The 72,089-nt window shown below is 38.2% G+C and overlaps 3 protein-coding genes and 4 long non-coding RNA genes across 10 annotated transcripts in view; 5 read left to right on the top strand and 2 right to left on the bottom strand.

Annotated features, from left to right (window-relative positions):
• The window catches only part of LOC133868112 (BTB/POZ domain and ankyrin repeat-containing protein NPR1-like), an 8,014-nt gene extending 5,868 nt beyond the window's left edge, over positions 1–2,146 (top strand). For all 3 annotated transcript variants that reach the window (XM_062304934.1, XM_062304933.1, XM_062304932.1), the window contains 2 exons: positions 527–724; positions 1,670–2,146. In XM_062304934.1, the coding sequence (XP_062160918.1) occupies positions 527–724; positions 1,670–1,929 (458 nt within the window). In that variant the 3' untranslated portion in view covers positions 1,930–2,146. The remainder of the gene's footprint in view (positions 1–526; positions 725–1,669) is intronic.
• A 2,871-nt stretch (positions 2,147–5,017) lies between these two features.
• LOC133867799 (transcription termination factor MTEF18, mitochondrial) lies at positions 5,018–7,085 on the bottom strand. Its single transcript, XM_062304556.1, has one exon. The coding sequence runs from the start codon at positions 6,891–6,893 to the stop codon at positions 5,118–5,120; it is 1,776 nt and encodes a 591-aa protein (XP_062160540.1). The 5' UTR covers positions 6,894–7,085; the 3' UTR covers positions 5,018–5,117.
• Positions 7,086–8,790: 1,705 nt separating this feature from the next.
• On the top strand, positions 8,791–10,216 carry LOC133869026 (protein FAR-RED IMPAIRED RESPONSE 1-like). Its single transcript, XM_062306008.1, has 3 exons — positions 8,791–8,902; positions 9,007–9,150; positions 9,255–10,216. The coding sequence occupies exons 1-3, from the start codon at positions 8,791–8,793 to the stop codon at positions 10,214–10,216; spliced, it is 1,218 nt and encodes a 405-aa protein (XP_062161992.1).
• Positions 10,217–13,629: 3,413 nt separating this feature from the next.
• On the bottom strand, positions 13,630–14,669 carry LOC133867668 (uncharacterized). The gene is made up of 2 exons (XR_009900134.1): positions 14,536–14,669; positions 13,630–13,905 (listed from the first exon to the last, which is right to left on the bottom strand). It is a non-coding gene; the product is annotated as an uncharacterized LOC133867668 (long non-coding RNA).
• Positions 14,670–40,831: 26,162 nt separating this feature from the next.
• On the top strand, positions 40,832–42,643 carry LOC133869690 (uncharacterized). The gene is made up of 3 exons (XR_009900498.1): positions 40,832–41,136; positions 41,427–41,457; positions 42,445–42,643. It is a non-coding gene; the product is annotated as an uncharacterized LOC133869690 (long non-coding RNA).
• A 13,826-nt stretch (positions 42,644–56,469) lies between these two features.
• Positions 56,470–60,849, top strand: LOC133867945 (uncharacterized). Of its 2 annotated transcripts, XR_009900241.1 has the most exons (5): positions 56,470–57,253; positions 57,514–57,732; positions 58,270–59,018; positions 60,009–60,043; positions 60,656–60,849. It is a non-coding gene; the product is annotated as an uncharacterized LOC133867945 (long non-coding RNA). The 2 variants fall into 2 exon arrangements; XR_009900242.1 differs by lacking the exon at positions 60,009–60,043.
• A 608-nt stretch (positions 60,850–61,457) lies between these two features.
• On the top strand, positions 61,458–63,592 carry LOC133867602 (uncharacterized). The gene is made up of 3 exons (XR_009900117.1): positions 61,458–62,024; positions 62,649–62,679; positions 63,232–63,592. It is a non-coding gene; the product is annotated as an uncharacterized LOC133867602 (long non-coding RNA).
• The last annotated feature ends 8,497 nt before the right edge of the window (positions 63,593–72,089 follow it).

The following is a 72,089-nucleotide window of genomic DNA, read 5'->3' as shown; positions in this document are numbered from 1 at the left end:
GCTTGGAGAGTATGAATATTCATTCCACCACCTTCCATTCTCAATAAAAGCTATTTATTTTCCTAATGGAATAGCCATTTTGTGTACCAACGTACCTTTATTCTATAGTCTACTGCATATATCAAAAAGTTTTCTAATTCTGATTAACCTTTTCTCGAATTGAATCCATGGATTACCATTGAAGTTTGTTGGTGTATGATAAATATGTCAAGATGTAGCCGAAAGTTTACTGCAACTTTTGCGTGTTTTTTCTGGCTTTAGGATTAGATATATAGGATATATGGCTGAGATGAATTTAATAAAATATTGCTTGATAAGCAATTTAGCAAGAAGTTGAGCTAGCAGTGTGCATGTAGGGTAATGGAACCTTCGATTCATGATCTTCCACCCAATTTGTGCAGGCTATAGTATTCTTTTTCCTTGTTTGGAAAATTTACCAGGATAGACTGGTGAAAGTTGGCATAGTCTCATCAATACTAATACTTTCACATGCAAAGATGAATTTTAAGAGTGATGTATATTGCAGTGGCATTTGCAAGATTGTTTTTCCCAACTGAGGCTAAGGTAGCCATCCACATTGCACATGCTGAGACAACATCTGAGTTTGCTGGTCTTTCTGCACCGAAACGTTCAAGTGGGAATCTGAGGGAGGTTGATTTGAATGAGACTCCAGTTATGCAGAACAAGAGACTGCTCTCTCGGATGGAAGCCCTTATGAAAACAGGTAGTTGTAAGCTTTGAGCATCCTCTATATTCGGTTGCCCTTTTTCCCTTTGTTCTATTGTATTGCAAAATATTTATGTAATCCAGAATGAAGTCATTATCATCAAGTTCGTGCAGCCCCCCTCCCCCCTATCTCCCCTCAAAACCAGGATAATAATAAAAAAAAATTCCTTGCTTGTATAAGGTTGATTTTACAAGGTAGGGAACTTTTCTCACCATTAGGTGCCTTGGTTCATCTCATGTCAGGCCGTCATCTAGCATTTTTAAGATGGTAAAGACAATTAATTGTCTTTGTGAGGTTTTTATCTTAATTTATCATTTTTCGATGGGGATTGTTTTTCTGGATATGCGTAGCAAAGCAAACCTTTGTTCTAGGTGTGGATGGATTTAGATAACGTGTGTATTACTCTGTCATCTGTTATTCCATCATCTCGTGCTTATTACCATTGTACTTTTGGCTGCACTATGTTAATAATTTGATTAGTTTTTGAGCGAAAGTTTTATTAGTATATTTGTTTATATAATTTCTCATTACTATATTGTAAAACTGCCTAGTGTTATGCCATGATGGCTGAATTTGCAGGTATTATTCAAAGACATTTAGGAATTCCTCCAAGTTGTTTTGAGCACTGACTTTCCCAATGGGGTTGGGCTACATGAATCCTTTGTTGATTTAACCTTGTTGGTTCCATGGCTTTTAGGGCTTGTAAACCTAGGATGACAGAATATTCCCCGTTGGTTTCTTAATCAAAGGCAACTTAGCTTTGGTTTATGTTTCAAAGTGGCAGAACCTGAGGAAATATAAAAGTTAAAAAGCTTCTGAAATGAGCAATTGCAGTTTCCGAGTTGTCAAAAGATGAATTAAATTGACATAGTTTACTGTGAAGTAAGAGTTTTTTTCAACTAAATTACTCTCATTGAAGCTTTTTGGTTGCCATGGTGGCAGTGGAGATGGGTCGACGCTATTTTCCTCATTGCTCAGAAGTGCTGGATAAGTTCATGGACGATGACCTCCCCGATTTGTTTTACCTTGAGAAGGGCACCCCGGTTGAGCAGAGAATCAAGAGGAGGCGCTTCATGGAGCTCAAAGAGGAAGTTCAGAAGGCATTTGATAAGGACAAGGCTGGGTCGGGTCGCTCTGGATTGTCTTCCTCATCATCCTCGTCTTCTCCAAAAGATGGTGTAAATTATAAGGTTAGGAAATAGTGAAGGCTTGCAAATTTAGTCTCGGTAAGGCTGATGATGAAATAGCAAATTCTTTTGAAAAATATACTGGTGTGAGCGTGAGCCTCATAAATGTTGGCTCATTGTGTCTATAAGCAAGCAAAAAATTGTTCTACTTTTGAATTTTTGTAGAAAATGGTGATCTTAACAGTTGGGAGTTTCTTGAAAGAAAGAATTTTGCAGTCGTTCTTTTTATTTAGTTTCTGCTGCATTTGCTACCATGTTTGTAGCTCCGTTAACAGTTTTAAGAAAGCATTCACGGGTCTTGGTCTGTGTAGCAAGAAAATGATACCTTTATGTAAGTAAAATTATTCACGCCAGAAAATGAGATTGATTTACCATCTCATCATCTACAAAGACATTTTCTGCATGCATCCACCGCATATGATTCAGCTATGGAATCAAAGAAAAAACAATAATGGAGAGCATTCATGCGCGTCTCATGCAATGTTTTCTTCACCAGAACAATACTACAAGCACTTCTCTCTAAAACTTGTTGGTTACGTGGGGAGCCCAAGTCAGGTTTACAGCTACTGAGGCGCCGAAGTGAATCGCGATGGAAATTGTTAGTCCTTAATGGTTGTTTTTATTTTTATTTTTTGCTTTCAAGGCAACTTTTGGTAATGTGACAATGATGAGCTCCTTTCTTGTCAAAACTTTTCAAAACTGATGATGCAGTTGGTTGTACAGTCAGATTTAGTTAACGGACACCTGGAAGTAGGAAGAGTTGGAGACTTGCTAAGGGTATTGGCGTGGAGAATTTCCGGATCAGGATCTCCTACCATTTCTTTAAGATCGTAGATTCTCAAATTATATGAATTTAGGCCGTTTCATGTATCGAACGATATGAAAAATGTTACATATTAAAAATGTGACATGTTAACAATGATAATTGAGTATATTTTTTTATCAGGTTCTTGCACTTTATTTCGTAAAAAAAATGTGTAAAAAACTGTATTTGGTTTAGTAAAGAAGAAGCGTCTATTCAAAAGTGAAGAAAAATCCTTTTTGAATGTTTTTTTTTTTGCCTCGATAATATATCATATTTTTATTATGTAGCATTTTTCACGTCATTCAATGTAAAAAAGGCCTGAATTCACATCATTTATGAATTTAAAATTTTTTTAAAATTGTAGAAGATCCTAATCTGGAATTTCCTATGCTTAAGTTAGCAAAGGTGAAGAGCGAAAATTACTTTGAATGAATAGAAGCTAGGATCTTAGGAGACAGAATGATTTGTACTTGAGATGATTTACTGCCTTCTCCTTATGTGGGGTGTTTGCTGATTGGGTACGGCCTCATCCCCATCGTGGTGCCGAATTACGGCCTTGGCCAAACAACTTACTAATAGGCTACGATTATAATATGATGCTGCCTCAGATTACATGGTCGTTGGTGGTTAGGTTGTCCAAGAGTAGTTTTTTTCTGTGCCTTATTCCTAGCGTTCTTTATGCAGTCGTTGCGCGCATGTTAGTTTTTATCGCCTAGGCAAAGCCTATGGTTTGGGCTTGATCAATCTGACTCAAACCGTGAGCTTTCAGGCCTGAATCTTAACTTGGGTTGGCCGAGTGTATATCTAGCATATAAAAAGGATTCGGCCAAATTATTAGTTGTTATGGCATAGATCAATCCTCTCAACAAGATTATAGTTTAGTAAGGGCATTTTACACGTTTTGTATGACATTATTGGCCGTATAGATTCCTTAAACTTTACACTTCAATAGAACGTAGCAATAAGGAAAGATGAATGCTACTGGTATCAAATATTTTAGGTAGAGAACTTTACTTAGTAACGTGGAATTGACGTGGCTATTAAAGAAATAATAATAAAAAAGAATTGAGAAATCGATGGATGGGGTAAGGTTCCACATCCATACATAAGGTTCTCAATGTAAAATATTTATTTAGTACCCATAGCATTTCCCCCAGGAAAATAATATTAGGTTTCATTCTCTTGAAGAATAAAATGGTTTCATGTGGAGTACATATTTTCGTTTTCTTAAATAATTTGTCCTTTAAATGTACAAGTGTCATTGAGAAGCGGAGAGACAAATCTTTTTTTTGGACAAAAGAAATGCCCCCGCTTTATTCCGATATCTCTTTGACACACACACACACACACACCATTGAGAAGCGGAGAGACAAATCTTTTTTTTGGACAAAAGAAATGCCCCCGCTTTATATCTCTTTCTCACACACACACACACACACACACACACACACCATTGAGAAGCGGAGAGACAAATCTTTTTTTTGGACAAAAGAAATGCCCCCGCTTTATTCCGATATCTCTTTCTCACTCACACACACACACATTGAGAAGCGGAGAGACAAATCTTTTTTTTGGACAAAAGAACACACACACACACACACACACACACACACACACACACACACACACACACACACACATATATATATATATATAAAATTCAACCACCAAATTAATCTATTTAGTAGAATTTATGTCTTTTCATTTTTTATGTATTTAATAGAATTTATGTCTTATGTTTCTTGTACACATTTATTTATTTTATACTTTCTTGTACACATTTATTCAACTAAGTCACTGATTTGGGTGAAAAGTATCCTTTTCTTTTGGTTTGTTCGTCTTCCCTGCATCGATTGCCGATCTTGGACAAGTGTTATTTTCATCGCGTTGGAACACAATAGTAGTTGTTAGTACATGGCAATAATATATATCCCTTGGTGAAGAGATTAGTCGATGCCCCAAGAGTGGACTCAAGTAACCATGTTAGTAGGCTTGGCATATATATATGCATGTAGTCCTCGTTAAACTGCAATACACATTATTAAGACCCGTAAACAAGTCATATCAATTGCAGAAAATCATTTCAAACAAAACTCTATTAATCATGAACCTAGATAGAAAGTAAGTCTAACCAAGGACCTTATTAAAGTAACAAGCGAGTCAAGCGACGCATTAAGATGAAATACGCAACCCTGCTAAACAAGATCTCATATCAAGAATGAAGAAACAGATGATATGAAAATCATGGATGAAATTAACAGGAATACAGGTACAACTAACATGAACGTCATCATTCACTTGTTACACAATTGTGGTGCCTTTTTTCTTTTCTTTTTTTTATTATTATTATTATTAGAAAGTAAATATGTTTATAAGACCGAAGGATACAAAAAAGTTCTTAGCTTGAAGGTGGATGGTTCTTTATACTTTTCCACATGACCGGACCTTCAGGATGGACATCTACAAAATATCTTAGAAAGCGTGCATCTGAGCATGCAAGGAGAGTACTCAAGGACAATGTTGGCTTTGCTGCACCTCTTTCCCTCAGCCAAGCATACATTGAAAATCTTTGTCTGATTCTTTCCATATCATAACATAAATATGCTGGGAATGCCACCACGGATTCTACTGGGTAACCTAAATAGTTTCTTAAACAATCAATCTTCTTTTCAATAATGTCTTTGGTCTGGTTAAGAACCATAGGAGCTTGTTTAACAATGTTTGCTGCGCTATTGCACTCCAAACCAGCTTGCACCAGGCAATCAAACCTCTCCTGTAATTGATCTCCTCTGCCTCGAAATTGCTTCAAAGCTTTCGTCATCTCATCCGAGTTTTCCATGTAACCCAATCTCAACAAGAATGTTGTTTTATCCAGGTGCTTACTAGGATATTCGGAAGATGCCTGCTCAGTGCTCTTTACTTTCGCTTTAGATGCCAACTCAAACAGCTTCATTGGATCTTCCTTTATAATTTTACATAGACCATCTCTTCCAACTTTCAAGTCTTTGCAAACGGTTTTGGGTCCTTTCAGAGTGTGCAAACCCAGAAGTTGGATATGGGCAGATATGATGCTTGCAATGTCTTCTGAACCCATTCCAATATCTAGTAGAAAATGCATTCCTAGCAGAAGATTTTTTACACGCTTACCTGACAAAATTTGAGGATTCTGTGTAAAAAGAGTATAGATCTCATTCATCTTGAGACCCAATTTGAGTAATCGACCAAACAATAAATACACCTTCTTCCCGGAACCTTCAAACAGCAATGGATGATTTTTATTAAACAAACAATGCATCTGCTCCTCCCTATAGCCCACTTTATCAAGAAAATCCAGAGTATCAAGCATTCTGTTCCAGTAGTAGGTGCTTTTACCAGATAAAAACCCTCCAATCCAATTAATTTCAATCCCTAATCTCTTCAATCTTTCAAGAACCTTGACAAATTCACTGTTAACACCACCAATCAACAGTGAGGGGCAACAACTAACGAGCTTAATAACTGTGGGTCTACTCAAACCCAATGTTTCATAAGCTTGAAGTTTTAAAGCTAATATCCCATTATCATATTCAAAAACCTCTGTAGTTTCCTCATACATTTTACCGATCTTACAACGGGGAATCCCATAATCACATAAAACATGAAAGTTCTCAAGCATAACACAATCATCGCTCAAAAACATCAAGTGCTGTGGGAGAAGCATCAGTAGCTCAGATGGCCTCAAACCCAAACTCTCAAAAAATGGTTCAAACTCATTAATGGGATTGTACCGCAGGAATTTGGTCAAAGACCGAGCAACATCTTTCTCACCATCAATCTTGGAGAGCAAATTCTGAAGAAAATGAGGGGAGTTCTTGCTTATGTGCTCAGCGTCCGTGAAGCTGAAGCTCCTAGTGCAATGCAAATAATCAAAGAGTACGTGCTGAGCTTCAGTCCTAGCTAACCGAGAGAGTCTTGAAGTGAAATTGGGTGATTGCGTTGATTCAGTAACGGAGACTTTTGTGTCATTGCTAAGTCCAGAAGTGCGAAAGCATCGAACTTTAACCGAAATAAAAGACGGGTTTTGCTTAGTTATTGGTTCATCATACAAAACAGGTGAGAAAAGTACAATGTGATTAAGTTTGGCAATCATTTCAGAGAAGTTGAACACCCTTTTACGGGTTCTGGATGCAAACATGGCAAGAAGAGAGAACAGAATCTACAAGTACTTCCGAGAGAGACAGAGAGAGAGGGGTTGTAATCCAGATGACAATGGTTTCTAGCAGAAGAAAGCATGTGGGTCATTCACATATTTCCACAGAGAGCTGAGCTGAAAGCAAAAAAGGGCACAAAATTGACAAGCTTCAGTTGAGGGGTTTTCTTACCAAGGATAGACTTTACAGGGCTTCACGTCCCAATTTGCTTCTTTGCACCCCCTAAGAGCTCAAGCGGATCCCTCGAGTTCGCGAACCCGAAGAAGGAGAAGCGGGACCGATCCAATTGGGTCACGAGGATCGACGACGGAGCCGTCAGTAGAAAGAAACCCTAGAAGAAGGGTTTTGGCGTTTCAGAGTTCCCCCGGCCCAGGACTTGAGAAATGATACCTTTGCCTTCCTTCTGGCCCCTAAGGAATTTCTCGAGTGGTGAGAGAAAGACCGGGTTGGGTTGGAACTTGGGACTAAGGGTGTAAATGAGCTGAACTTAGGTAAGCAGGGCTTTCTCGAGCCGAGCTCTTTTGAATTTCTCTCGAGCTCGTGACGAGGAGTTCGTCTATACGTGCGTCAAGAGTCCGGCTGGAGTCCGGCTCTTGACCCACGTGGCACCTTTTTTTTTTTTTTTTTTTTTTTTTTTCTTTTTTATTTAAAAAAAAAAAAAATCCAAAAATCAGAGAAGAAAAGTCTCGTACGTCCGGTTCAGTCGTGTCTCACTCCAAATTTTCCCTCCATTCCCAAATCTCCCAAATCTCACCCTCTCCCGCCACCGTCCCCTCCCCCACTGACCGCCCAACGACCGTCAACCTTTGACCCGCACCGTCCCTCGGCCGGCTCCCAGCTCGCTGTCTCTCTCTCTCTCTCTCTCTCTCTCTCCAAACGATGGACCGGTGCCTATCGACCACTCAACGACCGCCCAACGACCGGCGCCCACAGACCGCCCAACGACCGGCGCTCTCTGACCCATCGACCGGCGCCCTCTGACCCGAAGCGTCCCTCGGCTGGCTCCCAGCTCGCTGACTCTCTCTCTCAGCTCGCTGTCTCTCTCTCCCAGCTCGCTGTCTCTCTCTCCCAGCAAACCAGCGCCCTCCCAGGGCCCTCCCAGCTCGCTGTCTCTCTCACCCAGCAGACCAGCGCCCACCGATCGACCGGCGGATCTCTCTCTCTCAGACCCAGCAGACCGGAGCGCCATCGACCACTCTCTACGGTTAGTCTCTCTCCCTTTACTCTCTCTCTCTCTCTCTCTCTCTCTCTCTCTCTCTCTCTCTCCTTTGGTGACTTCTAAGTCTAACCCTCACTCTTTCTCTCTCTCTCTAACCCAGCAGCTGGTCTCTCGCTCTCTCGGACCCAGTAGCCTGAGCGCCGCCCACGAGCAGAAGGGACTCCAACAGAGGAGGTTTTTGAATTTTATTTTTTTCATTGTAAAGTAATCTTCCTGTGTTAACAAAAACTAGTGTGGTTTGGGCCTTTTTGTACCGTTGATAAAGATGGATTTATTATGCATGATAAATTGTAATTGTGAACAAAGAGCATGATAGACTTTTTGTACCGTTGATAAAGATGGATTTATTGCAGACAAATTGATGGTTTGATGACATTAATTAATTTCTTTGAATTCAATTCATGGTGAAGTTAAAATTGGAGAGCTGTCAAAAGAATATATCATGCTTTTGATTTTAATATGTACATGTTTTTGAAGAGAGAAGATCTATCTACAACATTATGCACTGTATTGGTATTGATTTGATGAAGCAATTTTGGGGAAATTAGGAAGTGAATTATGATTTATTATGCACTGTTGGATTTTGCTTGGTTTAGGTTTTTGTTGTCTCATACAATTGTTTAATTAAACCATTTTTTTTTTTTTTGTAGAATAACTTTTAGATGGACTTGTCACAACCAGCCTTGACCTTGAATTCACTATGCGAAGATGATTGTTTGTTGACACATGAACAACTTGATGATGTTGTTCCCATCGAAATGGACCCTCAAGATGGTATGATGGGCATTTTTACTTTTAATTTTGGTAACATATCTTAGACTAAATGTTATTATTTATAGTTGGGTTCTTTACACTATGTTTTATTTGTTTTGATGTAGATGAAAATGAAATTATTGGGGATGAACAGTTGAATGATGGTGTGGACAGTTGTTCCAAGCTCAACAAACAATGCGAAGATGATTGTTTGTTGAGACATGAACAACTTGATGATGTTGTTCCCATCGAAATGGACCCTCAAAATGGTATGATGGGCATTTTTACTTTTAATTTTTGTAACATATCTTAGAGTAAATGTTATTATTCATAGTTGGGTTCTTTACACTATGTTTTATTCGTTTTGATATAGATGAAAATGAAACTATTGCGGATGAACAGTTGAATGATGGTGTGGACAGTTGTTGTTCCAAGCTCAAGCTCATAGATAAAGATAAAAATGTTAAGGAACCTAAGAATGGGATGTTGTTTGGCTCTATAGAGGAACTTCATGAATATTATAGAAATTATGCTAAGCAAGAGGGTTTTGGTGTGGTACAGAAGAAGAAAAAAAAGGATGAAAATGGAGATATACATTACATCACTCTAGCATGTGCTCGTCAAGGCAACAGACAATCCAGCTCAAGTAATAAAGTTTGCAAGCCTAGTAAAACAATCAGAACGGGGTGTAAGGCTACTTTGAATGCAAAGTTAGTAGGCACAACGTGGTATGTGACTAATGCAAATCTATGCCATAATCATGATTTAAGCCCAGGCAAAGCAAGATATTTTAGATGCCACAAGAAGTTGGATCCTGCTACGAAGAGGAAGCTTGATATAGATAATAGAGCTGGAATCCGTACGAACAAGATCTATAACTCGCTAGCTGTTGAAGCGGGGGGGTATGAAAATCTTACTTTTGGAGAGAAAGAGTGTCGCAATTATATTGCGAAATCAAGACGTCTTCGCCTTGGCACAGGAGGTGCTGCAGCACTTCGTGGCTATTTTGATAGAATGCGGAAAATGAATGATGATTTCTATTTTGATATGGATGTGGATGATGAGTGTCGGTTGAAAAATGTGTTTTGGGCTGATGCACAAAGTAGGTCATCATATGAAGATTTCGGTGATGTGGTTACATTTGACACAACATATTTGACCAACAAATACAAAATGCCATTTGCCCATTTTGTAGGAGTTAATCATCATGGTCAATCAATGCTTTTAGGGGCGGCATTAATTTCAAGTGAGGATACAGCAACATTTGTTTGGTTGTTTGAGGCATGGTTGAAATGCATGAAGGGCCGAGCGCCAGGGGCAATTATTACAGATTAAGATCGGGCTATGAAAAGTGCAATTAAGAAGGTTTTTCTGAATGCCCGACATAGATTTTGTTTATGGCACGTACTGAAAAAACTTCCAGAAAAATTTGGATCACATTTACAGTACAAGGCCATTAAGAGTGCCATACGAAATTGTGTGTATAATTCTCAGACATGTGACGAGTTTGATGCAAGTTGGCAGACCCTACTTGAGTGTTATAATCTGGAGGATAATGCATGGCTGCATGGTTTATACAATGAACGGACTTTCTGGGTACCGGCATATTTAAAAGATGTATTTTGGGCCGGCATGACTACCACACAACGCAGTGAGAGTATGAATGCATTCTTTGATGGTTATGTGCACTCGTCCACCTCATTGAAGGAATTTGTAGATCAATACGACAACGCTTTGCGTAGGAATGTTGAGATTGAGAATGTTGCTGATTTCAATTCTTTTAATTCCACGATTTCATGTGTAAGCAAGCTTCCCTTTGAGAAGCAATTTCAAAAAATTTACACCCATGAAAAGTTCAAAGAAGTTCAGAAGGAGATTACAGAGGTTCTGAATTGTAGTTGCTCTCTTCTAAAAAGTGAAGGTGGAATTAGTACCTATCAAGTGATGGAACGAGTAGAAGTCAGTGATGCCTACACGAAAAAAGTACGCTTTATTGTTTACTATAATGACCCTTCATGTGAACTGAACTGCAGTTGTTGTTTATTTGAATCAAGGGGAATTTTGTGTAAACATGTCATATCTGTACTGACTACACTTGAAGATGTGGAATTGTTGCCTGAAAAATATTTTCTAAACTGATGGAGGAAGGATTTGAAGCGGCCATATAAGTTAATCAAAAGTAGTTATGATCCTTTAAGTGGCAACCCTACTGCAGAGCGATATGCTGAACTGAGCAAAAATATGCTGAAGTTAGCCTCAATCGCAGCACCAAACGTGGACCATTGCACGGAAGTACAAAGTTATGTTGATATGCTAACTGAGAAATTAGGTGGTCAAAGCTATGAACAAAATCCACCTTCCCAATCACTTCCAAGTGCATCTGTGACCGGTAATAGAACTATTGATTGTATGGGAGTGGAGGTGTGTAGTCCTTTGGTGGCTCGGACAAAAGGGAAGCGATCATCAAATAGAAAAGTGTCTGAAGTTGAAAAGGCGGTGGTGAAAAAATCAAAAGGAGGAAACAAGAAAGAAAGTGACATAAATCAAGCGGTGGTGAAAAAATCAAAAGGAGGAAACAAGAAACAGAGTGACACAAATCCCAAACGGCAGAGGAAAAAAAAAACAGGTATTCATAGTTTTTAAAGTCGTTGTATGTGTTAAAGTAAGTTGATGCTAATTATGTGCACGTATTTGATGTGTAATTTTAATATTATATCTGACATGTTATTCCATGATTTTATTTATTGAAGACATGCCAAAGATCGCTCGTAGATGAATTGGACACAAGTGAAGATCCGTTGGCTTTTGTAACTAATGTTCAGCATGACCAAGTAATTGGAACTCAAAATAGCGTAGTTACATAGGTATTGAAAGGAAGAAAAAAAATATGTTCATAGATGTGTATTTGATTCATACATGTTGACGTATAATTTTATTTCATATATGTTAAGCATACGAAGAATTTGTTTCAGACCTTCGAAAATTCACAGTCATCATTTCCTATTCAAGAAGATTTTACATACTTGTCGTAAGTATTTGATTTTTTAGCATTTCCTACAAAGTTGGCCACTTTTGTTGCTATTGCCTAAGGTGTACTTATATGTTATTTCAGGTGATATTCTTGCTCGAATTTGGTGCTGCTGTGTTGGAATTGAAGTAAGTGATACAATAGGGATAATTGGTTTAAACATGTTTGAGCTTTCTTAGGCAATTGCTTTACTATAAGCTCTACGATTATAAGAAAATCAGTTAACCAATATATTGCACCCAGAGACTAGAAGCATGTCTATCTATGTTGAATCTTATGTTCTTTTGGGGTGAGTTTGTGTGTTTTCCTCTTCATAGTTATATTTTATTTTTCATTTCTTATTCTTTTAGGGTGGGAAGTGCAACAAATTTACCCTAATATTTTTCCCTTTTATCCTTGTCTGATTAGAGTTTTTCCCTTTCCTTGTTTGATTGGGAAAAGAAGTTGAGTTTGATATGTATAGCATAGATCAGGTTGCGATGGGTAAAATGCATTTTAACTTCGTGGATGGTCTAATTGAATTTTGTTTTTGGGGTTATATCCATTTTTTAGATTTGTGGTAAAAATGTACCTTTACCTCTTACCCCTCTTTTAGATGTCATACCAATGCCCATATGCAAGAAAACCACTGCTAGACTTTAATCTAATCATATGCTTGTGAAGCAGTATTATTATTATCATTTCGTTGCATCACAAATTAGAAAGCTTGTATTTTTATCTTGGTATATATATTTCCGGCATCCATAGCAGAATTTGCAATATATATTTTTTTTCTTAAAAAAAAAATAAAAAAAAAATAATCTAGGGAGTCCTGTAATGCATCATTTTTAGATATTGTGAATGTTTCTTTTACTTCCTATTTTGAGTTCTGAAAATGTACATCTTTTTTCTTATTCAGGGTGATGGAGGTTCAGAGAAAGAAGTGAAAGAGAAATAATTGCATGTCTTGTAAATTTTGGATTTGGTTTTAGTTTAGTGGTTTCAGGTGTAATTTTTTGAAGAGAAATACAGTTTCTTTTGGGGCATCACGTGTATTTCTTCTTAGAATTTTAATTCCTAAACTTGTAGCATTTGACTCAAATCATTCCCATGACTTGGTAGTTTTGGTCGCTCTTTCTTATTTGATTTGTCAATTAACTCTATATGCTTTTTGAAATTGTTTGCCTTTCTATTTTCTGATAAGATTCCTTGAATGTGCAAGGAATGTTCCTGTCCAGCGATGTCTGGTAGTATGCGGTGTAAAAGTGACTTCTTCTGCTCACTCCTAAATGAATTGTTTTTGGAGCTGTTCTCAGGCATTGAAAGAAGGGATCATATCTCTTGGAACATCATCGCTATTAATGTGGAGACTGAAGAGAGAAGAATAAAAAAAATTTCTAGCTGGTCATTGCAAATCTGGTGGAAGCTACTGTGTGAAGAATTTAGCGGTAGTTGAACAATAATCCTGTTATGTATATTTAGGTTTGCCTTAGCTGCTTCCTTGTATTTATTGTGTACTTTTCCTTATCATAAAAAGCTGAGGCTTTTTTGAAAGCTTGGGTTATGTTGTCTTTTTTCCATTAATGAATTACATGTACAGGTGTGTTGAACATGTAATGATCCGTATTATTACCCACAGCAGTGCTTATATTTGTGATCCCAAATATTCTCCACCATTTACTTCAACACTATGGTTATGCTTATGATTCTTTCAAACAATGTAAATTATTTCCTTAAATAATGGGATAAAACTTTAAGTGTTAACATCTTGTAAATAGAAATAACAGGGCAGAATGATAATATTAAAATTTATTATGATTTGTGCCTCCTTCTTTCCCTTTATTTGACTAGATCCTCCCATTTGCAGTACTGTCCACCTGCTAATGCACGATAAAACCTATCTCTGCAATACACTGGTCTTCCATCAGCAGCCTCAGCAGCTGCTGCTGCTAGATCGTCATCAGCCTTTTCGGATAATTTTCTTGTACTCTTCCCACCATTTCATGTCGCTGCTCCCCTTCAAGAATACATGTAGCATTACTACCAAAGAATAATCAACATTACTACGAACCAAAATATTACAACTGCCAAACATCCATTACATAGCAAATAGGTACAAAATCATTATTCAAAGTTCTGTATCAATACAAAATATGCTAACTTATAAAACATTTTTATTTCCTGAACATGCATCTTTTCTTTCACAACCAAAATTCACTCTCAGGTGTTTTACTATCTTATTTTCTTATACTTATCACAAATTAAGGAACAAAATCAATCCAACTTTACCGAAACACATAAGCCCACTCATCTAAATGTGATTCTGACATTTTGCTATAAACTGTATTTGAACAAAGGAATATAGCAAAACTCCAGAGGGGTGAAGCCAAAAGATGCGGAGGAATGCAGGAATTTGAGAAATACATTATCTTTTCGAACTGAATAAACCAACATTACAGGGAAATCTACAGCATTAGAGTATCCAACAAAAAAAGCAGACTTTCTTAGACTAAAATTATGAATTGATAATCCAGAGGCTAACCCAGCCCAACCCATCAACCCAGCATCTACCAACATCAAAGTGAGGAAGTGAAGTGCACGTGTCAGAACTCACTCAAGCGAGAGGAAAGGGGGAGAAAGAGTTTACCTGAAAAAATTTTCCCCTACAGTTAGGCTGCTTGCGCGTGATTGGCAGAGAGAGAATGAGAGAACAAAGAGCTCCTGGATTTGGGTCTGCAACGACATAGAAAGGAAGCTGAAACAGAAACGAGAGAGAGAGAGAGAGAGAGAGAGAGAGAGAGAGAGAGAGAGAGAGAGAGAGAGAGAGAGAGAGAGAGAGAGAGAGAGAGTAACCGTTGAGAGTGGTCGGCTCTGGTCGAAGATTCGCGGTGCTCGTGGGCGGCGCTCGGGTTTGCTGGGTCCTAGAGAGAGAGATCTGGGCAAGGCTCGGTCGGTCGTTGGCCGCCGGTCGATCGGCCGATCGGTGGGCGCCGGTCTATTGGGTGAGAGAGAGAGAGACAGAGAGAGAGACAGAGCTGGCCGAGGGACGGTGCGGGTCAGAGGGCGCCGGTCGTTGGGCGGTCGGTGGGGGAGGGGATGGTGGCGGGAGACGGTGAGATTTGGGAGATTTGGGAATGGGGGGAAAATTTTGGAGTGAGACGACTGAACCGGACTCCATCCCTTTCAACGTTGATTTTTGGATTTTTTTTTTTTTAAAATAAAAAAGAAAAAAAAAGGTGCCACGTGGGTCAAGAGCCGGACTCCAGCCGGACTCTTGATGCACGTATAGACGAACTCCGTGACGAGCCTATATTTTATGTTCGAACTTGATTCGAAGAACTTGGCTCAAGTGTGATTATTTATTTATTTTTATTTAAGTATAAAAATAAACAAAATTTATAAATGATCATTTTTCAAAAAACAATTACAAAATAAATTTGTACAAATATAATCAATTGAACTTACAAATTAAATTTAAATAAATAAAAGAAAACCTCTGAGAGATCTATAGGATGGTAGGGAAAAGATTATCTCAGGCCTTTGGGACCTGAGGAAGAGTGTCCCAACCCAGACGTGCCGTCTTCGCAGGTCGCTGATCCATGTGTATGTGAGGAAATTCGGTCACAAACTCCATTCCAATGATCAAAAAGTACAACACGGTAAGATTATTGTTAAGTGTATCATACATGTAGAATGAGTAAATATGGGTTTTTTTTTTTTTTTTTTTTTTTTTTGTGTGGAAGCTTTCTTGAAGTGCAGAAGAAAATTAGGCGAGCTAAAATCTGCGAATATTTACCCATTCTTTGGTTTTCAATGCATGGATCCATGTGCCATTCAAAATTGAGATTTTATATAAATTTGCGTGTCTGTAGTTAAAATCAGTGTTACATGTGACATTGACCGTTAATTTTTAATGACTAATTCATGATTTAATATAAGTCATTAGATAATATGAATAGAGATATGTTTGTTGCACTTCAAGTGTACATCAGTTGTACATCAAATCTGACTTGGACCAATATTTTTTATTGTTTATTTTTTATTTAAAAAAAAAAATACTAAATCGCTGGAAGGGAGAAATGAAAACTCATTTCCCCCCTTCCAGCGTACGTTTGACGCTCTCTCTCTCTCTCTCTCTCTCTCTCTCTCTCTCTCTCTCTCTCTCTCTCTCTCTCCCCAGCCGGCCGTCATTCACCGGCGCCGACCAACCCCTCTCACTTTCTCCGGTGATTCTTCTCGTTTTCCGGCGTGCGAGCTCTTCTCTCAGCTATGAGTTCTTATTCTCAAGGTATGCTATGTGAAGAAAACAACCAATAAATAAATAAATAAAGCTGGACAAAACACAGCAACCAACCGATACAAAAACCAAAACCCTCTTCAAATTGCCCAAAACAAAACAAGCAGCTAGAACAAAAAAGAGGAACAAAGCAACAAGTAGTAGAACCTAAACATTCAACCATTCCATCTATTTCTCCAAAAACCAAGTAGCCAAGTACCATTCAACCAGGCCAACCATTCCTCAACATAAACATCAGCGAATGAATCTAAGTTTGAAATGCTTGTTCAAAAAAAAAAAAAAAAACAATTGTAAACTATGGAAACAAAGTAAAGAGTTCAAAATAGAAACTACAAGTTACAAATTCAAGTACATCATCTACATTCAATTATATTCCAGAGATTCCATTATATTGGTATTTTCAATTCCAATTTATAAGGCATTTTATCTTGACCTCCGTAATTCTCGGCTGTTGCAACATGTTCTTCTGCATCACACTCAACAACAAAAAGCCACAAAGCAGTCTTCCAAAGCATAACCTGCCTTCCAAAGCACAAGGCAGCCAGGTAGGTTTCATTAGAAAAAAAAAAAAAAAAAAAACACAGATTTAAAAATTAACTGAAGCAAAGCAAATTCTTAGTAATTTATTTGTTCAAACTTCAAAAGGGGATGTACATTGCATTCAAAATCCAAAAAAACTCGGAGCGGAGACTCAGATAATGGAACTCACCGATTCAAGCAAAGAACTCAGAGACAACCCAAACTCGAAGCCCGTGGGGCTCGGACTCACTGATCTAGACCTACCATGTGAACCCGCCCGATCTGGACCTACCATGTGAACCCGTTGTGCCCACCGGGGGGCCCAGCAGGGGTCCCAGGAGAGGACAATGGTCGGGGCTCGGGGGCGTACGGTTCGTGCGGGCGACCCGAGGTCGGCTTCCACTTGGGTTGCGCCGATGTGCGTGGCCACCAAGCGTGCGAACTGCCAGTGCGGTGGGGTGAAGAGCAAGCGCTGGCCCCTTGGGGTCGTCTCCAAGCAGATTTGGCTACTGATTTCTCTTTCCCACGCTCGTTCTCTTTCTCAAGCGCTGGTTGCTTGGGATCCCGCTCGCCGAAGAAAAGCTAGCACGCTGGAAAACGAGAAGAATCGCCGGAGAAAGGGAGAGCACGCCAGAAAATGGGGAAAAAAGCTAGATGCAGGGGAGAGAGAGAGAGAGAGAGAGAGAGAGAGAGAGAGAGAGAGAGAGAGAGAGAGAGAAGGGGGAGCAGATATGGCCGGAGAAAGGGAGAGGGGTTGGTCGGTGCCGGTGAATGACGGCCAGCCGGAGGGAGAGAGAGAGAGCGTCAAACGTACGCTGGAAGGGTGGAAATGGTTTTCATTTCCCCCCTTCCAGCGATTTAGTATTTTTTTAAAAATAAAAAATAAACAATAAAAAATATTGGTCCACATCAGATTTGGTGTACAACTGATGTACACTTGAATTGCAACAAACATATCTCATATGAATAAGAGTGCGCTCATGTAAATGCATAACACAATATAATTGCAATTGAAGGTGATGCATAACAGCTGTATCCCAATATGTAAAAATGAACAGCTATGATTGATACTAAAATAATCGAGCGGCCCAGATTAAATTTTAAGGAGCATTTTTTTTTTTATGCTCGCTTGCTCGGTATGCATGAGTGTGTTACCCTATCATTCATGTTTAATGTTTAAGTTATAAAATTGCTCTATGCCTATATAATACTTGCGATAAAATTTAATAAGAAGTTTTAAGAAGTAAGAACCCACTAGATAATTCGAACTTGAACCATCGTAACATATAAGAAAAAAACTATACACATTTTTTTCTTCTTCTTCTTCTTTTGACCTAACTATACATAAATTATATTAGAAATATAGATATTAATATATTGTCATCATATAGTTTACATGATATGCTCAGAAAATATAAAATATAGTTATGTTTGTTAATGTGTTTTGGGATGGCTTAATCACTCCATTTTTCTTCTAACGAAATTGTTTTAATTTTTTTTTTTTAATTTTTTTATTAATTATGGGATATGTGTCACAGTATGATTAGTGCTGATGTGTCATTTGACGATTTCCGTATTAAAAATTCAACATAAGTTAATTTAAGAATTATCATATGATCTTGAACAAAAAAGTATTCTCATTTGATCTTGGATTTTAAATTATGTAATCTAATAATTTCTAAATGTATAATGATAGAAAGTTGTAACAATAGTCAATATAAATACTACCTAACATATATTAAAATAATAACATTAACAATGATAACTATTATATAATAAGACGGATATATATAATGATAATACTTTTTTTTAGTCTAATGGTGATACTTAGATCTAAATTCTAATGATAATACTTAATTTGTGATTTTAATTAACACATTGGTGATTCAAATCCTAATCACTTAATTTGGAATTATATGAATCACATTATCATTGTATATAAATAATATGATTAAGTTTCAGAATTGTCATTATATCATATGATTAATGTGAATTCATACTTACGCATGTAATCTATATACCTAATTATTGTATCAAAGTATGATTAAGAATTGTTAGATACTTAGAATCTTAATTAATACTTAACTGTTGTATCTAAGTATCTAGATATTTAATCATTGTATTAGTATGAACTTTTATACTTATATGGCATTATGTGACTTTAATTTATACTTGTGCTTAATTTGTGTGTGTGTGTGTGTGTAGATCATTATAAGCCATAATTATCATAATTCCTAACTAGCTACTGATAATACTTATATCATATAATCATACCGTCTAAGTATCATCATATGATCATACCATCTAAGTATTATCATATGTGTTAGTTTTGTTAGTTGCATTCTGTTGACAAAATCGCTATTATGTAATGTTGCTGTTTTAAACAGGGATGCCATATATTTCAAAATCTTCACAGTTTATTAGAGTTTATTTCTCTGATACGGAAAAAGCCTTATTATGACAAGTTTCAGTGTCACACACTTCAAGAATGCTATTTCAATGTTCCAAGAAGATTCTGTGTAGATTTCAACTCAGAACAAGTCGGATCCTTTGTTTCCTTCTGAACGGCACAGGGATACGTCCGGACACCCATCAGTGTCGAGAAGCTTCTAAATAGTTCCAGGTTGCATCCGTCCGGATGTCATGGCAACACGTCCGGACGCTCTTCAGAGTTCGAGAAGATTCCAGTTTTCCTTTGCAGACATGGATTGAGAAGACAGCTTGCATCCATTCGAACTCTAGGGCAACACCGTCTGGACGAGATCCTTGATAAGGAAATTATGTGCATACAATCTGCAACTGTCCAGACTCCAGGGCAACATCGTTTGGATGCGATCCTTGATAAGGAAATTACGTGCAGATAAATTGCAACTGTCCAGACTCTAGGGCAACATCGTCCAGACGCGGACTTAATATGGAAACGCATGAAGCACATTATAGAAAGGCGGTTGCACAATTGACCATCCGGACGCCGCCTAAAGAAATCAAAGACAGACTCGTTTTAGGTCTTCTAAGCCTATAAATAGAGTTTTCTAGGCATGTATTCTTTACATAATTCGGTATTGAATTCTCTATAACTTAGAGAGGGTGTTTAGGGAGATATTGTGAAGATTTGCAAGCTCTCTAGCTGTTGCCAGTGTGCTGTTATTGTGTTCGTGTGAAGTCTATCTTAGGGAGGAACCTTAAGGTAAATGAATCCATTGAAGACCTTTTCAAGTAGGTGACTTGGTTGGGAGGCGTTCACGTTGGGTTACGTGTCAAAGTGCAAGATATGATCGCTGCATCAGATATGTGAGTGTTACTGTCTTTGTACTAGCCTTGTCTTCTGAATAGTGGAATTCCTGGGTTTGGCTGCCCCGGAGTTGTTTTTCTCTTAATTGAGTTTCCACTTCGTTAACAAAATATCTGTTTCATTTAAATTCCGCACTTATGATATTTTGTTACACATTGCACACACACACACACCGTAATTTAGAAGTCTTTTATTTTTCAATTGGTATCAGAGCTTGGTACACTCTGTTTAAATTAATTTCTTGAGTGTCATCTGTTTGACTTCTACTTTATTTCTACTATGTCTCAAACTCTTAATACTATTGATGGAGATCAAGGCACTACTTCGAAGGATCTCGTTCAAGTACCAATTGGGCCGGTTACTAGAGCACGAGCAAAGAAGTTCAAGGATGTGCTTAACGGACTCATCCAAGAGTTATGGGCTCAAGCAAATTCGTGGAGGCCCATTGAGCATGATCCACGTGGGCAACAAAGAATTGTCACCTTGATTCAAGTTCTAGAAGGATCCGGTCAAGGCTAAGAATTGGCAAGAAAACAATCGCAGGAAATCTAAACCAAATTGATGCGGAATAAATTGATGGTGGACTGACATGGAAATATGTTGGACCACAAAGATAATTGATGGTGAACCGGCATGGAAATATGAAGAGTACCATATTTAGAACGATTTCATGCCTTATTCAAGTTAGATGTTTAAGTATATTTTGATTTGATATTTCTAAGTTTTCCATAATGGGTTTGTTGCCCAAATAATTGCTTGGACCGCAAGAGATTGCGTAGGGATAAAGAGCTTGCTAGTCTTTTGTAAAGCCTATTTAAGCATGTGGTTGTAAAGAAAAAGACAAACATTGATTATTCATAAAACTTGTGAGGTTTATTCTCTTTGGTTTTTTGAAGAACTACTCGAACTTATCGGGATTTTCCGTGGCATTCATCTCGACTTATCAAACGGAGTTTTCACCACCGTCTGTGGCGTCTTCCTTATACCGAGGTTCTTGTTTGTCATAAACAACGGGTCGAGGTCTTCCATTCGAATCTGTTCATAGAACGATCTTGGGTTCCCTTTCGTTGTTGGGTCTCGTTATTCTTGACGGGGTTCACATTATTTGGTATCAGAGCTCGGTTTCTAGTTCAGGTTTGCATATCCCTTCACATCACTATTTCGAAATTTTATTTCGTTATTCTTAAAAGCTAGTTGCTGATCATCAAAAAAAAAAAAATTGTGTCAAAATTCAGATTTGTGATTTTCGCGAATCTTTGCTTTAATTTTTCAGATTTGAATTCCATTCTTAATTGATTACGCGAATCTTTGCTTTAATTTTTCAGATTTGAAATTTTCAGATTTGAATTCCATTCTTAATTGATTACGCGAATCTTTGCTTTAATTTTCAGATCAATAATTTCAAGATTTGGATTTTCTTTCCATATCTGCAACTTCCATCTTTGAATTACATGTCGTTATCAATTGTCCTTTTGTCTATTTCCATGTCCTTGTTGAAATCTGATCAATAATTTCAAGATTTGGATTTTTCTTTCCATATCTACAATTTCCAGATTTGATTTACACGTCGCTTTCAATTGCCCTTTGTATAGTTCCATGTCCTTCTTGAAATCTGATCAATCGTTTTTGGCAATTACAATTATTATTGCTGCTTGTGACTAGAAAAAAAAAAAAAAAGTTCCAGACAAAAAAAAAAAAAAAAAAAAAGTCCAAAAAAAAAAAAAAATTCACTATTCTGTGCTTCCAAAATCCCAAATTGTCATATTCCTTCTATTTCTAATTTGAAAATTTCCATATTCCTTGTGTTCAAATCTGAAATTCCTTGAGTAGTTCTGGGTGAATTGTTGCTGGAAATTTTGAGTTGTTTGTTTAATTTCAAAAGAACTAAGAGAGAATTATCGAGTGGAAAAAGGCAAGAGTGGTGAGAACATCAGAGGGTAAAAGCCATATTATTTTGAGTGAAACACGAGTGGAGAGTGATCCACCTTCTTGAGTGTAAACACGTAAGGGAGTGATTCGTGAGGTTCTTTTTTTTCTTTCTAACCTTTGTTTTGCAGCAATCATGTCTCACGATAGTGGTAAGAGTATTGCCGAAGATGATGCAAAATTGGCTGATCCGAAAATGTTTATGGAGGCCATGATGAGTGAGATGAGGCGTGTGATGAAGATGGAGATGGAGCAGGTTCACGAACGGATAGATCAGATGGAGAATAGACGTGAGGAGCAACCACAAAACGATCGTAATTTTCGTAGAAGGGAAAGAGTTCCATCGAGGGAGGAGGATGAAGAGCGTTATGGGTCTGGTTTTGATGAAGAAGAAGATCGGGGTTCAATTGTTAACAATAGGAGACCTGGAGGAAGATTTAGAGAAGCTAGGAATCGTGAAGATAACAACTTGGGTGGTATTAAGATGAAGATTCCGTCCTTTCAAGGTAGATCTGATCCTGAGGCATATCTTGAGTGGGAGAAGAAGATGGAGTTCGTGATTGATTGCCACAACTACTCCAAGACAAAGAAGGTAAAATTAGCCGTGATTGAATTTTCTGAATATGCTATTACTTGGTGGGATCAACTTGTGATAAACAGGAGGCGGAATAGAGAACGCCCAATAGACACATGGGAGGAGATGAAAGTAGTGATGAGAAAGCGGTTCGTTCCAAGTTACTACTACTGAGAGTTGTACAAAAGGCTACAAGGTCTTAGACAAGGGAGTCGAAGCGTAGAGGACTACTACAAGGAGATGGAGATTGCTATGATCCGTGCTAATGTAGAGGAGGATCGGGAGGCTACAATGGCTAGATTTTTACTTGGCTTAAACCGGGAGATCCATGATAAGGTAGAGATGCAGCATTATGTGGAATTGGAAGATATGGTGCATATGGCTATCAAAGTGGAACAACAACTCAAGAGAGGGAGTGGGACACGTGCAGGCCATAACTCTAGTTCTACCTCTTGGAAATCGAGTCATGCCAAGCCGCTGGACAAGTCACAAACGCCCAAACCTGAGCCCAAGTCCGCGACCACCAGCCACGTTCCTCAAGGTAAAACCGAAGCCTCAACCTCTAGGAATCGTGATATTAAATGTTTTAGATGTCAAGGCAGGGGCTACATAGCAAGTCAATGTCCAAACAAGCAAGCCATGGTGTTGCAAGCCAATGGAGAAATTGTGACCGATAATGAAGATTCCGACACCGACAACATGCCGCCATTGGAGGATGTTTCCGATGAGGAGTATTTAGCCCCTGACGCATTGACATTGGTGGCGAGGAGAGCATTGAGCTTGCAAGCAAAAGAAGTTGATGAAGTACAGCGGGAGAACATCTTTCACACTAGGTGCTACGTTAAAGACAAGGTATGTAGTGTGATTATTGATGGTGGTAGTTGTACTAATGTTGCAAGCACAATTATGGTGGAGAAATTGGGATTACCCATGATAAAGCATCCTAGACCGTACAAGTTGCAATGGTTAAATGATAGTGGTGAGATAAGGGTGAACAAGCAAGTGTTAGTTGCATTTCGAATCGGTAAATATGAAGATGAAGTGTTGTGTGATGTAGTACCGATGCAGGCGGAACACTTATTGCTAGGGCGTCCATGGCAGTTCGATAGGCAAGTGAAGCATGATGGCTTTACGAACAAGTACTCTTTTGTACTTAATCAACGATCAATCACTCTTGTACCATTGACACCGCAGCAAGTATACGAGGATCAAGTGAGATTACAAAAGGAGAGTGAACAAAAGAAAGAGAGTGAGCAAAGGAAAAGGAGTGAAAAACAGAGAGGCCGAGAAAAATGAGAGAGAAAAAGAAAATCAAAGTTCGGCCCTTGAGAGAAAACAAAAGAATTTCTATGCAAAAGTGAGTGAGATCAAGCGGGCAATGTTTTCAAAACAGTCGATGATTGTACTTTTGTACAAAGAGGCACTTTTAAACACTAACGAACTTGACCTTGCTTTGCCTAGTTCTATTGTTTCTCTTTTGCAGGAGTACGAGGATGTCTTCCCCGAGGAAATACCACATGGGTTACCTCCAATCCAAGGGATTGAACATCAAATTGAGTTTGTTCCCGATGCAACCATCCCAAACCGACCAGCTTATAGGAGCAATCCTGGGGAGACAAAGGAGCTTCAACGGCAGGTAAGTGAATTGTTGGAGAAAGGGCACGTGAGGGAGAGTGAGCCCATGTGCGGTTCCGGTCTTACTTGTACCTAAGAAGGATGGGACGTGGAGAATGTGCGTTGATTGCCGAGCCATCAACAACATAACGGTAAAGTATCGTCATCCTATCCCACGCTTAGATGATATGTTAGATGAGCTGCATGGTTCTTGCATATTTTCTAAGATTGATTTAAAAAGTGGTTATCATCAAATTAGGATGAAAGAAGGAGATGAATGGAAAACCGCCTTTAAAACAAAATATGGTTTGTATGAATGGTTAGTTATGCCTTTTGGTTTGACTAATGCTCCGAGCACCTTTATGAGACTTATGAACCATGTTTTGTGTGCATTTATAGGCAGATTTGTTGTTGTCTATTTTGATGATATACTCATTTATAGCAAGAACATAGATGATCATGTAGTACATTTGAAATCCGTTTTAGATGTGCTAAGGAAAGAAAAGTTGTTTGCTACTTTAAAGAAATACGCTTTTTACACCGATAGGCTTGTATTTTTGGGATTTGTTGTTAGTGCACAAGGTATACAGGTTGATGAGGAGAAGGTACGTGCAATCCAAGATTGGCCGAGCCCCACAAGTGTAGGTAATGTTCGTAGTTTTCATGGACTTGCTAGTTTCTACCGGCGGTTCGTGAAGGACTTCAGTAGCTTAGCCGCACCGCTTACCGAAGTGATCAAGAAGAACGTTGGATTTTGGTGGGGAGAAGAACAAGAGAAAGTATTTCAATTAATCAAAGAGAAGCTGACTAACGCACCTTTGTTGTCGTTACCTAACTTTTCTAAAACGTTTGAAATTGAATGTGATGCTTCAGGTATTGGTATAGGCGCCGTTCTTATGCAAGAAGGACGACCAATCGCTTACTTCAGCGAGAAACTCAACAGGGCAGCCTTAAACTACCCAACTTATGACAAGGAGTTGTATGCATTGGTTCGGGCTTTAGAGACGTGGCAGCACTATCTATGGCCTAAGGAGTTCGTGATTCACACCGATCATGAGTCCTTGAAACACTTGAAGGGCCAACACAAGCTAAACAAAAGGCATGAGCGATGGGTGGAGTTCATGGAGACATTTCCATACGTCATTCTATACAAGCAAGGTAAGGAGAATGTAGTCGCCGATGCACTTTCTCGCAGGTATGCCTTACTCTCCACACTTGATGCAAAATTGCTTGGTTTTGAACACATTAAAGAATTATATGCTGAAGACCACGAATTTTGTGAGGAATATAGAGCTTGTGAGAAAATCGCCTCTGGTAAGTTCTTTAGGATTGATGGATTCCTATTTCGAGAAAATAAGCTATGCGTGCCTAATTGTTCAATGAGGGAGTTATTAGTGCAGGAATCACATGGTGGGGGGATTAATGGGACATTTTGGAGTTGCAAAGACTTTAGCTATTTTGCAGGAGCACTTCTATTGGCCTCACATGAAACGAGATGTCCAGCGGATTTGTGGTAGATGTGTCACATGTAGGCAAGCTAAATCCAAAGTGCAGCCTAACGGTTTGTATACTCCTTTACCAATTCCTAGTGAGCCTTGGATTGATATTTCAATGGATTTTGTGTTAGGATTGCCTAGGACTAAATGTGGAAGAGATTCAATTTTAGTGGTCGTGGATAGATTTTCTAAAATGGCACATTTTATTCCATGTCACAAAACGGATGACGCTTCGCATGTTGCTGATTTGTTCTTTAGAGAGATTGTGAGATTACATGGCATGCCTAGGACAATTGTTTCGGATAGAGATGCTAAGTTCTTGAGCTATTTTTGGAAGACTTTGTGGTGTAAGCTAGGCACCAAGCTATTGTTTTCCATTACTTGTCATCCACAAACTAATGGTCAAACTGAAGTAGTAAATAGGACTTTGTCTACTCTATTGAGGGCAATCATTAGAAAGAACATCAAAACATGAGAAGAATGTTTACCACATGTTGAGTTTGCATATAATAGAGCTGTTCATTCTGCTACCAAATTTTCGCCATTTGAAATTGTGTATGGGTTTAATCCTTTAACTCCATTGGATTTATCTCCTTTACCTTTGACGGAGCACGTTAATTTAGATGGCAAAAAGAAAGCTGACTTTGTGAAGCAGATTCATGAGAAAGCAAGACTCAACATTGAGCGAAGAACGGAACAATATGCCACACAAGCCAACAAGGGACGTTGGAACCTGGTTTTTGAACCCGGAGATGGGTTTGGCTGCATATGAGAAAAGAAAGATTCCTGGCGAAAAGAATTTCCAAATTGCTCCCAAGAGGAGATGGCCCTTTCCAAGTCCTCGAGCGTATCAATGACAACGCTTACAAGCTAGATTTACCTGGTGAGTACAATGTAAGTACCACTTTTAATGTTACTGATTTGAGTCCTTTTGATGTAGGTGATGATTTGAGGGCAAATCCTTTTCAAGAGGAGGGGAATGATGGAGATCAAGGCACCGCTTCGAAGGATATCGTTCAAGTACCAATTGGGCCGGTTATGAGAGCACGAGCAAAAAAGTTCAAGGATGTGCTCAACGGACTCATCCAAGAGTTATGGGCTCAAGCAAATTCGTGGAGGCCCATTGAGCATGATCCACGTGGGCAACAAAGAATTGTCACCTTGATTCAAGTTCTAGAAGGATCCGGTCAAGGCTAAGAATTGGCAAGAAAACAATCGCAGGAAATCTAAACCAAATTGATGCGGAATAAATTGATGGTGGACTGACATGGAAATATGTTGGACCACAAAGATAATTGATGGTGAACCGGCATGGAAATATGAAGAGTACCATATTTAGAACGATTTCATGCCTTATTCAAGTTAGATGTTTAAGTATATTTTGATTTGATATTTCTAAGTTTTCCATAATGGGTTTGTTGCCCAAATAATTGCTTGGACCACAAGAGATTGCGTAGGGATAAAGAGCTTGCTAGTCTTTTGTAAAGCCTATTTAAGCATGTGGTTGTAAAGAAAAAGACAGACATTGATTATTCATAAAACTTGTGAGGTTTATTCTCTATGGTTCTTTGAAGAACTACTCAAACTTATCGGGATTTTCCATGGCGTTCATCTCGACTTATCAAACGGAGTTTCCACCACCGTTTGTGGCGTCTTCCTTATACCGAGGTTCTTTTTTGTCATAAACAACGGGTCGAGGTCTTCCATTCGAATCTGTTCATAGAACGATCTTGGGTTCCCTTTCGTTGTTGGGTCTCGTTATTCTTGACGGGGTTCACATCAACTATTCCTGCCTTTGATGGCATGAACTATGACTATTGGAAAGATCGTATACGTTTCTTTTTAAAATCCAATGATGTTTGGCAGATTGTAAAATTTGGTTGGACTAAGCCAGAGGCTTCAACTGCTGAATTAATTACTCAAAAAAATGCACGACTTGCCAACGATAAAGCCCTTCATGCTCTATGTCAAGCTCTTTCACCTTTTGAATTTGCAAGAATTTCAAAATTTGAATCCGCTCAAGAAGCATGGCAAATCTTAGAAACAACATATGAGGGCACAAAACTTGTTAAATCTGTCAAGCTCTAGATGTTGATTTCTAGATTTGAAGAAATTAAGATGCTTGAAGATAAGACATTCGGGGAGTTTTACACTAAGATCAGCGACTTGAGAAACTTGATGGTGAGCCTCGAGAAGACAATCTCGGATATAAAACTCATCCAAAAAATTCTAAGATCTTTGCCTGAACGTTTCAGAATAACAGTAACTACCATAGAAGAAAGCAAGGATCTAAATGAGATGAAAATTGAAGAGTAGTTGGTGAGGTCTCTTCAAACTTATGAGTATTCCCTGCCACCAGTCAAGAAGGCAAAGACTATTGCCCTCAAGGCATCTAAGAAGAAGGCCAGAGTCTCATTAGAGGAAGACTCTGATAATGAAGAAGATGCAGTGGCAATGTTGTCTGATGAGTGCCAAATATTGTATATTTGGACCCCTTAATTTACACTTATTAAACCTTTAACTTTGTTATTTTCTAATATTTTTGGTTAGTTTTGGTATTTTAGTATTTTGCAGGCCATTGATAGAAAATGACAGAATGTTTGTGGAATTGCAATAATAATAATAAAAAAAAGACAATTTCATTCCTTGAGACTTAATAGAAGAGTTGAACACGAATGCAAGGATAGAATTTGGTCAATAGCATGTCTTACGCCGGGCGCCAGTGCATAGTGCATTGTTTTATCAAAACCTAAAACGGGCATGATACAAGGAGGGTCACAAGATCACTGAATGAAGAACACGTGCACGTGATGAGATGGACAGCCGATTTCTTTCCAGAATAGAATGAGACACACGAGCTTCATTCCATAATGGTACAGGCACATGCACACAACCAGCTGGATTCTTTCCAAGAAAAGGAGCTCTTCACGCGTGTTTCAAGTTGGCAGCAAGGCATAATTCTTTCCAAATAGGATCTAGTTCGTGCAGCATAAGAAAGACAAAAAATAAACACACGTGACCTGCAATAAGACCATTAAGAAGGAGCAGCACCTAAGGCTCGATTTTCTCCAAGAATAGGCAACACTTTCCACATAAGGCTGCACTTGCCAATAGCACACGTTTTCATTCATGCAGCTGTTCAGCACCGAAGAAGACACACATACGTGAGTGGAGACAGAATCTTGCCATAGCTGTGCATGCACCAAATATAATCTTTTTCTTTCCATAATATATAGCAGCAGCCCCGACTTGCATGCGCCAATTCTATGCACACGTGGAGGTGTCATGGGTGTCATTAGTCTTAAGAGTAATGATTCATTGCCACCTTTTGATACAACTTTTTACCACCTTGCTTATGTGGCAAGGTGGTCCCCTACTACTTTTTGAGTTTTAAAAATAAAATAAGATGAGGGACCACCTTACCACATAAGCAAGGTGGTGAAAAGTTGTATCAAAAGGTAGCAATGAATCATTACTCTAGTCTTACAGCCTAGCAGCCGTGGGTCATTGTTTTTTTAAGGAAAGGGCAGGACCGATATATACACGTAGAAGTTTCTTTCCATAGTTGGCTGAACCGAGACAAACAAAAAAAAACACATGGACGCTACGCCACATGAGTTTAAGGAAAGAAAGAAAGAAAAAAATCAGTGTGTGCAGCACCGTTTAAGAGCAAAGATTCATTTTTGCAGCGCGCACTGAATAGACAGAATTTTCTCAAGCTTGCCGGCAAAGAGAGACGAATTTGGAAAGCATATTATTCTCCAAAGATGGGCAGCACCTATCCATGCGTCAGTTTTGCTTCACAGAAATACTTTCCAAGCAAGACGTGATCTTCCAGACATGAAGGGCACATTTTTCCTTACACGGACGTGTTTCCCATAACTAGGAGGGTAGCACTGATTATTTCCTTGCACAGTGACACGTTTTTCTTTCCTAAGCCAGAAGCATTGAGCGGGAGACAACATAATTGAGAGTGTGCGTGCCGTGCTTTGGAGAACATTATTGTTTAACCTAAAACTGTGCATGAGCTCTACATATATGAGCTCTTCGTGGGAACTAGGGGGTGCGTAGAGGCACAAGACTTGTACATTATTTCTTTTCTTTCTCTTGAAATACGAGATGGGCGGGATGGCGCTACTCTGGAGAAATATTTTTATCCCAGCCACATTCTTTTCTTTTGCAAGTCTCTCAATTTTGATTTAGATGTTCTTAATAAAATTTAGTATTTTCTTCTTAGTGATGAGTAGCTTGTTTTTTCAATTAAGGTTGATGATGAAACCTCACATTTGAAGAGCAAAAATATTTTCATGAGAGTTTATACTATTCGATTTTATTGGGTTTAATATTTCCAATGTTTTACTTCTTTTCAATTATTGAGATGGTTTCTTGGATATCTATTGTGATTTCCGGATACATGTGATGATTTGAGATAGTCTCATTTAATTGATTGCTTGAATTTTTCATTTATCAAGATATTGGATACTCATTGTGTTTCGTTCTACGGATACATTTGATGATTTGGTTTAAACCGGATATCTTTTATGATTTGTGCAAAGAACGGATTCATTGAATGATTTTTGAAGCATAGTAGAACATACATAAGATTTGTACGGTGAGAACTTTGGATATGTATTGACGAACATGAAAATATGTTGCTGTGATTTGATGGGTGTGGATTCCAAAACCTTAGTACATTTTATTTTATTTTATTTTTCTTTTATTCAAAAAACCCCAAAATTCAGAACTAGGTTAAAATAGAATTTGTTTAAACAGAAATTAGTTTTGCGACACAATTCCCTGTGGATTCGACCTCGTACTTGCACATACACTATATTGCAAATGATTCGTGCGCTTGTGAGTATTAAAATTTGCACATCAAGAAGGCAAAGACTATTGCCCTCAAGGCATCTAAGAAGAAGGCTAGAGTCTCATCTAAGCAAGACTCTGATAATGAAGAAGATGCAGTGGCAATGTTGGCTAAAGCTTCGGGAGACTGATGCAGAATGATAAATTCAAGAAGAAGTTCACTGAAAAACTGAAGAAGGCCCTTAGAGAATCTGAGCTAGAAGAAGTTGAGAAGAAGGATCCAAGAGGTCCTAGATGTTTTGAGTGCTTAAGATTTGGACATATTCGGGTTGACTGTGGGAATCTCAAGCAGGCTAAAGGGAAGGCCTACACTGTGACTCTCAATGATGAGTCAGAAGAAGAAGAAGAAGAAACTTGATGTAAACCCGTGGGATCGAACTCCATTTTGAACCCACAATCAAATTGAAACCTACCCAAGAAAGCCAACAATCAAGTCAAGAGAATTTAGACCCATTGAAATCCCGTTCCAAGAACCTAGAATCAAATCAAGAAGATCGATCTAGACCCGTTGAAATCTTGACCAAGAACCTAGATTTGGTTCGAACGCCACAAAGGGTTTGCTTTTGATAAGTTCATAGTTCAATCAAGAACTAGTAGAGAAAACCGAAAAGTTTTCTATGAAGAAAAACTTCATTCAAATTCAACTTTTTTTTTTTCAAAGTGCAGCTACAAGTCTTTTTAAACACCTCCAAGAAACCCTAGGGCCTACTAAGGCCTTCATAAATTAAAAGACATGGGCTGAACATCTTCAAGCCCAAAACAACCTAAACTAAAAGCCTATAGCTAATAAAAGAAGTCCACTTAATGAATTAAAAATGCCCAAATGCCTACAACCATAGAAACATAAAAATAGGCCCACAAGCCTATACTTAATGAAATAAAGAGTCCACTAAACCACATGGATTAAAGTTGGTTCTTCTTCTTTCAAGCCCAACTTGAATGTTGGCGTCTTGCTTGATAAATTTGCAAACTCGGCCCAAGTGGATTGCACCAATCCTTGCATTGATTCCTTGATCTTTTTAGCTCTTGACCTTGTGATTGACCCATCTGGAACTTGCAAGGGATCTTTAAGATTTGGCCCACCATTCCTATCAAAACTCCTGCTCAAGATCAGAAATTTCTAGCCTTTGTGGCTCCACATGAAGACCAATAGGATTTCCAATCCTACTACTCTGAGCATAGCGATGAAGACGGGGAAGAACTCAAAGAGGCCTATAAAGTCCTCTATGTAGAGTACTTGAAGTTGAGGGAGACACGCCAACAGTATGTGCAAGAGCTGAACAGTTTGCAGATTGAGAAGAGTTCCTTACTACTCTAGATTCAGGATCTAGAGGAGAAGTTGTTGGAGACAAAGCTACAGTTGGAGAGGGTCACTAATGAGAAGCTTATCCATATGCTATCAATCCAGAAAAGCCCAATAGACAAGATAAGGCTCGGGATGTAGCCTCCGCTTTTGATATCCCCTCTACTTCCAAGACTGTGTTTGCCTAACCCATTGTCCTCGAGCCTCCGACCACCTGTGTGGATAAAGGAAAGGAAGTCATTGGTGGAGATGTTCTAGCTATTGCAAAGGCCACTCAAAAGCCTCCTACCATTAGAAGGCCTCCTATTTGCCACCACTGTGGTTTAAGTGGTCACATCCGACCTCAGTGTTCACTTCTCAAGGCTCAGGGATCGAAGGTCAAGAAGGAGTTGCCAAGACAAGCTACATCTAGCATTAGACCTTTGGCACGACATCAGGCTCCACAACATCAGCGGCGACTGCAGCGATTTGTTCCTACCAATTAGAATGGCAAACCCAAGATAAACAAATCAAGGCACTACATGAAGAAGCCATAGAAGCCTGAAAGCGACCAATTTTATAAGGAGTTGCCTATGTTGATGCGGAGCATGATAAAGGTGGATGGACAACCAAATGAAGGCCTGTCAACAACCACCACTAGGAAGGCAGGTGTCAGAAAGGATGAAGCCATTCACCCCTTGAGGGGGAGTGGACTCACCTGGATGGTGAGGTTTCACATGCCTAAGATTTGGTTCCTAATCGTAGAGCATATTATGTTTGATTGCATTGTTTTCTCCCTGACATATTTTTTTTTGCCTTGCAATCTAGGAACCATCATTGTTTTATTCCAATTGTTTTCTCATGTTGTCTTGAGAAACTTCTGCAGGTACTATTTGGGGATGACAGAAAAAGCACGTCAGGTGGCTGCTTTTTTGTCTTGGTAATTTTGAACCTCTCTTATTGAGGACAGGTTTGATCTTACCACACATGGTTTAGTTTCTGTTTCTTTATTCTCAAGCATGTTTTTATTGTTTTTTGCATAAAAAAAAATGGGGGAAACGATATAGGATTTTTATTTTTTCTTTTGATAGCTTTTCAGATATTATATGTATTTTTGCCTAATATCTCACTTCATTGTGCATTGATTTAATATGTTTATATATGATTGAGAGTTTATGCCTGATATCTGCTAAGTTTTCCTGTGCATCTTAATGCTAAATAGCTACTTTTTTCATGCGATGAAAAAGTGTGCACAATCCAAAGCTCCCCTAAGGTACATTTTTTTTTACTCTCTGGTTTTTAGCTTCTAGAAATTCTGATGAGAGATATATTTTTTTTTTTGCTAAGATGGTCAAATTGACCAACTCGCTAGTTGAACCTAAAACCCATAAATTCTGGCATTTTTTCTAGGTTACAGCACCAAATGATAAAAAAAAACATTTATTTTTCAGTATATATGGATATTTGAAAAGATCCACTACTTATTGTGCTAGAAATTTGTTCTTAAACTTGTCCCTAAAGAAACAGTCAGTGACCAAATTATTGCGAAAATAGACGGTCACTAAATGACTAAGTAAAAGAAAAGTGCTGCATCTTAGGGATAGTGTATCAGATGAGGGTGATTAGGCCCTAGCAAAATAAAGTTTGACTTTTGATTGATCTATTATTAATTTTCTCTCTTGTTTAGAAAATTCAGTTGCTTTAAATCATATCAGCGAACTTCATACATTATTGAGAAAGCTTTTACACACACACATGCATTGCATGAGTTGAGTAATCTATTTAAATTTTCTATCTGCAGGAAAATTTGTGGTTATTGAATACTTAACTCTTTATTATATCTTTGCATATTTTTGAAATGCTATTTGACTGCTTTATCAGTTGATTATACATGCGTGTTCTGAAGCTAACTTTAGGGAAAATATTTTTCCGAAAATTTTCCTCTAGTTTCAGTTTTTCAATGTGAAGCGTTTGGACGGACCTACTCTTGTGTCCGGATGCGTGCAGCTCAGATGTCCGGACGGTTAAGTGACATGTTCGGACGCATGCGGTCTTGCCTACCGCTGACATGGCAGTAGCTGTCTGGACAGGTAAGTTATACGTCCGAACGAGTACCCTAACAGGTTTAAGCTCTCGTTCTTTTCTTCCCTGCCGCTGCACAAGCCACTTGTTTCACTTTTTCTCTTTTGCTTTTTGGCGTTTTTGTGCAGTTTTTCTCGTGCTTTTTCACGATTTCTCATCTTTTTTTGTCCTTTTGTGCATTTTCTCTTCATTCCAGGTACTTTGTTATTTCTCTTATTCTTTTCAGTTTTATCAACTATTAGAATATTAGGATTTAGTGTGGAATATTTTGTTGAGTTAAATAATGCATGAAATTGCTTATATATTCTGCTGCTGAGGTTGGATTTTATCTTCTGTACTGATTTGGGAAATTTATTGCATCTTGTGTAATTTTTGGGAAGTCCATTTTACAGCCGTCATAATGCCGATTTCTTTTTTTTAGAACTAACAAGTTTTAACTGTTTGTGGCATTTTTTTTTGGCATTTTTTTCTTTGCATTTTTTTTCTTCGGAAATATGCCTTCACACAGCTCTCAGCACATGTTAAGACAGAGGATAGAAGAAAGAATGGTTGCTACTAGGGCTAAAGTGGAGAACAAGCAAGCAATCCCAGAGAGGAATGTAGTCAAAGTAGATATTATGGTGGCTCCTCTGGATTTCATTGCTGAGATAATCCAGGCAAATCACTGGGGATACCTCTACAATTGTACATGTCCGGTGTATCCCAGGCTTGTACGTGATTTTTATGAGCACCTAGGGGTCGTTAGGATGATGACAGTGGGATCATACTTCAGTCTACTGTTCAAGGGCACACCATTCAGATTGATCCTCAAGCTATCAATTCCATCATTGGTGTTCCAATGCTTCCCATTTCAGCCAATCCGTTGCACATGCTCGTATCAAGATCGGTGCATTCTCTCCCCCACACTGGTTGCTCGTGAAGATTGTTTTGCACAATCTCTAGCCCACAGCTTGTAGGAGTAAGCTTGTTTTGAAGAGAGCTCGTTTCCTGTATGCTCTGGTTATGAGGATGCCCTTCTGCTTGTGCAAGCACATCCTCAACATTATGCTTGAGATGCGAGATGATCATTCTACAGGTTTTCCTTTTGCATGCTTGGTCATGAAGATCTGTCTTCAGTTTGTGACAGACATCTCTGCTAAGCCTAGGATGCGAGTACAGGATCCTCTTGAGAGTTAGACACTCATGAAGTCTAATGCCCAGTTGCGGCATGAAGGTCAAGACGAAGCTCCTCAGCCTCCTCCAGTTCAGTTTTAGCATACATGAGCCTCCTCCTCACAAATTGCTCCACCTCCTCCGTATGATATTGGCTTTGCTCAGCTTATGAGTGCCTTGAGTTCTATTCAGCGAGAGGTTAGTTCTATCAATGTTAGAGTTGAGCAGTGCCAACTTAACATCCAGGAGTGTCTCAGATATTATCATCCATCTCATGATGATGAGGATTGAGTGTGTTTTACTCAATATGTTTTGTTGGGTCCTATTTTGAGACAATTTACTTTTATTCTTATTTTGTTGAATATTAGTAATTTTGCTACTGTTGGATTTTATATACTTTGTTTACCCTTGTCCTGTTGAGACATCAAGGGGGAGTATTTTATAACTGTGGTTTTTCTATACTCTGTTTACCTTTTGTTATTTTGAGACAAAAATGGGGAGTATTTTTATTTTTGAACCGGAAATGTATTTTTTAACCGGTCAAGTAATTTTTGTCCCAGAATGGTCAAAAGGGGAGTTTGTTAGTTTTATTGGTTGCATTCTGTTGACAAAATCACTATTATGTAATATTGCTGTTTTAAACAGGGATGTCGTATATTTCAGAATCTTCACAGTTTATTAGAGTTTATTTCTCTAATACGGAAAAAGCCTTTTTATGACAAATTTCAGTGTCACAAGCTTCAAGAAGGCTATTTCAGTGCTCCAATAAGATTTTGTGCAAATTCCAACTTAGAACAAGTTGGATCCTTTGTTTACGTCCGGATGCCCATCAGTGTCAAGAAGCTTCTGAACAGTTCCAGGTTGCATCTGTATGGATGTCATGGCAACACGTCCGGACGCTCTTCAGAGTTTGAGAAGATTCCAATTTTCCTTTCCAAACACTGATTGAGAGGACAGCTTGCATCCATCCGGACTCCAGGGCAACACCGTTCGGACTCTAGGGCAACATTGTCCGGATGAGGCCTTAAAATGGAAATGCATGAAGCGCGTTATGGAAAGGCGGTTGCACAATTGACCGTCCAAACGCTCTATGATTCTGTCTGGACGCCGCCTAGAGAAATTAGAGACAGACTCGTTTTAGGTATTCTAAGCTTATAAATAGAAACCTCTAGGCATGTATTTTTTACAAAATTTGGTATTGAATTCTCTATAGCTTAAAGAGGATGTTTAGGGAGATATTGTGAATATCTGCTAGCCCTCTAGCTGTTGTCGGTGTGCTATTATTTTGTTCGTGTGAAGTCTATCTTAGGGAGGAGCCCTAAGGTAAAGGAATCCATTGAAAACCTTTTCAAGTAGATGACTTGGTTGGAAGGCGTTCACATTGGGTTACGTGCCAGAGTGCAAGATACGATCGCTACATCGGATATGTGAGTGTTACTGTCTTTGTACTAGCTTTGTCTTTTAAATAGTGGAATTCCAGGGTTTGGCTGCCCGATAGTGGTTTTTCTCTTAATTGAGTTTCCACTTCGTTAACAAAATATTTGTTTCATTTAAATTCCGCACTTATGATATTTTGTTACACATTGCACACACACACACACACACACACACACACACACACACCGTAATTTAGAAGTCTTTTATTTTTCAATATGATGTAACAATTAGTATGATCTTAGATCTTGTATCATCTAATGATTCTTAAATATCTAATGATAATACATAGAACATCTGATCATATTCATATGATATAGTGATTATATGTTATATGGAACAATGTTATATTATTATATGATCATATAGTTCTATTATATTACATAATTAAGTATCTGAATTGTCATTAGATCTTATGATTAACAGATTAAGTATTGATATTATTCACTTTTACCATTTAATATACATATAACCAATTAATTATTGCTACTTAATATAGACTGATCATTGTTATTTGTTACTTAATTTATGTTTATATATTCGTTTACACCCCTACTTGGGACCCTTTCTTCTCATATGCAATTCAAGCTTGGGACCCTTTCTTGATGTTGTGAAGTGACCGGGGACCAACGTGGCAAAATGCTACATTTTTTTTTTTAAAAAAAAAAAACCGTAGAAAAGGAAACCTGTGTGCAGAGGTTATTTTCCCTCAAATTTTTGAAACATTATGCTTCGTTTGTATCGACGTAAAATGTCTTTTGTCGAAAAATATTTTTAAAGAAATCATTTTTCAGAAAAGATGATTTTCTTAAAAGTATTTGTCAATGTTTAGCTTGTACGAAAGAAATCACCGGCAACGAAAAATGATCGGCAATTAGATTTTGGTGATGATGGTCGGAATCCAGCAGCACTGGCTAGATTCTGGCCTGTTGGGATTACTCACTACAGTTACCTAAATCTTGCAACTATTGCCAAATTCCAGCTAGTTACGTTGGAATCTGTCATAGTGGCCAGATTCTGGTAAGTGATGCTGGAATGCCGGACTCTAGCCAGTGCTGCTAGTTGTGAGTTTTAAAATACTCGCACGTGCACGAATCATATGCAATATAGTGAGTGTGCAAGTGCGATGTCGAATCCACAGGAAACTGCGTTGCAAAAATTAATTTCTATTTAAACTAATTCTATCTTAACCTAGTTCCGAATTTTGGAATTTTCTCATGCAAAATAATAAACTAAATAAAACTTGATTAAAAATAATCTATAAAAAGCACTAAAGTTTTTAGAATCCACCTCGCCAAATCAAACAACAAATTCTTGTATTTTACTCATACAACCGATAAACAAATATGCCTTATTCATTGCTTAAGTTTCGTAAAAATGTATATTAAATGATTCAATGATTCCAACTTAATAACAAATCACAACGAATATTCAATTGAAATCAAATCATCCACTGTATCCATTTAATAAACAAATCACAGTGGATATCCTCTTTCAATCGAATGATTCGATGTATCCATCAATTGAAATACATCGAATATCTAACTTTTAATAAATAATTATTCAATCAAAAGACATAAATCAATTAACTGAATTGGACTTGAACAATATTTTCATAAACATCAGAATTGTATAAATAAAATAACAAAAATGTGCGTGTAATCAATGATGAGGTTTCATCTTCAACCTTAGTTGAAGATTTAGCCTCTCATGACTAAAAACAACTTGCTAACTTGAATTAAAAATATAACAAACATGAATGATTTTAAAATAAAAAGAGTACAAGAAGAAAACCTAAAGAAAACTCACTACGGCTAAGAAGAAAAAACATGAATGAAGAAATCGTGGCTGGGTGCTCAGCGTAATAGCTCTTCCTAGGAAAAAAAAATATGCTTTCTGTAGCCTCCTCGAGTCACACGTTTACAAAGAAAGAAATATATATAGTGCTAAATCTTAGGGTTTTCAGCGCCTGCTGCTCTAAAAAAAACATGTGTTTCGGTCAGTAGCAAGTTTGGAAAAAACGTCAACTGCTAGGTCTTTTTGGTGCTGTAGTTCATGTGCATATATCCCTCCATTTTTGGAAAGAGCCTGCATCTTATATCCCACGCATGGTACTGCAGGTTCTAGGGCTCTTTTGGTGTTGCCAGGTGTGTCTTTCAGTGCTGCCCTTCTTAAGGAAAGAAGTGTGTATGTTTGGTACTTCAAGAACTAGTTGTAGTGCGCTGCCAGTTCACGTGTATAAGGTCTAGATCACGATCATTTCTTTCATCCAGTATTCCACCTCCCATCATAGCCTTGCAATAGTTTTCTATCTGGGATAAAAAAGGCCGAGTTTCCATCATCATTCTTTGATGTATTTTTATTAGAATTGAAAATAAAATTGACTTCTAAAAGTGTGTGATAGTATGCAACAAAATATTTAAATTGCGGAATTTAAAAGAGACAAATATTTTGTTGACGAAGTGAAAACTTAGTTAAGAGAAAAACCATTCTGGGGCAGCCAAACTCAGGATTTCCACTATTCAAAAGATAAAGCTAGTACGTAGAAAGTAACATTCACGTATCCCGATGCAGCGATCGTACCTATTACTCTGACACGAAACCCATCATGAACGCTTCCCAACCAAGTCTCCTTCTTGAAGAGGTCTTTAATAGAATCCTTTACCTTAGGGCTCCTCCCTAAGGTAAACTTCACATGAATAGTTGAGCACACATTGGCAATGGCTAGAGAGCTAGCGAATATTCAAATCTCCCTAAACACTATCTCTAAGCATTATGGAATTCTATACTGAATTCTTACAAAAAAACAAGCCTAGAGCCATCTATTTATAGGCTTACAGAAAACCTAATTCTGATCAATTTCGGACTCTAACAAGAAGCATCCAGACGGTCACTTAGCTGCGTCCGGACTTGTTAGTTTGTAATTGGCCATATTTTGTTGGACAAAATCACTTCTTTGTAAAGATGCTTTTTATCAGGGATTCCGTTATTTAGAAGTGTTCCAGAAGATTCTGCACAGTTTCCAAGTCAGAAAATTCGGTTCCTTGCCAGCCGTCCGGACGCCTAGCTGTCCAATGCATCAATCGTCCGAACGCACATCAGACTAAAGCATCATCCGTCCGGACAACATGGATTCCTGTCCGGACCTTCCTCTATGTCTCGAAGCTTCGAACTGCTCCAGCTTGCATCCGTCCGGATGTTTCAGCAGCCCATCTGGACGACTCTCAGTGTTCGACAAAGCTTCAGATTTTCTTTCCAAAATCAAATATGGGAAGATTGCCGCAACCGTCCGGACGATGTGGATTCCCGTCCGGACGCCAGTCTACCATGGTCCAGACGTGCGTATGACAGATATGGAAATTGCATGTAGCAGATCACCTGTCCGGATAGCCATCCTCCTGGTCCGGACGCGCGAAGCCTTTATAAGGAAATTACTTGCAGCGGACGTACAACCGTCCGGACGACAAGGCAACACCGTCCGGACGCGGCTCTCAAACAGGAAAGATTTTCAGCGAAATTCTTGGAATTTCGGTCACACAGTTGTCTGTCCGGACAGCTTATGACCACCGTCCGGACGGTGTAGCGCCCCAGATTTTAAAACACATTTTTATAGAATAATAAAGTTAAAGGATAAAGATGAATATTTATGTGAGTAAATAATCATTCGTCTTATAAATTGTTTTATCAATATTTTCAATTGATTTAATGAAACTTTGTTTGAATAAAATGGATAATTATTTTTATATCCGAAAATTACTGAGTTAATAAATAGACAAAATAATTAATCATTAGATTAATTAGCTTTATCTTATAATTGTACAAAATATTATTTGACACTTTATTATCTAGTGTAATAAAAATATGTTTATTAATGTTGGTAATAAAATTACTTTATTTATGAAACGAACTGAACTCAAAACGGGTTTAAAATTACACTCTAGTGATTTATTAAATTGATAAAAATCTAGTATAAAAATACCTGCAGATTAACTTAATCTGCAGGAGATTGATGCTTTATTGTCTTCTAAACAATTCAGCCATCCTCCACTACGTTTTAATTAGACCCTTATCCAGACAACATAATTTTCAGCTCCTACTACTCACCATACACTTGTTGTAATATCCCATTCCTTTTATAATGATAACATATTATATATATATATATATATATATATATATATAATTGCAAGTTGTGCTTGCAATTATGAAAGACAACAAGTGCGTAGAATGGTCCAACACCAACTATTTATGCAAATATATAATATAATAAAATAATAAATTGATATATATATATATAACATGTGGGGCGACCTGCGCCCCACATGCTAAAAGAAAAGAAAACAAAACAAAAGAAGAAACAAAGAAGAAAGGAAGAAGCGTAGAAGTGAAAGGAAGAAGAGAAGAAAAGACGAAAGAAAGAAAAAAGAAGAAGAAAACAAGAAAGAAAAAGAAGAAGAAAACAAGAAAAGAAAAGAGAAGAAGAAAACGGAAGGTCAAGTGGCCTTCAATAAAATGAGACGCACTGCGTCTTGTTGAGGAGTGCGTATGTTTTTCTTCCTTTGGAGGGAGAGCTTCTCCTTCTCAGTTTTTTTTTCCTCTTTTGATTTTTCGTACAAAAATCATGATCTATGAAGATCTAACCGTTCAATTTCAAATCCGACTTCAGTAACGTGATCTACGAAACCCGATCTACGTTTCTACCGATTGGTTAAAGGTATTTTCACAAACTCTTGGTCTTTGAGATTTTTGATTAAATCTAAAGATATTTGAGTTGAATTTTACGTGTTCTTAGGATTTAAGATTATTATAAATAATTATCTCTAATAATGAAGTAATGGATATTAATAAATTAGTTTTATTAGAAATATTAGCTTTTTACAGAAGATGGGTTATGTGTTAATTCTATAATAATAATAATAATAGGTAAAGAGGTTTCAGAAATAGAATTAGGATTTGTGGTAGATGATGTTAACACTTTATATGTGTATATTTATAATTATGCAGGTGATGAACTGAGAGACTGTACAAAAAGACCGTGAGTATTCCTTACTCACTCAGAGTGATACACGTAGAGCTTTCCTTAATGTTTTGATATCTGCTTTATTTAATAGTATGCAACTTGTTTGGAGCATATTGTTTGTAATATGACATGTTTTAGTATTAAGGCATAGAGACAGATAGGAAGCTCTGAGAGGGATAGACAACCCAGTTGGTGGGTTTGAAGCTCTGAGGGATAGACATTCTTAGATTTAGGAGAGATAGACATCCTCGGTTTTGAAGCTCTGAGAGAGATAGACAACCCAGTTGGTGGGTTTGAGGCTCTGAGAGAGATAGACATCCATGGATTTAAGAAAGATAGACATCCTCGGTTTTGAAGCTCTGAGAGAGATAGACAACCCAGTTGGTGGGTTTGAGGCTCTGAGAGAGATAGACATCCATGGATTTAGGAAAGATACACATCCTCGGTTTTGAAGCTCTAAGAGAGATAGACAACCCAGTTGGTGGGTTTGAGGCTCTGAGAGAGATAGACATCCATGGATTTAGGAAAGATACACATCCTCGGTTTTGAAGCTCTGAGAGAGATAGACAACCCAGTTGGTGGGTTTGAGGCTCTGAGAGAGATAGACATCCATGGATTTAGGAAAGATACACATCCTCGGTTTTGAAGCTCTGAGAGAGATAGACAACCCAGTTGGTGGGTTTGAGGCTCTGAGAGAGATAGACATCCATGGAGTTTTGTGGGATTTGAGGCCCTGTGAGAGATAGACAACCCTAGTATGTGGGTTTGGTACTCTGAGAGGGATAGACAACCCAGGACTGAGGCCTTAAGAAAGGACCCTCAGTGAAAAGCCCGTAGAAAGGATAGTGATTCTGGAGTTTGAGTCCTTGGTTTAAGTGTTTATAATAGTCATCATATTGCTGCACTACATGTTGTTGCATCGCATATATTTAATTAAATCAGTAATCTTATCATTATTGAAAGCAGTTGACTGACCCATATATTTATGTATGGGCGGTTTAGCCCATGATGCAGGTACGAAAGAGTATAAAGCTCAAGGATTGGATTTTGTTAGCATTGAAGAATTAGAACTGTTTATTAATATAGTTAATGATTGTAGTAATTTCTTTGTATCAACTTGGAATGTAATACTTTAATTACATTTGTCACTCAGTAAACTCTGATGTATTTTTTTAAAGTAAATAAATTTATATTCCGCTGCGTCAGTTATCTCTGATGTAGTAACGTCACGTGGGAACTGGAGGTTTCTGCTTACGAATTTGCAGGCTCAAATTCGGGGCGTTACAGACGGTACCCGGCTTCATCAAGCTAGACGCTCATTTGAGTTCTTAGCCTATAAATAGAGGCCCCTGTACTTGAGAATTGTAAGAATTCGGTACTGAATTCCACTAGTGCTTAGAGAGTTATTTTGTGAGGTTATTGAGCTGAGTTGATCTCTCTGAAGCCGTTGCTGTGTGTGTTGTTGCTGTGCTTAACTTGAAGTCTATCTTAGGGGTTGTCCCTAAGGTAAAGGATTCCATTGAAGACTTCTTCAAGTAGGAGACCTGGTTGGGATGCCTTCGTATTAGGCTACACGTTGGAGTGCAAGGTACGACCACTGCATCAGAGGTATATGAGTGCTACTATCTTGTAACTAGTCTTGTCTTCTGAATAGTGGATATCCTGGGTTTGGCTGCCCCGAAGTGGTTTTTTCTCATATTGAGTTTCCACTTCGTTAACAAAAATCTTGTGTTATTTTTTGCATTATTTTGTTAACATATTGTGCACACACACACTTGCTTTATTTTAGAAGTCAATTCTATTTTTCAATTGGTATCAGAGCTTGGTACACTCTGTTGAGATTTATTTCTTGAGTGCTATTTTTGACTTCTCCTATTAATATGTCTCAAACTCTTAATACTTGATGTGAAAATTTATTTACTCGCAAGCGCACGAATCGTATATAGCATAGAACATGCAAGTGCGAGGTCAAATCCTCAGTGAAGTGTGTGTAAGAAAAGAAAATCAATTTCTATTTAAATAAATTTTGTTTTAACCTAGAGCCAAATATTTGAAAGATTTGTCAAACAAAATAATAAACAAAAAAAATAAAACTGAATAAAACAATTTATAAAAACACTAAGGTATCGGAATTCACCAAATCAAATCAAACACCCTACTCTTGCATTTTATTCATAAATTCAATTCAATAAGCTTGATATTAAAATTCTTGAGTAACAAAGCATGAAAATATTTGAAGAATTCAACCCAACAAATCACAACAATTATCCCTTTTTAATCGAAATCATCTATTGTATCCGGAAATCACAATAGATATCCCAATCTCAAAGAAATCAATCGATGTATCCATCGATTGAATTACAACAAACATCAAATAAAAATCATCATTCTAAAGAATATGATTGACATGGAATTTGAATATATATATATATAAGAACATTGAATTTATGAATATCATGACAAGAGCATAGGTGTTATCATTGATGAGGTTTCATCCTCAACCTTAGTTGAGGATTTTAGCCTCTCATGATTGAAAACACCAAAAACTCTTGAAATGAAATCATGAAATAATAAAAGCGAAAAAAGATAAAAAGAAGAACATAAATTTAATAAAAGTAAAAAGAAAACAATAAATTAAAACGAAGGGAAAGAAAGGAAGAACAGAGAAGAAATAACAAAAAACAAAAGATAAGTAATAAAAAAAAAAAAAAAAGAACAATTGAAAATTAATTAATTTTAAATTAAAGCGATGAATTAAATAACAAAGAAAATAAAGAAGAATGGAAAATTTAAATTAAAAGAACTAAGAACAAAGTAACTTACAAAAGAAAAGAGCTAAGACAAGTCCTCTGAAGAGAAAAATTGATGCTCTAAGTGGTGCCTAGCATGGGGTATTTATAATAGAAAATTAGGTTAAACCTAATTTTTACAAAATGACACCTCTACACCTCTAAACCCTAATAGGAGAAAAGAACGCTAGGTTTTAGGGCCATATTGACATTTGAATTAGAAAAATTCTATTTCACAATGATTTGTAGAATTTTTAAGGGGAGTGATCCTTACACTCACACTACACAACAATGACACAACACCAAGGCACAATGGAGTGGGGTCCATGTGTGGGCCCCACTTCATTGTGCCTTGGTGTTGTGTCATTGTTGTGTAGTGTGAGTGTTTTAATCATTTCTCAATTTTTAATTAGGTTTCCAACGTCGCTAATTTCACTTTAATTCGATACTTGACCTGAAAGTTATGATCAAAATACTATGACTTGTGCAGAACCTGAAATTTAATCAAATCCGAATTTGACTTCCGAAATTTGCATTTTTCACTTTAAAAATACCGTTTTCTCTCCATGATTTGCAAAATACAAAAATAGAAAAACTAACCAAAAACATTAAAAAATAACAAAGCTAAAGGTTTAACAATGTGAATTTAGGGGTCCAAATATACAATATTTGGCACTCATCATCCATATTACTTGAAGACTTTGAATAGAACCAATATTCCTGTTAAAAAGCAACCTTTACATAAAGTGTTTTTGTCAACCAGAATGTTGCCAATATAAAATACTAACAAACTCTCCATTTGGCCATTCTGGGACAAAAATTACTTGACCAGTTTGGAAATACATTTTCGGTCCAAAAATAAAAAATACTCTCCCTTTTTTTCTCAAAGGAACAAAGGGTAAACAGAGTATTCAGAGAAAAACCGTAACCAAACTTTTCAAAGAAACAAACTGTTAGTTTGTGTTTGGCTACATTCTGTTGGACAAAATCACTTCTATGTAATGATGCTTATTGAACAGGGATGTTGTTATTTTCAGAGTCTACATTTCAGTTATATGCTTCAAGAAGATTCTGTGCAGAAATCAAAACAGTGAAGTTCAAGTCCCTTGCATCCGTCTGGATGACATAGTATTCTGTTCGGACGCTCATCTGTCAAGCAACATCTGTCCAGATAACGAGAACTTTCCGTTCGGATTCCAATCTGTGTCCAAAAGCTTCGAACTATTCCAAGTTGCATTCATCTGGACGTTTCAGCAACACGTCCGGATGCCCTTCAGTGTTCAACAAGCAAAAGGATTTCTTTCCAAAACAAATATGGGAAGACAGCTGCAAACCGTCCGGATGTCAGGTTTACACTGTCTGGACGCTATCCTTGATAGGCGAGTCGTGCAGAAGACGTTCAACTGTCCGAACGTCAGTCTACACTGTTTGGACGCTCAGACCTTATTATGAAAATTGCATGCAGCAGAAGTGCAACCGTCCAGATTCTAGGGCAACACCGGCCCTATTCAGGAAAGAATAATCAGCGAATTTGGAAAGTCAGTTGCATAGTTGTCCATTCGGACGCCGCCTAGAGAAAACTGAATCAGTGTCAATTTAGGTCTTCTGTAGCCTATAAATAGAGGTCTCTAGGCATGTAATTTGTAAGAATTCGGTAGTGAATTCTGAAAATAATTATTGACTTCTAATTTAAACCAAATGTGTGTGTTTGTGTGCAACAAAATATCTTAGATACGGAATTTAAGTAAGACAAGATATTGTTACGAAGTGGAAACTCTGTGAAGAGAAAAACCACTCCGGGGCTGGCGAACCCAGGAAATTCACTATCCAAAAACAAAGCTAGTTACAAGACACTCGTACTCACATACCCTTATGCAGTAGTCATACCTTTAACTCTGACACAAAGCCCATTGTGAACGCTTCCCAACCAAATCTTCCACCTGAAGGGATTTTTGATGGATTCCTTTACCTTAGGGCCAGCCCCTAAGATAGACTTTACACGAACAACGAGCACACACTGGCAACGACTTGAGAGCTAGCAGATCTTTGATTCTCCTTAAACACCCTCTCAAAGCACTATGGAATTCGATACTGAATTCATACAAATTACAAGCCTAGAGCCCCCTATTTAGAGGCTTAAAAGAAACCCTAAATCTGCTAAGAAATGGACTCTGACTGTCGAGCGTCCGGACAGAAGTTAGCCACGTCCGGACGGTCTTCTGCGACTGCCTTTTAGAAACAACGCAATTCTAGAGGCCGTCCAGATGGTGGGCTTTCCGGATGTTTCTATTGGCCATCCAAGCATTTAAGTTGTAGGAGTTTTTCTTATATTTCCAACGACACCAATTTTGTCTCAATCTGATACTCGAGCAGAGAGTTATGATAAAAACACTGAGATGTGTGCAGAAATCTTCCTAGAAACCTGAAAAGCGTCCGGACGGTGTTGCCCTTCCGTTTGGACGGTTGCTGTTTCCTGATCCATGTTTGAACATGAAATCCAACTCTGAGTAGAAATTGGAGAAGCTTGACCTAGCGTCCGAATGGTGTTGCCCTTCCGTCTGGATGTCTTCAACGCTGAAGCTTCTAGACATTGTAGGGCGTCTGGACGCCTTCAAAGACTCGTCCGGATGGTTGCACAGGAACCGACTGTTTTGACTTGGAAATTGCATGGAATCTTCATGGACATCTTCTTAGAAACTTGTGACCATACACAAGGTATGAAATGAGACACTGTCCATATTACTTGAAGACTATGAATAAAACCGACAATCCTGTTAAAAAGCAACCGTTACATAAAGTGTTTTTGTCAACCAGAATGTTGCCAATATAAAATACTAACAGACTCCCTCTTTGGCCATTCTGGGACAAAAAACACTTGACCTGTTTGGAAATACATTCTCGGTCCAGAACAAAAAATACTCCCCCTTTTTGTCTCAAAAGGACAAAGGGTAAATAGAGTATCAGAGAAAAACCACAATTACTAAAATTCAAAACAACAAGAATAATAGTAAAGTGCCTCATCAAAAACTCAAATTATCATAAGAGGAAACCAAAAAACCTCAAGATATCACATATTCTGAATTTGACCCACTTCGACTTCTTGCTCCTGAAGCCGGGAAACCATAGACTGAAAATTTTCATTCACTTGAGTCTTCTAGCCCGAAACTGATCATCCACAGAAAGAAATCCTCCATACAAGTGGTCTGCTAAATGATAAAGAAGATTCACCACTGAATCTCTAGCTGGTGCAGATCTAGAGGAAAAGGTTACGAAAGACTCTATATGAGTAGAGGGAATGAGCTTATCTAAAATTTGAGATCTCTGGAACATATGATTTCAACATTGGTCTGTTTTCCAAAGAGCCCTCTGTCTGACACTATGCTGGAAGCCGCCAGACAACATATTCCTGAAAATATTTAAATAGAAATCTCTCCAAAAATAACACCACAAGGAAATATTAGATCCTGTTAGTTTCAAAAAGAATGTGGTATTATGATGGCTATCAATTGGATGCATAAAGAAATACAAAAGTAGATATAGCAATCCAAAAGACACAGATTAGTAATATCCATCCAGCATAAAGACAGAAAAAGATATTCATGCACAATCTCTCAAATCATAATCAATTAAAGATTCCAATATTCTAAAAAGAACCAAAGCTTAAGAGAATAAGGAAAGTCAAAGAAAATACCAGGGAATGAGAAAAGATGTGCAGAGAATGCCAAAATCTCGGGATCAGTCCGAGAGAAAACACACACAACACAACATGATAGAACAGGCAAAAAGTAGAGTGTGTGTGTGTTTGGCAGAGAAAGCAAAAAGCTCGCGTCTGGACGTGGTACATACTCGTCCGGACGGCATGCTGTCAGATAAGAGATCGACAGAGCCGAGCTTGTCCGAACGCAAGAACATGTCCGTCCGAACGCTTCACACTAGAAGCTAAAAAACAGAGGAAAATATGCAAAAATAAAATTTCCTAACGTTAGCTTCAGAACACGCATGTATAAATAACTGATGAAACAGTCAAATAGCATTTCAAAAATATACCAAGATATAATTGAGAGTTAAGAGTCAATAAGCACAAAAATTTTCCTGCAGATAGAAATTTTTCAATAGTAAACTTAACTCATGCAATGCGTGTGTGTGTGTGAAAGCTTTCTCAATAAGGTATGAAGTTCACTGATATGACTTAAAGCAACCAAATTTTCTAAATAAGAGAGAAAATCAATGTTAGATCAGTCAAAAGTCAAACCTTATTTTACTAGGGCCTAGCCACCCTCATCTGATACACTCCCCCTAAGCTGTAGCACTTTTTCTTTTACATCGCCTTTTAGTGACCGTCTATTTCCGCGATGATTTGGACACTAATTGTTTCTATAGGGACAAGTTCAAGAACAAATTTATAGCACAAAAGCAGTGGATCTTTTTATTTATCCATATTTATTTAGTTTTGAATGCTTTTTATTACTTGGTGCTGCAACTTAGAAAGAATGCCAGAATTTATGGGTTCTAGGTTCAACTAGCGAGTTTGTCAATTTGACCATCTTAGCAAAAAAATCTCTCTCATTAGAATTTTTAGAAGCTAAAAGTCAGAGAGCAAAAATGTACCTTAAGGGAGCTTTGGATAGTGCACAATTTTTCGTCGCATGAGAAAAGCAACTATCTAGTATGAAGATGCATAGGAAAACTTAGCAGATATCAGACATAAACTCTCAATCATATATAAGCATACTCAATTAATGCACAATGACCTGAGATATCAAACAAAAATACATACAATATCTGAAAAGCAACTCTAAAAAAAAAATAAAAATTCTGCATCTTCTCCCCCAATTTTTTTTTTTTTTTTGTTGTTGAAAACAATAAAATAAAAAACAAGGACATGCTTATGGAAAAAGAAATAACATCTAGTGCCAGCATGTAAGGTAAAATCAAAGACAGAAATACCAAGACAGAAAAGCAGCCGCCCGACATGCTTTAACTGTTATCCCCAAAAAAATATCTGCAGAAGTTTCTCAAGACAACAATAGAAAATATGGGAATAGAATAAATGGTTCCTCAAATAGAAAGCAAGGCACGTATAGGATATGACATGATAAACTATGCAATGCAAAACATACCTGACATGCACTAGGATTTAGGAACCAAAATCCTAGGCATGGTAAGACTTCACCTCTACTAGGTGAGTCCACTCCCCCTCAAGGGGTGAATGGTCTCATCATTAATGACCCATATCTGCTTGACCTGTGGCGGTGGTTTGCAGGTCTTGTTCATGTTGTCCATTCTTCTTAGCATACATTGCATTAGGCTCAGCAACCCTTCATAGCCATGGTTGCTAATGGGCTTCTACAGCTTTCTCTTATAGCTCCTTGAATTGTTTTTCTTTGATTTGCCACTCTGATTGGCAGGAACCAACTTCAGCTATCGCTGCTGATGTCGTGGAGCCTGGAATGAAGTCGGAGGTAGAGTGCCTGGTGTAGCTCTTATTGGCAGCTCATTCTGAACCTTCGACTGCTGAGCCTGAAGATGTGGACATTTGGGTCGGATGTGACCGGTGATGCCGCAGTGATGACAGGTGGGCAGGCTTCTTTTGTTGGAATGCTGCTTGACTTTCTCTGCAGAAATATGGTTAGCATTCTTACAAATAATATTTCCCTTACCTTTTATATGTCTCCTATGCGGAGGGACATATTTTGATGAGGAAGAATCTTCAACTTCACTTTTCCTCAGAGCATCCTGCTTAATCCAAGGCCTGTGGGATTCAACAAATAACAATTTGGCCTAATATGCACAGGAATCGGCTGTTTTGTCTTGGATTTTGCAAGGACTCTTCATGGACATCTTCTAGATGCTTGTGATCAGTTACTTTCTTTGATTTGAACATTGTCTGAATACATGAAGATTCTGAATTGAAAACCGACCATCCTGTTAATTTGCAACCATTACATAAAGTGTTTTTGTCATTCATAATATAGCCAACATAAAATACTAACACAGTGGATGAATCATCAAATGAAGTCCTGTCAACAATTACTAAAAGGAAGGCAGGCATGGGTCAGAAAGAAGGAAGACATTCACCCCTTGAAGGGGAATGGACTCACCTAGTTGGTGAGAGTACACATGCCTAGGATTTAGTTCATAATCCTAGAGCATCAGTTTTGATTGCATTGCATGATTTTCTACTTGTTATATCTTTGTTTGCTTTGCAATTTAGGAACTACTGTTATTTGCCCCATATTTCTCTTGTTGCTCTTGATAGTACTTTGCAGGTACTATTTAGGAAAGACAGAAAAAACATGTCAAGCGACTGTTTTTCTGTATTGGTAATTTTGATCCTTCAAAGGTTTGACCTTGCCTTACATGCTAGTCTTATGGTTGTTTACCTTTCTAGCATGTTTTATAGTTTTTCATTAAAAAAAAAAAAATTGGTAGAGAAGTTGCAAGAATTTTCTTTTTTTTTTCTTTTTTTGGTATGTTAGATATTGCATGTGTCCTGATATCTCAATTTCATTGCGCATTAATTGACTATGCTTATATATGATTGAGAGTTTATGCCTGATATCTGCCAAGTTTTTTCTGTGCATCTAAATGCTAGATACTTACTCTTCTCATGCGATGATTTTGTGCACTATCCAAGGCTCCCCTAAGGTACATTTTTTTTTCTCTGACTTTTTGCTTTTGAAGATTCTTATGAGAGAGATTTTTTTTTATAAGATGGTCAAATTGACCAACTCTGAACCTAAAACTTAAAAATTCTAGCATTCTCTCTAAGTTACAGCATCAAGTAATAAAAAGCATTCACAAATTAGTAAATATGGATAATTAAAAAGATCCACTACTTATTGTGCTATAAATCTGTTCTTGAACTTATTCCTAAAGAAACAACAGTCAGTGACCAAATCATTGCGGAAATGGATGGTTACTAAATGATTAAGTAAAAGAAAAGTGATGCATCTTAGGTGGAGTGTATCAGATGAAGGTTGCTAGGCACTAGTAAAATAAGGTTTGGCTTTTGACTAATCTTCATTAATTTTTTCTCTTGTTTAGAAAATTCAGTTGCTTTAAGTCATATCTGTGAACTCATACCTTATTGAGAAAGTCTTCACACACACACGCATTGCATGAGTTGAGTAATCTATTTAAAATTTCTATCTACAGGGAATTTTTGTGCTGATTGAACTCTTAACTCTCTATTATATCTCTGGGTATTTTTGAGATGTTATCTGACTACTATATCAGTTGATTATACATGCGTGTTTTGAAGCTGATTTTAGAGAAAATAATTTTTCTGCAAATTTTCCTTCAGTCTCTGTTTTTTAGTGTGAAGCGTCCGGACAGTCTCCTCTTGCGTCTAGATGGGTGCGGCTCAGACAGTCGGACGATTAAGTAAAACGTCCGAATGCGCACGGTTTGCCGAATGCCTATGTGGCATTCCGCGCCCAGACTGGTTAGTGATGCGTCCGGACGGTTACCCTACAGGGTTACATATCGAGTTTTAGCCCTAGCTGCCGCATCCCTCTTTCGCTTTCTCACAATTTTTCTTGTTTTCTTTGCATTTTTTGTGAGTTTTCTCGTGGGTTCTCGCAATATCTCGACTCCTTTTGTCATTTTCTGTCTTTTGTCTCATTTTTCAGGTATTTTGGTCTATTACTTTATCTTCTTTTCAATTATTTTAATTGATAAGATATTTTTATGGAATATTCTTGAGATAAAGATTTCATATTTGGTTTGTGATATATTATGCTAAGTTGGGATTATTTGTTATGGCATTTAATTGGACTGTGTTGGATTCTTTTGCTTGGTTGTAATTTTTGGGAAATCTATTTTACTACCGTTATAATGCCGGATTTTTTTTAATATCCTTGATGTTATTTTTTGCAAATATTTATGACTATTCTTTGCAGAATCATGTTTGCCAGCAGCTCTCAACGTTGAGTTTGACAGAGGACAAAGGAAGGCAATGTAGCCTCCAAAGCGAAAATAACCAACAGACCAGTCATTCTAGAGAGAAATGTAGTCAGAGTTGATATTATGGTAACTCCTCTGGATGTTATCTTTGAGATTATTCATACCTACCGCTGGGGCTATCTCTTCAACTGTGCCTGCATCGTGCTCACCAGGCTGGTCAGAGACTTTTATGCTCATCTAGAGGTGGTGCATAATGACGAGAGTGGCATTATTCTTCAGTCCACTATAGAGGGGCATGTCATTCTTGTTGATCCTCAGGTCATCGGCCAAATCATTGGGGTACCAGTGCTTCAGATTTCAACCAACCCATTCAATGAGGTAGTGGAGCCTCCTACTTTAGAGCAGCTTAGGGAATTCTTTCATGTTGTTCCACAGGGCGAGGAGCGAGCTACTACTATCAGAATCGGTGCTTTGTCTCCCCCGCACCACCTGCTCGCGAAAATTATCCAGCACAACCTCTGGCCTATTGTTAGGAGAAGTGATCTGATTTTGAAAAGGGCTCAGTTCTTGTATGCCATCTGTCTGAGAATGCCTTTCTGCTTATGCAAGCATATTCTTGGTACTATGCTGGAAGCCCGAGATGAGAATAATACCGGTCGTCCATTCGGCTGCTTGATCACTTAGATCATTCTACAGTCTGGCATAAATGTTTTTGGAGAGCCCAAGATGAAAATTCAAGACCCTATAAGCAAACAGACCCTGATGAAGTCCAATGCCCAGGTGAGGCGTGAAGATCAAGATGAAGCTCCTCAGCCTCCTCCTATTCATGTTGAGATGCCTGATATAGCATCCTCTTCACAGACTGCTCCCCCGCCTCCACAGCATGATGCAAGTTGTGCTCAGATTTTAGCTGCCTTGGAATCTCTACAAGGGGGTTTGAGTTCTATGCAGCAGGGTATTCACTCTATGCAGCAGGAGATTCATTCTATCAATCTCCGTGTGGAGCAATGCCAGTTGGACATCCAGGAGTTCTCCAGCATCATCATCCGTCTAGCAGTGATGACGAGGATCATCCACCCATGGCTAAGGATGATTCATTTTATTTGATGTTTTGCTTTATTTTGAGACATTTTGTTATTTTGTTTTGGATAATTTGTAAACACTTTATAACTCTTGGATTATTTTTACTCTATTTACCCTTGTCCTGTTGTGACATTAAGGGGTAATTATATTGTGGTTTTTCTCATACTCTGTTTTACCCTTTGTTCTTTTGAGACAAAAAATGGGAGTATTTTTTGATTTGGACCGGAATTGTATTTTTTTAACTGGTCAAGTGATTTTTGTCCCAGAATGGCCAAAGGGGGAGTTTGTTAGTTTGTGATTGGCTACATTCTGTTGGACAAAATCACTTCTATGTAATGATGCTTATTAAACAAGGATGTTGTTATTTTCAGAGTCTACATTTCATTTATATGCTTCAAGAAGACTCTGTGCAGAAATCAAGACAGTGAAGTTCAAGTCCCTTGCATCCGTCCGGATGACGTGGTATTCTGTCCAGACGCTCATCTGTCTAGCAACATCTGTCAGGACAACAAGAACTTTCCGTCCGGACTCCAATCTTTGTCCAGAAGCTTCGAACTGTTCCAAGTTGCATCCATCTAGACGTTTCAGCAACATGTCCGGACGCTTTTAGTGTTCGACAAGTAAACGGATTTCTTTCCAAAACACAGATATGGGAAGATAGCTACAAACCGTTCGGACGTCAGGTCTACACCATCTGTGTAGCGCCCCAGATTTTAAGACATATAATTTAATGTCTTAAATTAGATTCAGACCTAATAATAAGATTAAAGAATAGAGATGAATATTTATGTGAATAAATATCTATATATTTTATAAATTGTTTTATAAAAATATTCAATTAATTTATGAACCTTGTTGTAATAAAACAAATAATTATTTTATACCCGAAAATTACTGAGTTAATAAATAGACAAGATAATTAATCACTAGATTAATTAACTTTGTTATTATTTCAGTTAGTGTTTATAATTGTGTAAAATATGATTTTTCATAATATTATTCTGTATAATAATATTATCTCTGTAATAATAAAATAACATTAGTTATGAAACGAGCCAGAATAATAATTTTTAATAAAAAAGATTGTATTAAAAAGATCCGGGTATAAAATTATCAGCGGTCTCTATGCGGCATCCCTCACGCTTTATTCCTCGAAGGCATTTTAAAACTCATCTCTTCAGCTCACTCGTCCTCCACGCTGTTTATTATGGATCCGGCTTCAGTGCTGTAGTTTTAAACTACAACACATCTGCTGTAAAAAAATGGAGGGCCAGATCTATTTAAACAAAACTAATCGTTTCACTTAAGTGAAACAAAACTAATGCTAACGTGCAAGAAAACGTCCGTTTGAAGAAGTTCCACTCATTTGAGTTTGCGTCTTGACTTTGGTGAGAGGAAGGCGAAAATGGAGGCATCGGACGAACATCCCTGCGTTACTGCGTACCCACAAATCTAAAGCTGCCAGGTTTTGTGCCATGTTTCCTTTCACAGTACCGCCTTTGTTTCTTCTATGGGTCTGTCGACAAAGATGAATGAGAAGAAACATCTCTACAACCAGAATAGCTTGTCTTTTTGGAAACCGAATTGCTTGGATTGGCGGGACAATGGTACTGGCAGTATACAAATATGCAGAAACAAAATCTGCAAAACAGAAAACTGCCACAAGCATCATGAAGATGACTTCAGTCAGTGAGGTTTCCACTTCTTTTTTATTTTCATAAGAAAAATAGGAAAACAGAGGATGTTACTTATGTGTACAGGCTCTATGCTAAAGTTTCTTCCCAAAAAATAATCAAGTAAAACAAAATAATCAAGCATACAGTGGGATTTGAATCTATCAATAGAAGCATCTTGCCAAAACTAAAAACCGATAACCCGATACTGAAATTTGTCTAGCCCATTGAATCGTTGCATAAACTCAGATTCAGCTCATAATTTTTTTCCTTTCAAAAACAAATACACCCCTTTCACAACCAAACTAATTCTTTCACACAATACCATCTCAAAAAGAAATCTGTTTTGTAATACCCTAGATTTTAAGACAGGACGCCTTAAATAGAATTTAACCCGAGGTGATCAATCGCTCGATCGACTTATTTCTCTATCATCGCTCGATCGACAATATCCATCGCTTGATCGACTTGTCAATTGATAATCGCTCGATCGACTTTAAAATCGCTCGATCGACATTATCCTGATAATTATATCTTTATGTGACATTTGTTCCAAAACCTAAATATTTGGTAAATTAATTGGAATAATAACATTCCTAATATTATTATATTTTGTAATAATAGTATTGACATAAAATATTATTTTGGCCTAATATTATTTGGTATAATAATATTATTAGTTTAATGATGTTATTTAAAAAATTAACATTATTTATAAAACGAACTGGACTCAAAACGGATTTAAAATTACACCCTAGTGAGTCATTAATGAAAAGATTTTATAAAGATACTCATGATTATTAATGATTAGTTTTTATTAAAAAGTAACTCTAGTTAATTTAACTAGATAAAAGTTAACCATGGGTTAACTAGATATTTTAAACGTTAACTAAAGTTAGTCTAACTAAGATAAATTTAACCATGAGTTAAATCCGATATTTTACTTTTAACTCGTGTTAATTTAACTGAGGTAAAAATTAACCATAGTTTACTACCTCTATAAATTAAACCCACTTATCTTTCAACAAAATTTGCACCACTCAGTTATAGTTACTCTGTTACTGAGATTTTTTCTCCTTCTCTGTTTGTTCTTCTTTCTTCCTCCTCTTTTCTCTTTTCTTCCTCTTTCTCTTTCTCTTACCTTTTCCATCCGAGTCTCAGTAAGAGATTGTAATGCCCCAGATTTTTAAGACATATTTTTATAATAAAATTTATTATTTGAATAAATAATCATTCGATTTATAAACTATAAATATTTTCAAACTGATTTTTAATGAACCGGTGTTTTTGGAAAACTAATAATTATTTTTATCACCAAATATATATTACTGAGATTTAAATTACACTCTAGTGAATTATTATTTGATAAAAGACCTTTTGTAAAATACTGACAAATAATTTTAATCTGCCGAAATTATATACAAACCACACCCTCCAGCTTCATAGTTAACTCATTTCCCCACTTTGCTTAAAAATATAGCACCAATCCAGCCCCATTATTCCACTGTTTAAAATTCAGCCGTCGCCCGCACTCTGCTTAAACTAAACACTGCAATACTCTCACCGAACTCCTCCACTCTGAGATATTATAAACTCTCCAGCTAATTCCTACGCGCATCACTCTCGCATGCCTTATTCTTAATCCAAAAGATAATGTAATGGTCTGTCATTATCTTCCATTAGCATTTTAAAAATGATTTCAACAGTCGCACATTATTCCGGTTTCCCACTTAGTTTATTAAAACCCTCCACTCTGGTTTTAATATATTTCCTTCAGCACGATCATCCGCTTAAACCAGCGATTCTAACCTGTCTCCACTTAGTCAGCTACAATACAGTTCTCTGCTTCGGAAATAATGGCGCACTTCACCCACTTTCTCTTTTAATCTTTCCTTATTCCTTCTTCCTTCTCCTTTTAAAACCGACAGAGGGAGACCGTCAGAGAGAAACCAACTGAGATGAGAAACTCAGCTCCCATCTTCCTCTCCTTATCTTCTTCTTCCTTCTTCTTTTCTATTTTGTTTCTTCTCTGTTCCTCTTGTTACTCAAAACAGAGACACGAGAGAGTGAGATTGAAGAGAGAAATTATTTAGAATCAAAGGAGAGTAGCAAACCCGATCCTAACCCGGATCCTAGGAAGAACCAGAAACCGTTGAAGCCCGATCTTCCATGATCAACGGTTCCAGTGGACTTCCAGTGAACCAGAAGCCGAAATCCCGCCGTCCCTGTAGCGATTTCTGGCGGCTCCAGTGAATTACCGGCGAAGACCCGTAAGGCACGAACCCAGAACCCCGTGCTGGATGGCATTTTCCGGCGATCGGGAAGGTATTTTCCGGCGACAAACCCGATCACTTCAGGGTATTAATTAGAGTGAATTAAATAATGTGAGTGAATTAAATAATGTGAGTGGATTAAATAATGTGAGTGGATTGATATATATTAAATAATGTGAGTGGATTGATATAGATTAAATAATGTGAGTGGATTGATATATATTAAATAATGTGAGTGGATTGATATAGATTAAATAATGTGAGTGTGTGAATTAAATAATGTGAGTGGATTGATATAAATTAAATAATGTGAGTGTGTGAATTAAATAATGTGAGTGTGTGCAGCCAACCCGACCCGGCAACAACCCGATCCGTCAACCCGTGACCCGAACCCGGAAATCCAACCCGTCAGTGACCCGACTTTCCGGTGACTTTTCCGACGATTTTTCCGTGACCGAACTCATCGTTTTCACTGAATTTTCTAGTGAAAATTCTTATTTAATAAATCAAGGAACTATACAAGGAGAGTGGAAAACTCGATCCCGATATTAATGGGAAATCCAAGTAAGGGAACCCTCTACCCCTTCAAAAATTATTTTATTACTTTAAATATTCCTTTATTTGCATAATTTCGATTTGATTCGGTATTTCAAATTATTTTGTTTACATGAAGAATTTATTTTAAATTGATTGAGTAAAATGATATTTTGGAAATTTTGATTTTGAGAATTTATTATTTTAACAGAGATGTGAAGTCAACTTTTTGGAATAACAATAAAAGGAGAAAAACATGAGTAAAAACCCTCCAACACGTTGCCCCTGGATACATGAGGAAAGAATGAGAAAGTTGTGTGAGAAAACTCTATGAGTTATATATAAAGGAGAAATTGTTGAAAAGGGCACGTGTGTGGAGGAGTTTTGACAATTGTTTTGGAGATTTATAAAAGGGAGTTTTTGACAAATGTTTTGGAGATATTTAAAAGGAGTTTTTGACAATTGTTTGAAGATTTTCAAAAGAATTTAACTCAACTGTTTTATGGTTGAGGATTCCTTACTGAGCATGTTTTTTGTGCTCACCCCTTATTTTGTTTTTGTTTTCAGGTTATGAACAGAGAGACGTAGGTGGCCGGGATGGGATCTAGGAATGCATTAGGACATTTCATTTATATTACCCCATAATATTCAGTTGTTGTATTTTTACAATTAAATGACCGTTTCCGCATTTATTAAAAACTCTGAGATGTTGAAACCATTATTATTTTTATTTATTTAAATCAGCATATTAGTTAAGATATTTGGCAGACCTTACGAATCTTTGCAGTTTAAAGAGAAAAGTGACGAACCTAACCCATAGCGGTTTGGGGGCGTTACAGAGATGATCGTGGGAGAAGGGAGAGCTAGAAAGTGAGGGAGACAGAGAAGAGAGCCAAAGAGAGAAGAAACCCAATCCTTTTTCCCTTTATTGTTCTTTCTTCTTTCCCTTCTTTCTTCTTCTTTTCTGTTCTTCTTTCTTCTCCTTCTGTTCTGTTCTTTTCTGAAGTCGACTGAGGCAGAGAGATCAGAAAAGAGAGGGAGAGATTGTGAGAGAGAGCATTAGAGGGAGGAACCGAAACCCATCAAACCTGAAAGAAGCCTGACCCACCGACGAGACCCAGAGGCGCGATTCCGGCCGGTCCCAGTGACGATTTTCGGCCAATTTCTGATGGGTCAACTTCGGTGGAACGTGGGACACGATTTCCAGAAGTTCTGGCCGAAATTCCGGCGGCTCCCAGTAGCGATTTTCGGCGATTCTGTCCAGAAATTCGGCGACTTCCAGGGGCGAATTTCCGGTGGAATCAGAAGCTTTTCCGGTGAATTTCTCTAGCCTTAAATTCCTGACGATTTCTTATAATCTCTATTTGATTTATTGGGGTTTTCTGTTGTGTATTTGGATTAACCCGATTGTGTGTATTTTGGGTAGGACCCGTGTGTGTGTTTGGTGTTTTTCCCTGTTTCGGTGATGATGGTTCTGATCATGGAAGTTTTTGGTTGTTGTCCCTGTTCTGGCCAGTGGGTGTGCTTTTAGTGTGTATGGTGTTCCTCTGTTTTGCCACTTGGCTGATTAAGGGTGTGAGTGTTGATTATTTTAGTTGGTCTTTGAGAATGGAATTCATGGAAGTTGTGGTTATGGGTGATTTGGCAGATTCGGGTTCCTTGTACCCTTCCATGATCAATCATATTTATGAAGTTGTATGTTGGTTATGTCTAATTGTTGATATTTCTGTTAGAAGTTTATATACTAAAAATATGTGTTGGTATTTTGGGGTGTTGACAGTTTTACGGTGCTCTAACCGAATGGGAGGTTGTTCTTGAAGTCTTGATGTGTGTATACCTTCGCTATTAACCGAGTTCTTGTGGATCCTCTATATGGATATGTTTGGTGTATACCGTTCATGTGTTTAATTGTGGAGATTATGAGTTGTGAATTAGGAGTTAGCTAAGTTGAGTTGTGGCCCTTGTGAGTATCATATTTATGGTAGTTTGATGATTTTTAGCCAATTGCGTTAAATGAGGTTGGACCAATTTCTATATGCGTAGGTTTTAGCTATTAGGTGTTGTTTTGTTGCTATTATGCTTTGATATTGGGAAGTTTCGACAGTGTTGATGATTTGGCCAAAATGAATGCATGTTACACAATTAGGGGTGATTTGGTTAGGTCTAGAATTGGGTATTTTGGTAATTGTCTTATTAAAGTATATTATGTTAAGTGGTTTTCCTAACTAAAATGATTTAGAGTACCTAAGCGTATAATCACAAGTAATGATGTTAACACTTTGTGTATATATATATATTTATTGCAGAGAATAAACTATTATGAGAACTGCACCAAAAGGCTGTAAGTATCTCTATACTTACTGAGGACGAAGCTGGTTGACTTTCCTATAATATTATGTTTACTGTTTTATTTACTTGTTTGCGCATGTGATTTTGCATATTTTATTATTTTAATAACCTGTCTAATAACAAGCTGTTGGATCAAGATCCACGGTGGGTATGCGAGGCTTCACATGAGTTCCAAGGTTCTCAGTGAATGAGGAGATACCTGAAAAGAATAATAAATACAAAAACTGGTATACCAAGGTCACCAGGGAAACCAAGGTTTCAAGGAGCCAAGGCTCCCAAAGATTATAATTAAAAGTTAAGTGAGGAAACCAAGGTTTCAAATAACACGCTAACCGTACCAAGGCCAACAAAGTAGTGGAAAAAGGGAAACACCTAAAACTCTACATTTAAAACTATCACATTATTGCTCTATGGTTATGTTTATATTCAATATATGACTATGATTAGCTACCATGGTTCATATATTGCGCATAGATGTGATTATAAAGCTATTGCATTATGTTGCATATATTAAATAAACCAGCATTCATATTATTATTGGAAACAGTGGACTCACTTTAGTGTTTTGTGTTTTGTTTCTATATATATATGTATACTGGTGCAGGTCTATAGACAAGGAATAAAGCTCAAGAGGTTTTAAAGCTAAGGACGCATAGTTTGCATTTGTTTATAAGTTTTCTATGTTTATAATGTTTTATGTTGACAAGATTGCTAATAATTACCATGTATTTTCTTGTGTCACTATTGACACATGTTTACATGTATTTGTTTAAACATTTTCTTTATGAACGTCTAGAGGTATTCCAGTTAGAAGCTCTGAAGAGGTTGTAGTAATGTCACGTGGAATTCGAAAATTTTCACTTACGCCTTTTTACAAAAGGTGGGGCGTTACATGTTTTGCTTTCAAAAACAAAAAGAAATTCCAAAATGATAAACCCAATACACTTAACATAAACTAACCTGCCATGGGAGTCTTGGAAGACCTCTGTAGCTGAAAACAGAGGGTCCATTTTAGCATGTATTCGGATTCTACAGATTCAAAAAGAAGTTGATATATATCAGCCGGCCCTTAGAAAACACAGGTTCACTTAAGCTGGACAAACAATGCAAGGCACTCCAAAATATTATGCTTCCCGATCATAATACTGCAGTCAACCAACACTGTCGTTTCTCAGTCCCGCGTTGTTTCCTGTTTCAAGCAACACTGTCGTTCCTCCTTCCTTAAACAGCGCAAGTAGAAAACGTCAGCCACGTTTTATTTTTCAGTTTTGTTCAATAAGTGAAACGGCTGTATTTTGTTTAAACAAATCTTGGCCCTCCATTTTTTTATAGCAGATGTGCTGTAGTTTTAAACTACAACACTGAAGCCGGATTCGATTATAATAAACCAACACAGCACTCTGCAGCCTGCTCTCCAGCTCCTACACTCATTACCCTCACATTTCATCAGCTCCTGGACTCATTACTCTCACATTTATAAAACGCACTCTCACCCCTCTGGAAATCGCACACTTCCTCCTTCTCTTCTTTCTTCTCCCTTCTCCCTCTTTCTTGCTCTTCCTTTACTCTCTTCTAACCAAGAGATGCAGAGCGACCGAGCAAGAGAGTGAGAGACCGTGAGATTGAGAGAAACAAGAGGGAGAGATCGTGACAGAGAGAGAGTGAGTCCGAAAGAGAGAGATGCTGTCGGAGAGGGAGTGCGAACCGGAGAAGGAGAGAAACCCAGAGACCCGGAGACCCGATCGTGGAGGAACCGTAGCAGACTCGAGCAGAACCCGTCAACGCCGGTGACCTGTGAGCTGTGGAGAACCGAAGTGTGAAACCCGATTCCCCCGAAGGCGCGATTTCCGGCTGGATGGCAGTGGGTCTGACGATTTTTGGTGGGACCAGGCGTGAGCTCCGTGGGTCATCCGTTGGGGCATTCTCCGGCGAAATCTGTAGCTATTTCTAGCGAAACCACGAGCCAATCTCCGGTAGCTTTCTAAGAAACTCCCTAAACTAAAGTCTATGACTTGATTGGATTAAATCAGTTTATTAGTCTGATTTGGTTTTGATGGTTGAGTAATGGCTTGGGGTTTTTGGCCGTGTTTCCCCTGTTCCAGTGAGTGTGTGTGTGTGTGTTTTACTCCTGATCGGCCGTGTCTGGACTGATTGTGTGTGTGTGTATGTGTGTCGGCAGTGGCCTTGGCCTCGACGGTGTATATGGGCAGTGCTGGCCGTATGGTTATAAAGCTAGAGTTACTTCCCTGGTTGGCCATGCGATGATCTAGTGTTTGTTTCTTATTAATGTTGAACCTTTCCCTGCCAGTTAGTGATTTTTGTTCTTCTTAGCTGAGTTCTCTGTTTCGGCAGTAATGGGTATCCTAGTGGAGTAGTTTCAAAGGTTGGTATGTTTACCCAGTTGAGTATGTGGTGATTTTGGGCTGTTTTCATGTATTCACTGTTTGGGTATATTGGTTTGATATTGTTTGTATAAAAGACATGTTTAGATATTATTGTTGATTAATAATAATATTATGTAAAGTAATGATATAAATAGAATTAGGATTTGCGAACGATGATATTAACACTTTGTGTGTATAATTATAATTATGCAGATGATGAACTGAGAGACTGTACAAAAAGACTGTGAGTATTCCTTACTCACTCAAAGTGATACACGTAGAGCTTTCTTTAATGTTTTGATATCTGCTTTATTTAATAGTATGCAACTTGTTTGGAGCATGTTGTTTGTAACATTGCATGTGTTAGTTAAAAGTTAGAAACAAGGCAAAGGGATAGACATCCCCGGGCTTGAGGCCCTGGGAGGGATAGACATCCCAGGATTGAGGCCCTGAGGAAGGGACAAGACATCCCTAGGTTTGAGGCCCTGAGAGGGATAGACAACCCAGGATTGAGGCCCTGAGAAAAGAATAGAGATCCTTGGGTTAGAGGCCCAAGGCAAAAGAATAGAGGTCCCTAAGTTAGAGACCCGTGGCAAAAGAATAGAGGTCCCTGGGTTAGAGGCCCTTGGCAAAAGAATAGAGATTATTTGGTTTGAGTCCTTGGCATAAGTGTTTATAACTGACATCATATTATTGCATTGCATATTGTTGCATCGCATATTTTTAATTAAATCAGTAATCTTATCATTATTGAAAGCAGTTGACTGACCCATATATTTATATATGGGCGGTATAGCCCATTATGCAGGTACGAAAGAGTATAAAGCTCAAGGATTGGATTTTGTTAGCACTGAAGAGTTAGAACTGTTTATTAATGTAGCTAATGATTGTAGTGATTTCTTTGTATCAATTTGAAATGTAATATTTTAATTACATTTGTCATTCAGTAAACTCTGATGTATCTTTTTAAAGAAAATAAATATATTCCGCTGCGTAAGTTATCTTTGATGTAGTAATGTCATGTGGAAACTGGAGGTTTCCGCTTACAAATTTGCTGGCCCAAATTCGGGGCGTTACAATCTGGACGCTATCCTTGATAAGGCAAGTCGTGCAGAAGACGTTCAACTGTCCGGACGTCAGTTTACACTGTCCGGACACTCAGACCTTATTATGAAAATTGTGTGTAGCAGAAGTGCAACCGTTCGGACACTAAGGCAACACCGTCCGGACGCGGCTCCATTCAGGAAAGAATAATCAGGGAATTTGGAAAGCCGCTTACACAGTTGTCCGTCCGGACTCCCTTAGCTACCGTCCGGACGCGGCCTAGAGAAAATTGAATTAGTGTCGATTTAGGTCTTCTGTAGTCTGTAACTTGTAAGAATTCGGTAGTGAATTTCATAGTGCTTAGAGAGTATATTTTAGGAATTATTGTGCTTATCCGCTCACTCTCAAGCCGTTGCCGTTGTGTGTTGCTGCTATGCTGAAATTTAAGTCTATCTTAGTGAGGAACCCTAAGGTAAATAATTTCATTGAAAACCCCTTTAAGTAAGAGGCTTGGTTGAAAAGCGTTCACGATAGGTTTCATGTCAAAGTAATAGGAACAATCGCTGCATCGGGGTATGTGAGTGCTACTACTTTATAACCAGCTTTATTTTCTGAATAGTGGAATTCCTGGTTTGGCTGCCCCGGAGTGGTTTTTTTCTCTTAATTGAGTTTCTATTTCGTCAACAAAATATTTGTCTCTTTTAAATTCTGCAATTTAAATATTTTGTTACACACTATCACACACTTGGTAAATTAGAAGTCTCTTTATTTTTCACAAACAAATGAAGATAACAAGGTTAGGGCTTCAACAAGAATTCATCACGCACATGTATCTAAACCTAAGAAAACAGTCAGATAGCTAGTCAAAAATACGCAAACATATAAAGAAAAGTCAAGTAATCAATTAGCATAAATTTCCTTGCAGATAGAAATTTTTTAATAGTCAACTTAACTCATGCAATGTGTGTGTGTGTGTGTGTGTGTGTGTGTGTGTGTGTGTGTGTGTGTGTGTGTGTGTGTGTGTGTGTGTGTGTGTGTGTGTGAAGACTTTCTCAATAAGGTATGATCTTCGCTGATATGATTTAAAGCAACTGAATTTTCTAAATAAGAGATAAATTCATAATTAGATCAGTCAAAAAGTCAAACCTTATCTTATTAGGGCCTAATCACCCTCATCTGATATTCTCCCCCTAAGAAGCAGAACTAAAATTCTTTGCACCATGAATGACAAGATTAATAGCTGAGTCAGCACAGAAGCAGTGAATTTATTCATATAACAATAAGGTCAGAAGTATAACTGCTTGTATCTTTTTGGTGCTGCAACCTAGAGAGAAAGCCAGAATTTATAGGGTCTAGGTTCAACTAGCGAGTTTGTCAATTTAACCATCTTAGTAAAAAAAATCTCTCTTAGAAGAATTTTCAGAAGCAGAAAATCAAAGAAAAAAAAAATGTACCTTAGGGGAGCTTTGGATAGTGCACATTTTCATCGCATGAGAAAAGTAACTATCTAATACAGATGCAACAGAAAAACTTAGCACAAATCAGACTTAGAATCTCAATAATATGTGGGCATATTCTATCAAAGCACAAATAACTGAGATAGCAGATAAAGATCCATGAGATAGCTGAAAGACTAAGAAGATACAACAACAACAACAACATGCATAAAAGGAAAAGAAAATACAATCAATCCAAGCATGTAGGGTTAGGGCAAATTTGACCTTAGGGAGAGATGTTTACCTATGCCAAGACATAAAAGATGTGCTTTGTCTATCATCTCTATGAAATACCTGCAGAAATTTCTCAAGACAACAAGAGAAACTATATAGGGATAGACAAAATGGTTCCATAACAAATATGCAAAGCATGCACAGGATATGACAATATAAAAGATGTAATGCAAGTGTACCTGACATGCACTAGGATTTAGGAACCACAATCCTAGGCATGTGTAACCTCACTTACTAGGTGGGTCTACTCCCCCTTGGGAAGTGAGTGTGCCTATCTTTTCCTCCATCATTCCGCTGCAGTTCCATATATCTGATCAAGCTCCACATAAAGCTGCCAGAAATGGGCAATTCTTCATAGGATGGATCCTTTTTAGGCATCTGCAGCTTTTCCTCATGATGCTGAGATTTGTTCTTCTTTGGCAACCATGCCTGTTTTACAGAAACAAACCTCTACTGTTTTCGTTGATGCCTTGGAGCATGATATCTTGCATGAGGTCCAGCCTTTCTAGATGGGTCCTTTTGAGGCTGAGGACCCTTGGGTCTAACATGACTATTAACTCCACATTGGTGACATATGAGAGTTTTGTGCATTGGTGGAGCATACCTTGATAGTTTTTCCTCTGAGCCTGATGCTTCCTAGGAGGTCTAGTGCTAACAGGATATTTCTTTGGCAACTCCTCCTTCACTTTAGGCCTCTGAACAAGTACGTGTGGGCACTTGGGTCGGATGTGACAGCTCAACCCACAGTGATGGCAAATAGGGACAAACTTTTGAGTGGGTTGTCTCCTATGTAGAGGAACATATTTTGTCTTGGAATGTTCTTCAACATCTTTTTCCTTTTTAGGAGCATTCTTCTTTTTTCAAGTTCTTGGGTATTTTTACTGACCACAATTTGGTCTAATATATCCCACGATCCCACAATGATAACATGTAGGGTAGGCTTCTCTATGTGGAATGCTCAGATTTCATAGGTATAGTATTATCATTCTCACAAGAAACCATAATAGTCTTACCTTTGTCATTCTGAGGCTCTGAGCCTGTGGGCTTCACAAACACAGTTCTGGAAGTAGAAGCAATGTTGGAGGAATCAGTAGCTATATACCCTAGTGTTTTGTCAAATAAGTACTTCTGACCTGTCAGCATCTGAGCTAGCTTGTTGTCTGAGAACTTCTCCAACTGTAACTATGCATCCATCAGTTTATCTTCCAAGTCCATGATCTTCTGAAGTAATGTGTCTCTTTCTGTCTTCTTAGTGTTCAGTTTTATCACCTTCTTCTGATTGGACTCTCTCAGCTTCATGAGTTCCATGTACAAGACACAATATTCCTCTTTTAGTTTTTCCTCACTATGCTCAAAGTAGTGAAGATCATCCTGGTCTTCATGTGGAGCCACAAAGGCTAGAAAATTCTCAAGAGATTCTTCTTCTTTCTCAGACTTGTCGCTGAGAGTTGCATTGTAGGCCTTCCCTTTAGCCTGCTTAAGATTTGCACATTCAGTTCTCATGTATCCAAATCCAGAGCACTCACAACATCTATGACCTCTAGGATCCTTCTTCTTTTTTTCTTCTGGCTCGGCTTGGAGTTTCCCTTAATCCTTCGATGAATTTATCAGTCTTCATCAATTTATTGATCCTGTTGGCAATCATGGCTAATTCATCTTCTTCTTCATTGTCTGAGTCTTCATTAGAGGAGACTCTGCTTTTAGTCGTTTTGAAGGCCATCCCCTTTTACTTTCTTGACTGGGGGTGGGGCATACTCATAAGTTTGAAGATATCCCACCAACTCTTCAATTTTCATAATCTAAGTCCTTGGTTTCTTCAATGGAAGTCACTTTGATCCTAAAACGCTCTAGCAAAGACCTTAGAATCTTTTTGATGAGTTTTACATCAGAGACCTTCTTCGCAAGACTCACCATCGAGTTTCTCAAGTCGTTGATCCTGGTGTAAAACTCACCGAATGTCTCATTCTCTAACATCTTAATTTCTTCAAATCTAGAATTCAACATTTGGAGTGTGGCAAATTTAACAAGTTTGGTGCCCTCATATGTTATTTCTAAGATTTTCCATGCTTCTTTAGCGGATTCACAATTTTAAATTCTTACGAATTCAGATGGGGAAAGCGCTTGACATAGAGTATGGAGGGCTTTATTGAAAAATGAAATTGGTTTCCAAAATAAATGCAAGTGTGTGCATAAAGTGTTAACAAAAATAACAATGCTGAAAATAAATAACACAAGAATTTTTGTTAACGAAGTGGAAACTCAAGATGAGAAAAACAACTCCAGAGCAGCCAAACCCAAGATATCTACTATTCAGAAGACAAGACTAGATACAAGATAGTATCACTCACATACCCCTGATTCAGTGGTCGTACCTTGCTCTCTAACGTGTAACCTAACACGAACTCCTCCCAACCAGGTCTCCTACCTGAAGGGGTCTTCAATGGAATCCTTTACCTTAGGGCCAACCCCTAAGATAGACTTCAAGTTAAGCGCAGCAACATCACACACAATGATGGCTCTAGAGAGAACAAATCAGCTCAACAACCTCACAAATAACTCTCTAAGCTCTAGTAGAATTCAATACCGAATTCTTGCAGTTCTCAATGCCCAAGGGCCTCTATTTATAGGCTGAGGGTTCAAATGGGCGACTGCTTTGATAAATATGGGTGCCGTCCGGACGGTGGACAAGGGCTGTCCGGACGGACAACTGTGCGACCAGAATTTTGAGATTTTCGCTGAAAATCTTTCCTGTTTGAGAGCCGCGTTCGGACGGTGAGGCACTGTCGTCCGAACGGTCGCACGTCCACTGCAAGTAATTTCCTTACTAAGGCTTTGCGCGTCCGAACCAGGGGGATGGCCGTCCAGATGATTGATCTTCTACATGCAATTTCCATATCTGTTGAGTGCGCGTCCGAACCATGGCAAACTGGCGTCCGGACAATTGAATTTGAATTGCGATTCTTGCCTTATGTGTGAGCGCGTCCGGACGGGAATCCACGTCGTTCGGACGGTTTCAACAATCTTCCCTTATATGAACTTGGAAAGAAATTTGAAGCTTCGATCACTAAGAGTCATCCGGACGAGCTGCTGAGACGTCCGAACGGATGAAAGCTGGAACAGAAGCTTCTCGATACAGAGGAAGGTCCGGACGAAAATCCACGTCGTCCGGACGGATGATGCTTTGGTCTGTCGGGCGTCCGGACAGTATGGTACGTCGTCCGGACAACTGGAACTATGGACAGATGAGCGTCCAGACAGGATGACCCGTCGTCCGGACGGCTGGCAGAGAACCGAAATCTCTGACTTGTAAACAGTGCAGAATCATTTGAAGTACTTCTGAATAGTGGGATCCCTGTGAAAAGCATCTTTACATACAAGTGATTTTGTCCAAACAGAATGAGGCCAATTACAAACTAACAAACTCACCATTTGGCCATTTTGGGACAAAAATCACTTGACCAGTTTGAAAATTCATTCCTGATCCAAAAATAAAAATTACTCCCCCTTTTTGTCACAAAGGGACAAAGGGTAAAAATAGAGTAATGAAAACCAACCATAACAAAAATTACTCCCCCTAACGGTCTCAGAAGGACCAGGGTAAACAGAGTAATATTAGTCCAAGAGTTTAATAATCATAGCAGAAAATAAACCAATTGTCTCAAACACAACAAAAAAAAAAAAAAAGACAACTAAACAAAAAAGAAGGAAACTCAATCATACTCTGCCATAGGCGCAGTCCTAGGCACATCATCCTCATCGTCACTGCTGGCAGGATGATGGAACTTGAGACACTCTCGGAGATCCAGCTGGTTCTGCTCTATACGCAGATTGATGGAGTGCACCTCCTGCTGCATGGTGGAGATGGACTGCTGCATGGATGACATGGAGAGCTGCATGGTACTTATACCTCCCTGAATGGCAGCTAAGGCCTCCATTATCTGAGAATAATTGACGCCCGGATCAAAAGGTGGGACGGTCTGAGAGGAGGAGGCCATGTCGGGAAAGCCAACAGGCGTGGCAGCAGGTTCATCATCATCAAAATCATCTCTCCACAGCTGGGCATTGGACTTCATCAAAGTCTGCTTGCCAATAGGATTCTGAATCTTCATCTTCGGCTCCTCAGCAATACTGATGCCTAACTGTAGGATGATCTGGGTGAGTAGGCAATTGAAAGGTAGACTGGTATCGCCCTCATCGCGGGCCTCCAAAATAATGCCCAAAATATGCTTGCACAGGCAGAAGGGCAAGCAGAGATGAATGGCATAGACGAACTGAGCCCTCTTCAAAATCAGGTCATTACGCCTGACGGTCGGCCAGAGATTGTGCTAAACAATCTTTGCCAACATGCGATGAGAAGCAGATAGGGCGCCGATCCTGATGGTGGTGGAGCGCTCCTCTCCCTAGGGAACAGCGTGGAAGAACTCTCTGAGATCGTCCATAGAGGGAGGAATGACTACCTCATTATAAGGACTGTCAGGTAGCTCGAGAACAGGCACTCTGATGAAGTGACTGATGATCTGGGGATCAACAGTGATGATATGGCTACCAACGGTGGACTGAAGTACCAACCCGTGGTCGTCGTCCTGCACCACCTCTAGGTTGGCATAGAAAAGTCTGACAAGCCTGGTGTAGACAACACAGGCACAGGAGTGAAGATAACCCCAATGATAAGTCTGGATAGTGTCATGAATACTATCCAGAGGTGCCACCATAATGTCAGAGCGGACCACATTCCGTTCGGCAATGACTGGGCGATCCATGATCTTGACTTTAATGGCTGCCCTGTCTCCCTCAGTCCTCTGGCGAACTCTACGCTGTGGACTGCCTGCAGACATGATTCTGTAAAAAGACACCAACAAGATATCCAAAAATATTCTTGTTAGGTCACACCAAAAATTGGGCATTATAACGGCAGTAAAAATGGACTTTTCAAAAATATAGACAGAAATTATCACAATGCAGTCCCTAAAAATATCACCACAGCAGATAAATGAATCTCACAATCTCAACAACATTCCAAAAAAAAAATTAATGTTCTAACAGTTAAATAATAAACTGACGAGAAAAAGACAAGAAAAATACCTGGAATGTGAGAATAATGTGCAAAAAGACAAAAGGGAGCAAGATGAATCCAAAAGCTCACAAGTAATAACTCACAAGATGCCAAAAAAGGAGATTTTGGTGGGGTAGAGTAGAAAATCGGCGACCAAGGGCTTTTTATAGAGTCTGTGGGGTCCCTATCCGGATGGTGTATTAATGCCGTCCGGACGCGAGCTGTATTGGAAACAAGCGGACAGGTCGCGCGCGTCTGGACGAGTATCCTTACCGTCCGGCCGTTTGGTGCCGCGTGCGTCCGAACGAAAGCTGAACCGTCCGAACGACTAAGCTCCACCCGTCCAGACGCCAAGAGCAACCGTCCGGACGCTTCACACTGAAAAATAGAAAACTGAAGAAAAATTTGCAGAATTTAATTTTTCTCTAGTCAGTTTCAGAACATGCATGTATAATCCACTGACAACACAATCAGAGAGCATCTCAAAACTAAGTAGAGATATAAAAGAGAGTTGAGAATTTAATCAGCACAAATATTTTCCTGGACACAGAAAATTTAAATAGACGACTCAACTCATGCAATGCGTGTGTGTGTGTGTGAAGACTTAACCCACAAGGTATGACTTTCAATGACATGACAGATAGCAACCAGATTTTCTAGACAAGAGAGAAAATCAGTGACAGATTAGTCAAAAGTCAAACCTTATAACTTACTAGGGCCTAGCCACCCTCATCTGATACACTCCCCCTGAGATGCAGCACCTAATTGTTTTATTTGTACCATGAAGGACAAAGTAAATGTTTTACTTGAACGTAGAGGGCAAGGCATAAAGCAAATTCAGCACATAAGCAGTGAATATATAATTAAAGCGCATAATTTATATGATTTACTGCTTGATTCTTATGATGCTGCAATCTAGAGGGAATGCCAGAGTTTTTAGGTTCTAGGTTCAACTAGCATGTGGTCAATTTGGTCATCTTATCAAAGACTTCTTCTCTTATCCAAAAATTCTAGAAACAAAAAGTCAGAGAAGGAAAGATGTACCTTTAGGGGAGTCGTGGATAGTGCACATTTTTCATCGCATGAGGAAATAAGCTATCCTACTTTTGCATATACAGGAAAACACTTGGCAAATTATAGTCTTAAACTCTCAATTATATCTAAGCAAAGTAAATTTATACTAAAAGAATTGAGATATCAAGTGAAAATACATACAATTATCTGATATGCCAAGAGAAAAGAAAAATCCTGCAAATTCTCCCCAAAACACATTTTTTTTTTTATTAAAAAAAATGCAATATGGAAAAACATCATATGCAAGGTGATGAGTGCCAAATATTGTGTATTTGGACCCCTTGATTTGCACTAGTTAAGACTTTAGCCTTGTTATTTTCTAATGTTTTGGTTAGTTTTTGTGTTTTCTGTTTTTGTAGGACAATAAGAGAGGAATGGCAAATTTCATAAGGAAATGACTGGAAATTCGGAGGTCCTGAAAAGTCGATCGATCGAACTTAAAAGTCGATCGATTGAAACTTTGCCCGAAGTCGATCGATCGATATATAAGTCGATCGATCAAATTTTCCCAGAACCTGCTTTTGCAGAGCGCCAGAACACCCAATCAGAAGCCAAAAAGCAGTCCTCCCTCTGATTTTCGCAGCAGAACATGCTGGTTTCGTGTTCTTGGTTGTCTCTAGCAGCAGAGGTATCCTAGAGGAGGGTAGATGAGTCATTGTACATGGATTTCTAGCCCTAGCTTTCTTCTATAAAAGCCATAGCCATGCCTCCTTGTTAAAAGAGTATAATAGAGCAGAAAAACAGTAGATAGTT

This window comes from Alnus glutinosa, chromosome 5 (assembly GCF_958979055.1).
Source record: "Alnus glutinosa chromosome 5, dhAlnGlut1.1, whole genome shotgun sequence".
Lineage (NCBI taxonomy): Eukaryota > Viridiplantae > Streptophyta > Magnoliopsida > Fagales > Betulaceae > Alnus > Alnus glutinosa.
The sequence above is the reverse complement of the archived record's forward strand: the minus strand, read 5'-3'. Positions and strand labels throughout refer to the sequence as shown.

What these genes read in the sequence shown, in the direction of transcription:
- LOC133867799 (XM_062304556.1), bottom strand. Translation starts at nt 6,893, where the DNA reads ATGTTTGCATCCAGAACCCGTAAAAGGGTGTTCAACTTCTCTGAAATG.
- LOC133869026 (XM_062306008.1), top strand. Translation starts at nt 8,791, where the DNA reads ATGGACTTGTCACAACCAGCCTTGACCTTGAATTCACTATGCGAAGAT. An exon ending in CGAAATGGACCCTCAAGATG is followed by an intron (nt 8,903 to 9,006) that starts GTATGATGGGCA and finishes GTTTTGATGTAG; the next exon opens with ATGAAAATGAAATTATTGGG. An exon ending in CGAAATGGACCCTCAAAATG is followed by an intron (nt 9,151 to 9,254) that starts GTATGATGGGCA and finishes GTTTTGATATAG; the next exon opens with ATGAAAATGAAACTATTGCG.